Source organism: Neofelis nebulosa, chromosome 3 (assembly GCF_028018385.1).
Source record: "Neofelis nebulosa isolate mNeoNeb1 chromosome 3, mNeoNeb1.pri, whole genome shotgun sequence".
Taxonomy (NCBI): domain Eukaryota; kingdom Metazoa; phylum Chordata; class Mammalia; order Carnivora; family Felidae; genus Neofelis; species Neofelis nebulosa.
The window spans coordinates 63,794,483-63,866,571 of NC_080784.1; the positions used below are offsets into that span (position 1 = coordinate 63,794,483).

General features: G+C 36.5%; 1 long non-coding RNA gene across 2 annotated transcripts; it reads left to right on the top strand.

Moving 5' to 3' along the window:
- Nucleotides 1-5,132: 5,132 nt before the first annotated feature.
- On the top strand, nt 5,133-34,910 carry LOC131506888 (uncharacterized). Of its 2 annotated transcripts, none has more exons than XR_009259211.1 (3): nt 5,133-5,312; nt 16,166-16,247; nt 33,606-33,990. It is a non-coding gene; the product is annotated as an uncharacterized LOC131506888 (long non-coding RNA). The 2 variants fall into 2 exon arrangements; XR_009259210.1 differs by lacking the exon at nt 33,606-33,990 and adding an exon at nt 34,433-34,910 and having other exon boundaries at nt 5,138-5,312.
- Nucleotides 34,911-72,089: the final 37,179 nt, after the last annotated feature.

Here is a 72,089-nt window from a genome sequence, read left to right on the forward strand (position 1 = left end):
GATCATTCATTTATAATTTTTTCATTCATACATTTGAAAATATTTAACTAACTGTTTCATGCCAGTCTTTGTGATAGTCATTGCCTACTTTATGTAAATTAAAAACAGTATACAAAATAGTCACTTAGCAAATATACAATCTCTGTTTAATGCTGCCAGTGGAAGGGAGCATTACACAACCTCAGAAGTTTCTATCTCTAGGCTTTTAATTTTTTTCTAACTAATGATAACTCAGCTTTCCAAAAATTTTTTTCAATAATAAAGGAGGGCTCCATGTTGGACACAGTTAAAACAACTAAAACAGTGTAAATTTTGTTTTATGACAAAATGGTTTAAAATGGTGTTTGTTTCACAAAGGTGACATTCTGTTAGAGAATGAAAAAAAATGCATGAACAAATAAACACCATTAAATGGCTTATCCAGCTTCTTGAACATTATACAGTTCTTACTTAGCAAAAACTTTGATGAGTTAATTGTAAACGAATGTTTCCTTCTGAAATGTACGTGGGTTTAAAATTAAATGGAAAAAGTCCTTGGCAAAATGCATTTTAGATTTTATTTTACCCAAAATGTTTGAATAATAGTTCAAGACGTTCAGTGAAACCAAAACACAGCTGGGTTCCTCCATCCTTAGTAATTATGTAATTACTGGGCATGGGATGAAGCCGTATCTTTAGCAAGCATTCATCAAATATCCAATGAGAATACAAATAGTCAGATAATAACTAGATTAAGCAGTTTTTAGTGAAAATTGCATTCCTTTCATGCTTGAAGTACCATGAAATCAAATTAATTTCAAAATATCAATGGCACAGAATATTCAGGGAACTTATTAGCTAAAGTGTCTCATATTTATGCAATCATATATTTAAACGGACACAATATTTATAAAATTTTATAGCAACTAACACTTTTGTGAAGTTCTACTAATTTCAGTGAGACCTTGAGAAAATGAAGTCATCGTAGCCTCCCTTCCATGAAATCTTGCTGAAAGCTTTAAAACAAACATCTAAAGGCCTGGGAGGAGGTTTTTTTTCATTGTTGCTTCAGATATCTTTCCTATTCTTAAGGTTTTCATTGATTATCCTTAATTATGCATAAATTTGTATTATAGAGTCCAGAAAAGAAGTATTGAGACAAGACTGTTTACTTACCAAGTGTTTAAATTCCCACTGGATGGGAGTTTCTTTATTTTTGTATCCCTCACACCTCATACCCTTGGGCATGGAGAGGTTACTTAGATGACATAATTGCTTAGACAAGCACTGTCCAGTAGAAATAGACAGTGAGTCATTATGTAATTTCAAATTTTCTAGTATCTGCATTTCAAAGAATACTCAAAAGCAGATAAAACTAATTTTAATAATGTATTTTTAATCTAATAGATCCAAAACATTATCATTTCAGCATGTAATCACTATAAAAATTAAGGAGATATTTTATCTTTTCTTTGGTCAAAATCTTTGAAATTTAATGTGTATATATGTACTTTTAAAGTTTGCTTATTTATTTTGAGAGAGAGAAAGAGCATGCAAGCAGGAGAGGGGCAGAGAGAGAGAGAGAATCAGAAACAGACCCTGTGCTGTCAGCGTGGAGACTGATCCAGGGCTTGAACTCATGAACTGTGACATCATGACCTGAAACCAAGAATTAGTCACTTAACTGACTGAGCCAACCAGGTTCCCCAAAATCTAGTGTATATTTTGTACTTACAGTGCATCTCAGTTAGTACTTATCACATGTCAAGTTCTCAACAGTCACTGTGGCTAGTGATTTTACTACACTACTCAGCTCAAGCTGAGATTCAAGTCTCTACCCCACTTATCTGTCAGCTGCTGATACATTTCTCTTTAGCTGTAAAATTATTTCAAATGGGATTTTCCTCTCAAAATTTTCGTCAATTGGAGAGAATTCTCTCACAAATTGCTGTTTGCACTTACTCTCCACCACTTTAATCCAATTAGTCCTTTACTTCAATTGTTCAACCGAAGCTGCTTGGGTCATGGTCATCGTTAGTTTCATCCACATTGTTAAATGAATGGTCACTTCTCTGTTCTCTACATATTTGACCTATCAGTAGCGTGAAACACAGATCGTGAAATCTTTCTCTTTTACACACTTGGATTCAAGGATGCGTTCTGTCCTGCCTCAGTGGATGCACCTTTTCTATCTCCTGGGCTGATTCCTCCACTTTTTTCTTCTCTTTTAAGGTTAAGAGTCTCCTAAGACTCAATTCTTAGACCTTCCCTCCCTGTACTCACTTCGTTGGTGGTCTCATCTAGTTTCATTGTTTCAAAAATCACCTATATGGAGCTGACCAGAAAATAGAGTTTTCCCCTGAACTCCAGGCTCCTATAAGTAAAATTTCCCTTGGTTTCTAGTACGTATGACATGAGCATACCCCAAACTGAAACCCTGAGGGTTTCCCCAAATGTTATTCACCTGCAGTCCCTCATCTTTTTTTTTTTTTAAGTTTATTTATTTTGAAAGAGAGAGAGCATGAGTTGGGGAGGGGCAGAGAGAGAGGGAGAGAGAAATCCCAAGCAGGCCCCACGCCATCAGCACAGAGCCTGACATGGGGCTCGATCTCATGAACCATGAGATCATGACCTGAGCTGAAATCAAGAGTCAGACGCTTAACTGACTGAGCCACCCAGGTGCCCCGCAGTCCCTCATCTTAATAGCAAATCCGTCTTTTCAGTTTCTCACGTCCTCCTGACTCTTTCTCAAATTTGACTCTTCTCTTTCCATCTCAGGCTACAATCAATCAGGAAATGCTTTTGACTAGACCTTGAGAATATGTCTGGAACTAATACACTTCTCTCCAACTCCACCCTTATCAACCTAGCCAGTCTATCATCTTCCCTTGCCTGTGTTATTATGGAGCCTCTAGCTGACTCCCTGCTAACTGCCATTCATGCCCTTTTGTAATCTATTCTCAATAGAACCCTCAGCGGGCGAAATAAAGATTTTTACAGTTAAATAAAATGGGAAGAACTTCCCCTTAAGGGCACTTCTCTAAAGAAACTTCTCAAAAAGATATTTAAAGTAAAAAAAAAAAAAAATCCAAACAATATTTTCTGTATCAAAAAAAGATGGTGGTGTTTAATTTGTAGTGTTTAAAAACAAAGCACACTGCAATACTGAAGCTAAAATTCTCTAAAATATCTTATTGTTTTTGCAGTTGAGTCTTTTTTTTATTTTATTTATTTTGGACTTTGGACATTGTCAAGTTAAAATTCTTGGTAAAAGTTCAAAGGTGACCACACACACACACACACACACACAGAATAGAAATGGAGTTATACATTTCAAGCAAGTACAACAGTAACAACAACAAAAAAAAAAAAAAATAGGGAAAAGAACAACAACCAAAAAAATCATTTATTCTTTTTAATGGAAGAAAGAGAGGAAAAAAAACCATAATAATCTGAACAAATGGAAATCAGAAGTAAGCAAGTAGAAAAAAAGTTCAAATATATTCATAGGGTAAGAGAATTTTTCAAATTTGATTCTTAAAAAAAACAATTCTATGTTGGCTTTCTTGTCTATTTCAAGAAATAAACATAAACTATAAGTACAAAAAATTGAAAAAAATAACTGAAAAATATGTATCTGGCAAATATCAAGAAGAAATGAGAGCATATTTATTTTACTTCTGAGGAAAATTGATCTTAAGGCAAAAAAACTTCCCCCAAAACTTTTAAGCATGTTTACTACATAACGCTGGAAATGTGATTCACTAATAAAATATGATCCTAAAGACTCTTACACTTAATAAAATAAACTTGAAATATGAAAAACAAAAATTGCTAGAAACTTAAGGAAGAAATTGACGTATCTACCATCAAAGTGAAAAAAGTCAATACATTTCTGAATTTTTAATGGGTTAAGCAAACAAATATAGCAGCAAAGGTGAGGAAGATTTATTTTATTATTTTTTTTTAATTTTTTTTTCAACGTTTATTTTATTTTTGGGACAGAGAGAGACAGAGCATGAACGGGGGAGGGACAGAGAGAGAGGGAGACACAGAATCGGAAACAGGTTCCAGGCTCCAAGCCATCAGCCCAGAGCCCGACACGGGACTCGAACTCACGGACCGTGAGATCGTGACCTGGCTGAAGTCGGACGCTTAACCGACTGCGCCACCCAGGCGCCCGTGAGGAAGATTTAAACAACACAAATAAGAAATTTGATCTAACGGGCATATGTAAAATTCTGCATGCCATTATTAGAGAATACACATTCTACTTAGGCAGTTGCAAAAAGTGCCCAAAATTCACCAAGTAGGAGAATACAGGTTAGTCTCAACAAATACCAGAAAATAGATCTCAAAAAGATCGTGCACTGTGATCACAAGGAAATTTTGTTAGAAAGTAATAGGAACAGATAAAAATATTAAAACTCCCAAAAATTTGAAATTAGATAATACACTTCTCAAAATCCACATATTAAAAAATATATATCATAACAGACAATTAAATATACTGATAACTGAATAAATAATATATATATATATATATATATATATATATATATATATAAATAAACCTGGGGTGGGTGGTACAGTGCAAGTTGTGATACAAAGGAAAATTGTAGCCTTAAGTACTTAAAGTAAAAAAGACTGAAAATTAATAAGCAGTCCTACTTAAGAAGTTAGGGGAGTAAAACAATAAAGTAAACCCTAAGGAATTTGAAAGCAGGAAATAATAACTATATGATGAGAAATCAATGAAATAGAAAACAAAAAATACATTAGAAAAGATCAATAAAAGTAAAATGGTGATTTTTCTTAGACTTCTCAGGAAAAATATAAATAAAATGTTATGACTTTGTTAAATTAACATTGGTTAAGTGGAGCACACGGTGCCAGATGGTGAGCAGACCAGAAGAAGAATTAAAATAGAGCAGTTTGTTACTCACAGGTCCTGGAGGAAATGCACATCCCCCTTCAAAGGGGCAACTGAGAGAAGTTAATGCAAAATGTAGACAAAGAGGCAGGATCTGGGACACATGTCTTTTATTAGAGTTGGTCAATTCCAACCAGAAGAGTCGGGGTGCAGTTAGCTCCACTGGGGTCTCAGATAAGAGGTGCATAAACATTCAGGTGCTGGGAGGCAGGGAAGACAGCTAATCTGATCACAAGGGCTGTTGAAGAAGTCATAATAGGAAGTTACATTTGCTTGTGACTCTGTGGCTGCTATTCAGGGGCTAATGTCAGTTCAAGGCCCCTGCAAGTCACTTGCCCAAACAAAATGGATGCTGAGGCAGCAGTGCCATGGAGTAGCTTAACTGAACTCTGGACCAAAGGTATAAATGAGTAAGATTATAGTTAAAAGAAGGATATACAGATACAAGAGATTAAACAGGCAATGTTATTGATCAATAGCTTGGTAAATTAATTTGAAAGCTTAGATGAAGCTTTAGATTCATTAGATGAAATGAATACATTTATAGAAGAATATGACATCAAAAACTGATTTAAGAATAAGTAGGAAACTCGAATAGTGCCATAATTATAAACTTGAGACAATAATTAAAATCTTTCTACAATGAAAACACCAGGATCAAACCATTTTATGGGATACGTTTATTATTGTCAAGTAACAGATTATTCTAATCTTAGATATATTCTCTAGAGAACAAACTAGGAATATATTCCCATGTTTCCAATGAAGCAAGAACTAAAAAGGAAATCTGAAAGCCTGTTTCATTCATAGCAATTATTAAAGAAAAGCTTAACAAAATAATAGCAATCTGAAACCAGCAAGTGGGTACACAAAGATAATAAACCAAGACTCAGTTTATATCCAGAATACAAAGTTAGTTTAATTTTAGAAAATCTGTCTTCAACCAGATCAACAGATTAGAAACAATGAAACAGAAACAACAGAAAAAAATGTCTTCAACCAGATCAACAGATTAGAAAAGTACATAAGATTATCTTATTAAATGAAGGCAAAAAAAATTGTTACTGTTTAGTGTCCATTTATTATATATTTTTATATATCTATAAAATCTTTAAAAATCATTACACATAATAACATAGGTCAGCATGATAGCTAGATATAAAATCAATATACAAAGGTCAATTATAGCTTTATACAGTGGGAAAAAATACAAAACATAATTTAAAATAACACCATTTACATTAGCAACAAAAACAAAGTATCATACCTAAAGAACATACCTAAAAAAAGAGTTGCAAGACCTTGATGAAGTACAGGATAAAATTTTACTTAAAGGAATTACAGAAGACTTTAAAAAGCGGAGATGTGGCTCATGTCCATGACTAGGAAAGCAATATATAAAAGGTATCAATTTGGGTGGCTCATTCAGTAACATGTCCATCTCCTGATTTCGGCTCACGACATGATCTCACAGTTCGTGGGGTCAAGTCCTGAGTCAGATTCTATGCACTGTCAGCTTGGAGTCGGCTTGGGATTCTTGCTCTCCCTCTCTCTGCTCTCTAAATAAATAAATAAATAAATAAATAAATAAATAATTTTTTTTAAAAAAAGGTGTCAATTCTCCCAAATGTCTCACAAATCCATAGAACGCCAATTAAAATTTCAATAGTATTTTTCATGGAGTTCAGCATGCTTTTTTGTAAAATTTATGTTGCCAGAATATATCTAAACTAAGTGTTGCCAATTAAGTGTTGCCAGAATATATCTAAACTAGGGGGAAGAAATGAAATAAAGACTTCCAACCAGACAGCTAGCCCCACTGTAAATTATAGTAATTAGGTGAGTGTAGAACAATAAATTACGATTAATAAATTAATTAATTAAAATAAATCAGTAAATTTATTAAGAAAGAAAGAAATTAACCAGTGGAAGCTAGTAGAAGGACCCTAACAGATCTAAAAATAGAAGGAATGTTAATATTGTCAGAGGTGCCATGGAAGATCAGTGAAGAAAGGAGAGGCTATTGAAATAACTGAGCTGGGAAAATAGTTAACAGTGAGAGGGAAACAAAAATGTGCCTTTATCTCACTGCTTACATGGATGTTAACTGTAAATAAATTTTGACATATCAAAAGCAAAATTTTAAAAAATTAGGGAATGTGTATCTAATCTTGTATGAGCTATAAAAATTGCTACATATAAAATAATGGCAAATTAGACTACATGAAAACTAACAACTGTTGATCAGAGAAAATGTTTAAAAGGATAAAGCAATAATTAAGATGATTCTGAAACATCAATAACCAGTACAAAATGGTTGCTATAGACTACATACTGAATTCCTACTAAGCAACTTAGAAGGAGAAGGAGAAAAGATAGGAACATTTGTCTTAACAGTAAACAAAAAGGGGGTGCCTGGGTGGCTCAGTTGGTTAATCATATGACTTGATTTTGGCTTGGGTCATGATCTCATAGTTTGTGAGTTCCAGCCCCATCGGACTCTGCTCTGGCATCACAGAACCTGCTTGGGATTCTCTCTCTTTTCCTCTTTCTCTGCCCCCCTCCTGAACGCACTCTTTATCTCTCTCTCAAAATAAACAAATGAACATTTTAAAAAGTAAACACATAAACCAATTAAAATCTAAAGTTTTCAACTTTAATTCAGTTTTGCTAAATTAGCAAAATTCAAATCAAAACCACAGTGAACTACCATTTGATTATCGTACAAAGTTTAGCAATAAAAAATTCAAAGGAAAAATAAATCCGTGGTCTTGCTTATAAATTACTAGTGGGAGTGTAAATTGGTACAACTCCTTCAAAAAAAAAAAACAATTTGGCATTTTCTTGCAGACTTTAGTATTTACAAATCCTATAACACAGCATTCTTTTTCCCAGTTTTATAACTGAGAAGACATGTGCACCAGAAGACATGTACGAATATTTATACCACTATCTCATTAAAAAACAAAAGCTGGGTATAATTCATATATCCATCATTAGAAGAATGGATAAATAAATTTCAATATATTTCGAATTAACGATTTTACAAAAGGGAAAATTAATGAGCTATAGCTATATCCATATACCCACTACTAGAAGATTGATACAATATGATACTACTGAAAATTCAAAAACAAAGCTTTAAAAAGTATTCTCTCATATAAATGATAAAACTTTTTAAAAAGTAAGAAGACAAACGTGAAATTCAAGATAAAGTTTACTGTGGAATAGAATTGGTGGTAGGGGTGAAGGAGGAGTCAGTGGAGGTATAACTTATTGGTAGCATCCTAGTTCTTAAGTCGAGTAGTAAGTTCCCAGATAATCATTATAAAATTTTAAAGAAAAAACAGAGTCCTACATGGACAAATTGTTATAATGTGTTATAAATGAAAGATTACAATTAATTTAACTGCCTAAATTCCACAACATTATAAAGGGGTGATTTGTTTAGTTACAATTATGTTGTCATAAGGCAAGCATAATGGAAAACTTTCCTTATTATGAGAGATGTTAAAACCTAAAAGATACTAATCAACGTTACTTAGAACATGGCTGGCTTTTGATGTCACCAGTTCTAGAGAGAGAAGGCAAGAGGTTGAGAAACTATTAAATGCTTAGGCTCAGAAACGGAATTTCCTGGGTCAATTTGACTCCTATCTACTTGCTGTATGATTTTGCACAGTTTACTCAGTTTCTCTATGAAATAAAGATGATAACAGTCATGGGTTGTTGTACAGTTTAAAATATGCAAAATGTTCGATAGGTTTTATTGTCAAATTAGTGACAGATTACTTGGAAGGCTGTGTCTGTCAACAGGTCTCCTCCTCCTCCTCCCCCTTGCCACGTGTAGACCAGGACAAATGGTGCTCAGCTGTGCTTTCCTGGTTTCCAAAATGAGTATTTCACAGAGTGCCCGGACAGCACTGTTGGGGTTCCTTAATGGGGCCTCAAACCTAGGGTTCTTTCTGGGTGTTCAGAGGAACAAAATGTCTTTCTCTTAAAAAGTAAACCTTTTTAGGGTGCCTGGGTGGTTCAGTTGGTAGAACGTCTGACCTCGGCTCAGGTCATGATCTCACGGTTCACGGATTCCAGCTCCACATCAGGCTTTGCACTGACAGCTTGGAGCCTGCTTGGGATTCTCTGTCTCCCTCTCTCTCTGCCCCTCCCCTACTTTGGGTGCGCTCTCTCTCTCTCTCAAAAATAAATAAACATTTAAAAAAGCCAGTCCCTTTTCAAAACCTAAACTCTCTGGATCTGTGGGAGGGCAACAGGACCCTCTTCTCTTTTTTAAATTATGACTGTCAAACACAGAAAGTTAGGTATAACAAATCAATGCAAGTATCCATAAATGATCATAGTTCTTTGTCAACATGGAAATGAAAATAACCTGTTCACAGGCAAGAGGTGCTGTGGAACAAATGGAAAGGACCCCAGGTCAGATGACAGTCAGAGTCTGACTTAACTTGTCTGAAACCTGTGTCCGCTCCTGCAAGGTAGGTCTGAATTGTTCTTCCAAGGCACGTCTGAGCTCTAAAATGCTAAGTCTCCAGGAACAATAGAATGTCATTCCTCAGTGGATTGTATTTTCACCATAGACATAATTGTGCATTCAGTGATCCCTGCACATTTGTCCTTGTGTTCACCAAAGGCTCTGGAAGAACAATAGCTAGTGGTGAGAGAGAGAGAGAGAGAGAGAGAGAGAGAGAGAGAGATAGGAGTGAGTGTTTAAGGATGGACAGTTGGAAAAAAAATCCTTATTGGACCAGCCTGCAGCTGGTTTAACCCACAGGAATAGCTGTCCAGGAGTACAGATTAAATTATTTATTTTTCCATTAGCTGTCTGAATACAAGTAAAGTTCATGCGGTGGATAAAACCCCATGGTGTTAGCTCAGATATGACATTTTAAAAGAAGCCTCGGTGCTTCCTTAATAAATACCATGAAAATAAATAGAACAGAATGGAGGAACTCACCCTAATACATTTTTAAATGTGTGGTATTTTTCGTTGTTAGGGTGAAGAATAAATTCTGTATCTACTTTGCACACAGCCAAATGTGCTATGAAATATTATTTATGTACTTGACAAATTCCCAAGTATAGCATCAGCCTTGCTAAAATACCCGTTGGCTCGACATTGCACTTCCAAATTTAGCATTATGGTTGACAGCATTTTTCTTGGTCTCTCAAAAAATGACCAGCCAAAATTTCACTGCACTCATTTCCAAAGGATCTGATATTGATTTTCCTCTTTGCAAAAAGTAAATTCCCTGATTATGAAACCAATAAACTCAGATACAACTTTTAACCTTATCAGGTTTTAGCAGAAGAAAAAACTTAGGTTTTAGAAAAGGAAAAAAAAAAACTGGAAGATCATCCTGTTACATGTTAAATAATAATGTCACTGAGAGCCATTAAAGGGACATAAAGTTTAGCTTGAGAAAAATCAAATATAGATAATCCAGACGACAAGCAATTTGGGAATTAAAATACCTTCAGTAATTTTATGTAATAATAGCCACCACACCTTTATGTAACACAGGGTTTTTACAATGTCTCGTGCTCTTAAATTTTTTATGGGGAGGAAGGTTGAAAGAGGTAAATTATTTGAATAGCATAATTTTTAAGGATATGTTCCAAAATAAAGTCATTAAGAGGCAACTGAAATTGAAATTAAATGCACTTATGAATATTCCCCATGCTGGAAATCAAACTGACATTGTTTCATGTGATAACAAATTTTAAAGCAAATCTTTCAATGTGAAAAAAAAAGTGAGCAGGGGAATCCATTGACATTTGAATGTCAGCCTCTTGGTCCTTCCAACTGAATGCAAACTTTGTTTTGGCTCAAAGTGTCCATTTCAGTATCTACACTGTCACGCTCGTTTTTAAAAATAGTAACATAATGCTGTGCCAAGAAACAAGGGCAATGCCAAACCTAGAGAAATCTATAAACTCATGTTTAGGAAAGAACCAAATTGCTTATAAATGTCAAAAGCTGTGTGAAAAGTAGTAATTAAAAATGATCACATCAAATCTACTGCTTTGCTCGGAAGATTTAAAATACCCTGAAGCCAATGTGGCCCAAAATAGAAGGTTTAATAACTTAAAATCAAAAGATCCATCTTCACTCACATTTATAAGCAAATACTGGTCTGTGGGCTGAGGCAGTGTTTCGACCTGCGTGTGTGGTGCATGTGATTTTAGGTGTCAGATTCAAGAATACAACAGTCACTAGCTCTATGCTGTCCACTGACCCGTCTCTCAGGACTCTGGTCTGTCATGGCCCATGACTCTTCTCTTAGAGTACAGCCTCAAGAAGGCACCTGAGCATCTGACATCTTGTGTGGACTGTGCCAGCTGCCCATCTCTGAGCCTAAGGCAAGTTATGAGCCTTTGGGGGGCTTTAGGTACATGAGAGAGAACATTGCCTTGAATTACAACCCTAAAGCAGACCAGGAAAATTCCTTCTTGGCAGTGTGAAGAATACACAAGTTTCAACTTAACACAGAATTCTGATAACTGTCTACTTGCTAATAAAGTTCATTTGATTTTGATCTTTACATTAACATAATAGGAATGATAATTCATATTAACTACCATTTACTGATATACATTATGTGCCAGATATTGTGCTAAACACTTAATATGAAGTACTTCAAATTAATCCTTATAGTAACCTTTTTCATATGAAACATCTGGGGTTCAGTCTTTAAGCTATTTGCCTAAGTTCCCATAACCAGTAAGCGATAGAATTGGGATTCTAAGTCAGTCTGTTTGATCCCAATAAATACTATGAAGCGTCTCCTGTTAGATTTGTGTATGGCATAAAGTGAGATCTTATCTTACCTTCCAGCTTTATTGAGATACAATTGACATATAACATTGTGTCAATTTAAGGTATTGAACATGATTTGATATATAACACATTACAAAATGATTACCACGGTAAATTTAGTTACTGTCAATCACCTCACACAGTTACAAACTTCTCTTCTTATGATAAAGACTTTTCAGATTTACTCTCTGAGCAACTTTCAAATACACAATACAGTATTGTTAACTATAGTCACCATGCTGTATATTACAACTCCAGAACTTATAACTGGAATTTTGTATACATTGACCATGGTTATACTTTCTCCTGACCTGTGGCAACCACAATTTGTTCTCTCCAGAGGAGTTGTTTTTGTTTGTTGGGTTGTTTGTTTGTTTGTTTTATTCCACACATAAGTGAGATCATACAGTGTTTGTCTTTCCCTGCATGGCTTATTTCACTTAGCATAATGCTCTCAATTGGCTTATTTTATTAATTAGTTTAATCTACACAATTATTATCTAGTATTACCAAGTTAGTTGAACAATACCAGTGCCCCGTGCATATGCCTGATTAATACTAATCAATATTTATTATGTGTTTTGGACTGAATTGTCTCCTCCAAATTCATACGTTGAAGCGTAAGCCCCACGTGACTGTATTTGGAGATAGATGTTTAGGGAGATAATTAAGTTTAAATAAGATCATAAAGTTGGGGCCCTAATCCAAAAAGACTGATATCCTTATACAAAGAGTAGGAGACACCAAAGGTCTTCCTCCTTCTTGAATTCCCTCTCCCAGGATAGACATCAAGCAAAGGCCATGTGAGCACACAGTGAGAAGGCAGCCATCCGCAAGCCACGAGAGTCTTCACCAGGAACCAAACCTGAAGGCACCTTGATCTTGAACTTTTAGTCTCCAGGACTGTGAGAAAATAAATTTCCATTGTTTAAGTGACCCACTCCGTGACATTTTGTTGTGACAGACCAAGCTGACTAATATATCACTCTTGATGGGGATCTGATGATATCAAAGAACAATGATATCACATGTGCAAAATCATGAAAAGAACAGATTGCATCCATAAGGCAAAACTTAGACCTGTCTCAGATAACTGACACCTTATGTGCATCCCTAAAAAATGACAGGAAAAGACTGGTATACCTTGCAAATCAATTTAGATCTCCTCCTTTATAGCTCCTCTCCTGGGCACTTTGTCCTGAGGCTGTCAATAACGAGATAGTTGTGACAAAGAAGATATTTGGGGTGATATCATGCTTAAAATAAGGAACGGAGTCATAGAAAAGCTAGCTGCTAGACAGCAGAGGCTCTAACTAACAGTACATTGTCATGTTTTGTGCTCCTACCGTTCTGTTCTCTTCCATCTTCAACTCCAACTAATTACTTCATTAAGCACTTGAAAAACCCAGGACTCCTATGGTAGCAAGAGGTCCTGGGAGTTGGTGGGGTTGGGTGCTGCGGCTGAGTGCTACCGTCCATAGCTACCTCGATAGGACTCAGCTCCTTGCCCTAACCGTTTTCATGAGTGGAGGTTTTAGGAGCCTCCAATCGTGTTTCACTATTACTGGTATTGCACTTGTTTTTCTTGCATAGTGCAGTAACATTAAAGTTCTTCAAGAATCGAAGCTGGGTGGTTTGGGTTTCCAAATACGGGAGATTTTGTTAGCTTTGGTATTTCTAAACCATTGGGGATCTCTGGAGTGATCACTTCCTTGTTCCCAAAGCTTGCTAAAGTGTGAAAGGAGCATTTCTCTTACCCCACATTCTACGTCTGGACATCCATACTATCGAACATCTTTAATTTCTGGAATATTTTTTTGTCTCTCTCTGACAACTGTTGAAGTCAAGGATAGTCCATTCAATTGTCAGCTACCAGTGAGGTCTGCTGCTGGGAGGGTGGGGAGGCGTTCTGCCACCTGGGCCATTTATGAAATATCACCATGCCCAGGAGCTGTCACGCACTTTAGACGGTACAGAGGATATTTTGTCATTATACACTGTCATGATTCTAATCGTGAAAACATACAGTCCAAAGGGCAGGTACCTTTTTCTTGCTCTCTTCTAATAACAACAGCCAAAAAAAAAAAAAAAAATTATTTTGTGTGTTAGCCTTCTGGCTCTTTGTGGGGAGAACTTTTGTACTCTTTTTTTGTCACTGATGGTTATCTTTAAAATTGATTTTGCGCAGCATAGACAACACCTAACAATTAACTGTGACAGGGCTAATTCACTTTATGGAATTTGCGCATTAATTTACATAATAGATTTGTACATTAATTTGCATAATTTCTTAATTATGTAAATATGTATATTAATTACATGGATTTCTTAATTTACATAATCTACCTAAATTCTTTTTACAAAAAACAAGCTTTACAAAACAATGTACAAAGGAATCCCTTGATAACAAACTCGGTTTATTATATGCATATATGTAAATCTATGCATACATACTACATGCCCTTTAACTCATTTACCACATATTAATAGAAGATGCCCAATAGACACCTATTGGTGACAAGGATAATTTTGTATGCATTCTGTGCCCAAAAAATACCAGTGAAGTGTGGATATTTCCCATGGCAGTACATATCTGGCTCCAGTTTTAAACAAGCAGTGGTTAGCTTTATTGAGAGGACTAGACAGAGGTCACTCGAGGAGTCAGCCAGAATTTGGAAGTGGAATACTTGCTGGCTTTCAGCCCTGTTTCTAGTAACTACCCCACCCTGTTGTTCCCAAGAGAACAAATGAACACTTGATAGCTGAGCAGGTGGCATGGGATGTAGTAATAAACAGCTCCTTTCCTGTAAGGGAGCAGTGGACTAGGTTTATGGATCCATGAACTTTCCTGTGGGGAAGCCATTGTGTCCAGTTAAAACTGTAACTGAAAACATCCGTCTCTATCAACTTCTCAGTAATTCCACTCATACGTAGTCCAAAGTCCCTCAGCACCGCTCCCATCGTCGGTTCATTTGACCACATGTACAACCAGCTTCTAGGATGAAAAATAGCATGAGGACAGCTAAAAGTTATTTCGTTTGTCTGTATGTGATGAGAAGTGGCTATGGATTTGGTCCACCTGCAAATTAATGTTAGGGAAAGGAAGCCACTTGGGAGTGAATGGTTCTCTTTCCCTGTTTTCCATGTGTTTACTTCCTCTGCTTCCCTAATGAACTCCATAGCTTTGGAATTCTAAACCATTAAATGGAATTAAGAAACAGGCTCATTATTTAGAGTCAAAGGTTACAATCAACTCCTCTCCAACAATCAACCAGTATCCCTTTGTTTACTTGAAATATAACAGGAAAACACTACCTCGTGCTTAAGTGACTTGGAGTGTTATTTTCATAATTGCTTGCTGAATTTTCCTAATTAATCAGAAGTCTTTGGCACAAAGAGTCCAACTATTGAGACTTGAGATACAGGGCCGGCAGAAAATTTGTCAGCAGAAATTGTCTTTTGTGCAATCTATGTGCTACCTGGCACAAAAAGTACTTTGTAAATCTTGATTATGATTGCAACACAATGGTTAATTAGCAGGGCTTTTCTTTATCCTTACAAACTTCTTTAGACTCTTTGACATTAATGAATTGAGGAATGAGAGTTTCCCTACACTTGTATGCAAAAAAAAAAAAAAAAAAAAAAAAAGGAGGGCGAGTTTGCGTTGTTTTCCAAAGGATATCCCTTGTGCTGACAGTATTCCATGGCGTGAGCCCTACGGTACCACAGCCAAAGATTCAAGCTGGCCAAAGAAAACGCTGACCCTACTGGACTTGAGTAGGTCAAGAAGTTTTATGGTGAATGGAGAGTGACTGTAAAGTTAATCTCCTATTTATGTTACACTGTGATAATCCTGCCGGAGAGTAACAGCAGCCACAAAAGCCAGGAAGTTAAAAAAAATTAACAGAAAAAAACTTTTTTCTTAGACCATCTTTTTGTTTTGACAGTTATTGCTATGAACTTGATGGAGGGTTTGTTTGTTCAAACATCATTTTTTGTAAGCATAACTAAATGCACACATTTTATAATAATGTATATTTAAATGGTCATAACATAGGATATTCTGAATTATAGAACTGTAAATTAAAAAAACAAATATATGTAACACATAACTTAAACATTGGGGATTAAGCGAGAACCTCCGTTGGAAAGCATTCAGAGTATCTCAGAAATGATTTAGGATTCACTATTTAAAAAAAAAAGTTGAGTTAGATTAAAGAAAGTTGGCAAGGAGTAGTTTAAAAAATGGTTTTTCAGTTTAGACAGGTTTCTTTACAGACATTTTCAGTGACGACATAGTAAAAGGAAACATTTAAGCATCTTGTGAAATATTCAGGTTAGATGAGAAATAATTTCCTGAGGGGATTTAGTCATTGGAATAAGTCACCAAAAGTAAGCTCTAAAATCATTTTCTCTAGGGGTCTTTAAAACACGATACATTTCATATCTTCAGGACAGCTCTGTGTGTGAAGACGGATGGTCACAATACATGACTTCAGGGTGAGTATGAATTTTTCTGACTACGAGTAAGATTTTTATTTCTTTAAAAAATACCTAAGATGGGAAAATCCATTAATTAGATTCCAATAGAACAACTGGGAAAACAAGCAAAGTTTTACAGAAGCTTTCATTGCTTCACAGAAAATAAACATCTTCTAGCATAAGTGTTGTTGCTGCAGGCTCTGTAAAATTGTTAGCTTACATTTTGGCTCTTTTTCTACACGAATGTAACAGTCCATGAACTCATATTTGGAATCCCAAGCAATTACATAACTTATTAATCTTGCCAAGATCAGTACTATTTCTTGTTGTTGAATGTGGTTTATGAGAAATAGTGATCGTATATCATACCAGAAAAGGCCCTGGAAAATGAGGCTAGATATTAAAATTGCCATGGGACAATTTTTAGAATAATTTCACCGATGAGAAGATTTTTCACTAATGAACAAAGACAGGTTTAACTCCTGTAGTGTAATTTTATACTAATCTCAGAGATGCAGTACAGTCTTCCAAAGGATTTATGTACCAATAGCCATGCCACTGTTTCCTGATGAGAAAGATCCAAGCAACTTACAGGTACATTGCTCATTCCTCTATGCATCTCTGACACAAAAGGATATGTGTGACACAGAATAAATTGTTAAAAAAAAAAAAAAGAATGGAAAAGAATTATAAAGACAGAACTTAAGACACACGTTCATATAAGAGAAGACAAAATAAAGAAATGCCAACTGAACAGACGGGAATGGTCCCAGCAGTGTAAGAAGCAAGACAAGATTATAGTGCCCCTGAACCAAGAGAGAAAAAGTTTCAGGAAGGACAGGGGTGCACACCTGAATTAAAGGCTGGAAAACAAAACAAAACAAGAAAATGAGCACTAAGTAAGGCCATTAGATTTGACAGTGATGGCGACCTTCCTGATCAGACTGAAGTGGATAGGAGAGGAGAGGAGAGGTGGTGACAAGTGAAGAAGAACAGCAATCTAGATGTTTTGTTGGATTATTTATAGTTGCTTGGGGATAGTGGAAGCATTCCTAAGGAGGCAGAGAACCAAAAGAATAAAGGATGCTCATATCAAACAGAAAAGAAAGCTTCAACACTGCACAGCAGGACTGTGTAAATGGACTTGGGATAAATCCTCTTCCGTTTCTTCTCCCTGAGGTCCAGAACGCAATGGCATGTTCCTCCTCCCAGCAGTATTTGTGGCGTAATTGTAAACGACATTCATATTTTTCAGTGTGATTTTAGATTTATTATTCTTCTGAATGGAAACACAAAGCCCAAGACCTCTTTATTAGGTAAGTTTTGCTAAGTTATGCTGATGTAATAAATAGCCCCCACATATCAATAGGTTCTAATGACGGAGGTTTCTGTCTTTTATACATTACGTGTGAGCTCCATGTGGGTTCTTAATTCATGTATGCAGAATGACAAATGACCCTTATCTGGTCATGTCGTGCTCAGAGCAGAGAGATGAGAGCAGTGACAGAGGCTCACAGTGGTCCCAAAGCTTCTGCTCAAATGTAGCAGACATCACACCACACACATTTAGTTGATCAAAGCAAGTAATCTAAGAGATGGGGTGCGAAAGCACAATTCTTTGACAAGGAGGACAGAGAATACTCGGTAACACTTCAATCTGTCACAACTTTGAACTTTTGGAAAGCATAAAATTTGGAGAAAAAAAAATGAAAAATATCTACATCTTTCCAATTGGTTTGCTGATGGGATCCTAATAAGTAGTTTGCATCCTAATTTTTATTTAAAATTACATTATACATATTCCTCCATGTCATTTAGTATTCTTTAAAATATGATTTGAGAGGCTGTGCATTATTCCACTTGTCTGGATGTAATTTTTCAGCCATTCCCTTGACTTTTGCTCTTTTGTTCTTTGTTAATATTCTGCCATTCAGTAGATTAAGACACATTTTCTAAGCTACTCTCTAGTGCACATCGTGAAGGATGTTAATGACTGGAAACAAATGCTTCCATACCTTTAAAGATGGCTGCTTTATTTTCTCCTCTAGAAGAATTCATACTCTGCTTAGAAAATAAGGTTGGTTTTAGTCCCAGTTGCATTTGAACATTTGCCTGGACAAAATAGCAATGCTGAAGAGTGCTAATATACTTTTGGTGTTTCATTCCCATGATTCGATTCATTGTGAAATTGTCTGGTGGACAAATTAACCCTGTTTTCCAGTCATAAGGATTTATTTCAATCATATAGCAAGAGAGTTAACTGTTCAGATATTGGCCATTTAAAAATCTTTGTGAAGAATATAAATTAGACCAGGAAAAAAAAAAGAATATAAATTAGAAGTTTTAATTTACAGATTAAGGGACTTTCTTGTAACAATCTGAAATCTAAAGACATAAATATTTCAGTGATGTAATTGACACTTGTTTGCCTACTCATTATTGCTTTCTCCCTTTTTCTTTCCTTTTTTTTTAATGTTTATTTATTTTTGAGGGAGAGAAAGAGACAGCGAACATGAGTAGCGGAAGGGGAGAGGGAGAGGGAGACACAGAATCCGAAGCAGGCTCCGGACTTCGAGCTGTCAGCACAGAGCCCGATGCGGGGCTCGAACTCACGGACCGTGAGATCATGACCTGAGCTGAAGTGGACGCTTAACCGACTGAGCCACCCAGGCATCTGCCTCCTTCTTTCCCAATAAAACCTTCCCACTAATGTAAGTGCTTCAGTGGAAACTGACACCATCCTTGATTTCAGAGTGAGCCTGAATGTTGCAAGATTAACCGTCATCTCCTTGCCAATGACCAATTCAGGAAGGAGCACTGTTTCATCCTGTCAATAAGACAAGAACGATGTCTGCCTTATAAGAAATGTTCCCTCTATCCTAGGAGAAAGTCACAGGAAAAGTCGTTCCTCTTTTCCGCCTGGTATTTTCATGTTCAAAAGGGATATCTGGAGCAGCTGCAGGCAGTTTCCCAAAACTTTAGGAGGAAGCTAAGAGTAAGGATATCAGACACAAGAGGTGAAAAAGCCTTGGTCTTTGATGACCTTGGTGAGCATTGAATTAACCATCCTGGAAATTTGCCTGAACTTTTGAAGTCCTTTTATTAAAAGTTAGTGATTTTTTTTTTAGCTGTTTAGCCAGTGTAGATGAAACCTCAGGATACTTGTAGGAGAAGGCATTCTAGGTCATACAAGTCAGGCAGAGATGCAAGACTCTGTTCTGAAGTGTCAACTGAATAAGTCAAAATCATCATTGCATTTCTTTTATTTTTATTTTTGTTTTTATTTTTTTAGAGCGAGAGAGCACATGCAAGCTGGGGAGAGAGGCGGGGTTGGCAGAGGGAGAGAGAGAGAGAGAAAGGGAGAGAATCCCAAGCAGACTCCACACTCAGGGCAGCACCTGATGTGGGGCTTGATCTCACAAGCCTGGGATCATGACCTGAGCCAAAATCAAGAGTTGGATGCTAGGGGCACCTGGGTGGCTCAGTCACTTGAGCCTCTGACTTCAGATCAGGTCATGATCTTGCATTTGACAGTGTACTATTTCTTGTTGTTGTGAGTTGGAGCCCCGCATCGGGCTCTGTGCTGACAGCTCAGAGCCTGAAGCCTGCTTCGGATTCTGTGTCTCCCTCTCTCTCTTCCCTTCCCCTGCTTGCATTCTGTCTCTATGTCTTTCTAAAAAACAAAAATAAACATTAAAAAGACTAACAACAACAACAAAAAAAAGAGTTGTTGCTCAACTGGCTGAGCCACCCAGGTGCCCCATCATCATTGGATTTCTAAAACATACTTCTGTGTGATACACATGCACATTACACACATCTATATGTGCTTTCTACCTAGGACTTTGATCCAATTGCTGGAAGGTTTATACGTCATGCTCACATGCGCTATGAATAATGGAAGAGAGGGCAAGTTAAATTTCATACTTAAATCTTGAAATGAAGAGGAATAAATAGGATGATTTCATTCTCAAAGTGAATTCATTTTCTTTAAAACAAATAAAAAAATTCTAGCTCATACACTTATAAATTATTTCCCACAGGGGCACCTGGGTGGCTCAGTCGGTTAAGCATCTGACTTCGGTTCAGGTAATGATCTCGTGGTCTGTGAGTTCCAGCCCCGCATTGGGCTCTGTGTTGCCAGCTCAGAACCTTGAGCCTGCTTTAGATTCTGTGTCTCCCTCTCTCTCTCTCCCTTCCTTGCTCTCTCTCTCTCTCTCTCAAAAATAAATAAACATTAAATTTTTAAAAATAAAATAAATAAAATAAATTATTTCCCACAGATGACCACAATTTGCATTTGCAATAGATCATAGTGTACATTAAAAAGATGGTGTTGACAACGTTAACCTGTTTCCCATAGGGCAATTAAACAGAACTAGAGAATCACACTTATGAATTAGTCATACAATCATTTGATATGAAATACAAACAGTTTTACCTTATTTGTGTAGAAAAGATATATGAAGAACTTTGGTTGGTGAAAGTCATCAATGATAAAGAAGTAAACGTAGTAACATCTAATTTCCATCATTGGCTTTAAATTCCTTCCTTCCAAGTTTCTTATCCAAGTTTGTGATGGCACATTCATTGACTTGTAGTGCCTCTCATGTTTTTGCTTTCCATTATCTAAATCTCATGGAAGTATAAATGAAAACAACTGGCTAAAACTGAATAAATTTGGGGCGCCTGGATGGCTTAGTCAGTTAAGCGTTTGACTTCGACTCATGTCATGATCTCTCTCAGTTCATGAGTTCAAGGCCTGCGTTGGACTCTGTGCTGACAGCTCAGGCCTGGAACCTGCTTCCGATTCTGTGTCCCTCTCTCTCTGGTCCTCTCCCACTCATGCTCTGTCTCTCTCTCTCTCAAAAATAAATAAATATTTTTAAAAAAGTAAGTAATACATCTGTGTCTAGAGTTTAGATAACCAAAATAAAATCCTGTAGAATTAAGTCCTAATTAGAAAGCCTACACAAGATCTGTCAATAATTATACACATAGTCAACATTTTCTGATTTTCCAACTCTTTCAAGCTTTCCTTTTGCCGTATGTAAACATGTTATGGACAAAGGTCACAATCCATAATCTCGTTTGCATGAACATTTCAACTGAAGAGAAAAAAACGTATTTTGGTTTTTTGTTTTGGTTTTACCTCTGACCATTACAATGAGCAAACTGGAACAATGAGTTAAAGAATTTTTTTTTTTCAAATGTATATATGTATGTTATTTTTCCCTTAAATTTTAAAGAAATCAATTGATAGCGATGTCTGCGTATAAAAATCACTTGTCCAGAGAATTAAATTAATTTCCAGGTTTTTATCGTCCCAGACCCCTGGTAGAGTCAGAGGAAAACATGACCTGTGAGTCCTACAGAATCTCTACAAATTAAGATCAAGAAAATAGAAGTTGAAAATAAAAGTATCACAAAGAATTAGAAGAAATAAGCCACAGGGGTGCCTGGGTAGCTCAGTCAGTTAGGTGTCCGACCGATGATTTTAGCTCAGGTCATGATCTTGTGGTTCGTAGGTTTGAGCCCCGTGCTTATGGTGTGGAGCCCACTTGGGATTCTCTCTGTCCCCCTCTCTCTGCCCCTTCCCCACTTGCGTGCATGCATTCTCAGTCTCTCTTTCTCTCTCTTAAAATAAATAAATAAACTTAAAAAAAAAAGAAGAAATAAGCCACAAGAGTAATGGCCAGCAGATGTCAGAAACAATTGTCTTTAAGGACTTCAGGTATTGAAGTAGTTAGATATGGAATATATAATAACTATGCATAAGTTTTCTATGGCTGTTGTAACAAATTACCACTAACTGAGTAGTTTGAAAGGAGACAAATTTATTGTATTATAGCTCTGAGGGTCAGATGTCTTAGAATTTCTGTGTTATGGGGTTATGTCCCTTTCTCAAATTTCTGAGGACGAATCTATTTCCATGCTTTTCCCACCTTCTAGAGAGCACCCATATTCCTTGGATCATAACCCTCTTTTTCCACCCTGAAAGCCAGCCATGTTGTACCTCTCTGATACTTCTGTTTCTGCCGTCACATCTCTTCCTCTGCACCCATTCTCCTACATCCCTTTCCCACTTTTAGTGATCCTTATAATCACATTGGGCACACATAGATAATCTGAGACAACTTCCCTATCTCTTGATTGGTAATCTTAATTCCATCTCCAACTTTAATTCCTTTTTGTTATGTATCCTAACATATTCATAGGCTCTGGTGATTAAAACATGGGTGCTTTTGTGGGTCATTACTCTCCTTACTACATGGTATATCATAAATGGTTAAGAAAATAAGATGCAGAGACACAAATATGAGTAGGTAATACACAACCATCAGTAACGGTCAGAAGACTTTACAAAAACAAAATGTGATTTCTTTAAATGAGTAATACAGTTTTTGAATTAAAAAAAATCTCCATAAACTAGGTAAACAGCTTTTAGACACAGCTAAAGAAATAATTAGTAAACTGAATATATATCTAATGAAACTACCCAGAATGTAGCGCAGAGGGGAAAAAAGAAATACAATACGTAAAAAAAGAAGTTAAGATACATAGAAGATAGAAGTTGAGAAGCTTCAAGACATGTATAGTTGGAAGCCAGAATAGAATAGAATATGGACAGTGGAAGGGAGGAAACGTGTAAGTAGATAATGGCTGAAAAGTTGCAAAATAAATGAAAAATTGGAATTTGCAGATTTAGGAAGCATAATGAGTCTCTAGCAATATAAATAAAAGAAATCTACACTTAGATATGTTTTGGAAAAATTGCAGAACAGCAGAACACTCAAATCAAAGAGAATAAAGCATCAAGAGAATAAAGACCTATTGCCTAATAAAGACTGAAAGTTAAACAGCAGAATTCTCAACAATAGGTACTAAACGAATCAAATCTTTTCTACCCTGAAAAATTATTTTTCAAAACTAGAAGTGAAATAGAGTGTTTTTTAAAAAAACAGAAACAGTATTTACCGCTTTTTTTTTTTTTTTTTTTTTACTGTAGGAACTCCTAAAAGATATATTTCAGCAAACAGCAAACTATTACAGAGGGACATTCTGAGATGCAAGAAAAACATAATGATAATGGCAGACATATCTTAACCTAAACAATAGCGTCTGCATAAAGTAATAAAAATAGTGTCCGATTTTTGCGGTTTTATTTAAATGGACAACTCTAAAATAGTAGACAAAAATAGAATGTCAGAGGGGTGGGTAATCAGTGTTATTGTGTTCTTACTGCTTGATAAAATTCAAACAGGAGTTTAGATACCTTTGGACATTGTAAGTTAAATATGAGTGGCGAAAATTTCTATAACAACCACTAGAAAAAGTAATATATAAATGCTAACATCAAAGAGGGAGAAATGAAATAAGAACTCAATCAATTAGGGGCGCCTGGATGGTTCAGTCAGTTAAGCATCCAGCTTCAGCTCAGGTCATGATCTCGCAGTTTGTGGGTTTGAGCCCCATATGGGGCTCTGTGCTGATCCAGCTCAGAGCTTGGAGTGTACTTCAGGTTCTGTCTCTCTCTCTCTCTCTCTCTCTCTATCTCTCTCTCTCTCTCTGTCCCTCCCCCGATCACGCTCTCTCTCTCCCTCTCTCTTTCTCTCAAATATAAACATTAAAACATTTTTTAAAAAACTCAATTAGGGGCGCCTGGGTGGCGCAGTCGGTTAAGCGTCTGACTTCAGCCAGGTCACGATCTCGCGGTCCGTGAGTTCGAGCCCCGCGTCAGGCTCTGGGCTGATGGCTCAGAGCCTGGAGACTGTTTCCGATTCTGTGTCTCCCTCTCTCTCTGCCCCTCCCCCGTTCATGCTCTGTCTCTGTCTGTCCCAAAAATAAATAAAAAACATTGAAAAAAAATTTAAAAAAAAAAAATAAAAAAACTCAATTAATTAAGAAAGGAAAAAAAGCATAAAAAAGTGTGAAACTAAAAAAATATATGGGTAGTAGGAATATGTGAAAAATATATCAATAATAGTAAATCAGTAAAGTCTTCAATTAAAAGACAGACTATTTTATTGGATTTTGAGATATAGCTCTATGTTATTTACCTGTAATATTAGAACATGGGAAGGCCAAAGTAAAAGGATGCAATTAGCTTTTACCTTCTATCTACCTCACTATCAATATGTATTTAAAACTTAAAGATTTTTTAAAAATTTTTTTAACGTTTATTTATTTTTGAGACAGAGAGAGACAGAGTATGAACGGGGGAGGGTCAGAGAGAGGGAGACACAGAATCTGAAACAGGCTCAAGGCTCTGAGCTGTCAGCACAAAGCCCGACGCGAGGCTGGAACTCACGGACCGCGAGATCATGACCTGAGCCGATGTCGGCCGCTAAACCGACTGAGCCACCCAGGCGCCCCTAAAACTTAAAGATTTAAAACAAACATGCAGTGTTTTACATTTTGTAAGGATCGGGAATTCAGAAATGGCTGAGCTGCATAATTCTGACTCAGGGTCTCCCAAGAAATTGTAGTCAAGATGTAAGCTAGGCCTGCGGTTATCTCAAGGACTGTTTGGGGTTGAAGGACCTCTTATAGGCCTAGTACCCTCAACATATGGCACTTGGCTTCCCTCAGAGTAGGTGACCCAAAAAACTATGGTGTCTTTTGTAAGTTGGGCCTGAAACTATACACTGCCATTTATACAATATCTTAATGATTATGTAGGTCAAACCTATTCACTGTGGGAGGGGACTATGCAAGAAAGTGATTACCAGAAGTTGAAGACCATTGGGGGTCATCTTGAAGACAGGCTACAATAAAAATACACCAAAATAATAATGTCAAAAGAAAGATGGGGTAGCTAGGTTTGTATTAGATGCAATTAACTTTAAAGTCAAACCATTGTTAAAGGTTAAAAAAGATTATTAGATAATGATAAAATTTTAATTTATCAAGAAGATCTAACAAATCTAAACTCAGATCCCTGTGGAAGGGAAAATAGTCTTAAAATATAGAAAGTAAGAGTATATTGAGCAAAAGGGAAGAATTGTCAAATCTACCATCAGGGGGAGAAATTTCAACACATTTCACTCAATTATTGACAATTGAAATAGTCAAAAATTAGTAAAGACAGAGAAGATCTGCACAATAGGATTAGCAAGATTTATTTCAACACATAATAATTAGAGAATATTCATTATGTAATGTGTGTATAAAGCACTTATAAGAATTAATTATACATTAGGCCCAAATCTGGTCTAAAGTAATTTAAAAACCCATGTTATAAGAGCATGTTCTCTGGACACTGCAATTCAGATATGATCACAAAAAACAACATAACAATATTTGGAATCTAAAAACACATTTCTTTTTTTTTAATATAATTTATTGTCAAATTGGCTAACATACAGTGTATACAATGTGCTCTTCGTTTTGGGGGTATATTTCCATGATTCATTGCTTACATACAACACCCAGTGCTCGTCCCAGCAAGTACCCTCCAATGATTTATGGGTTAAAAAGACACATCTTAATGGGAACTTCAAGGTACTTAGAAATCAACAATTATACAACTACTACGTATCAAGCCCTGTGAATTGCTGTGAAAGCAGTACTTTGAAGTACAGATGTTTATAGCTGCAAATTTTATATTCAAAGGAAAATGAAAATTAATGAGATAATCATCCAGTGTATGAAAACAGAAGAAGAGAGGCCCCTGGGTAGCTCAGCTGGGTAAGTGTCTGACTTTGGCTCAGGTCATGAACTCACAGTTCATGAGTTTGAGCCCCACATGGAGCTCTCTGCTGTCAGCTCAGAGCCTGCTTTAGATCCTCTGTCTCCCTCTCTCTCTCTCTGCCCCTCCCTGACTTGTGCTTTCACACCATGGTTTGTGAGTTTGAGCTCCTCATTGGGCTCTGGGCTGACATCTTGGAACCTGAAGCCTACTTTGGATTCTGTGTCTCCTCCTCTCTGCCCTTCTCCCATTTGTACTCTCTTTCTATCTCTCAAAAATAAACAAACATTAAAATAAGAAAGAAAGAAAACAGAAGAAGAACAGAATGCAGAAGTTAGGAGATAGTTTTTTAAATATAAGAAGTAAGTGACCTAAGAGGATCAACTAAACCAAAAGAAAATCTTTAGAGGGATTGTTCAAGAAAAAGGAGAGAAAACACAACCAACTGGCCCATCATAGGAATTAAAAAGATAACAAAACTATAGTTATAGCAGAGATTAAAAGAGAGTAAGAAAATACCAGGAAAACCTTTAAACTTTTTTTAATGTTTATTTATTTTGGAGAGAGAGACATAGTGCTAGTGGGGGAGAGACGGAGAGAAAGGGAGACACAGAATGTGAAACAGGCTCCAGGCTCTGAGCTGTCAACACAGAGCCTGATGTGGGACTCTGACTCACTGACCGCAAGATCATGACCTGAGCCAAAGTAGGACAGTTAACCAACTGAGCCACCCAGGCGCCCCAAGAAAACCTTTAAATTGTAGAAAATATATCTAAAATGAACAAATTCTGAGACAAATAGCACTTATAAAACTGATTTGAAAAAGAATACTTTAAATATATGTTAATAATTGAATCAGTAGTTAGAATGTGCATAAAATAAACACTAGGCACAAATAGTTTTACAGCCAAATTAGACAAAACTTTTAAAGTGCCAATTGTTTGATCATATATGCAATATTCATATTATATTATATACATACATTTTTAAAGATAGTTGATGAGACAGAAATTCTCCCCAACCCTTCCTTTGACATTACATTAACCTTGACACCAAAATCAGACTAGAACTATATGAGAAAGGAAAATTATAGACTTGTTTCAATCATGAATAAAAATGTAATAGGCCCAAAATGAATACAGCAGTGGATAAAAAACATAATTCACAGATGACCAAGTTGTATTTATCTTAGGAATCCAAAATAGTTTAGCATTCAAAGATGTATAAATATTAGTTATCACATTCAAGATCAACTATATACAGAAAAAAAATTTGTTAAAACGTAGCATTGCAAATGATAAAAAATTTTAGCAAACTAGAAATAGATGGGAATTTCTTCAGTCTTAGAAAGGCCACAGAAAGGCTAAAAGAAACACCATGGCTAATGATTAAACATTAAGAAAATTCCTTTTATAATCATGAACAAGTTAAGGACACACGATCTTACTGCACTATTCAACATGGTACTGGAGATCTTAGCCAACATAGTAATACAAGAAGAAGAAATAAATGTTATACAAACTGAAAAGAAACAAACTTGTCATTATTCTCAAATGATACAATTGTTTGTAAACAAAACAAAACAAAAGAACACCTTCCCACAAATTTACAGATTATTAGTAACACAAATTTAGCAAGCTGGCTAGTGTTATGACCAATTGAGCTGGCCATTGTATTTCTGTATGTCAGCACCAAATGCTAAGAAAATCCAATTTTAAGACTATTGCCATTTACTATAGGAAGAAAAGAAATTGTATACTTAAGAATAATTCTAACAAAAGTTGTGAAATATTTTATTCAGAGAATTGTAAAACTTTTTTGAAAGGTATAAAAGTCAGTGTAACTTCCCCTCCCTCACGTTTGCTGCAGCATTCTTTACAATAGCCAAGATATGGAAACATCTTGTGTCCATCAACGGATGAATACATAAAGAAAGATGGGGCATATATATACAATGGAGTATTAGTCAGCTATGAAAAGGTTGAGTTCTTGACATTTGCACCAACATGGATGGGCCGAGAGGGTGTTATGCTAAGTGAAATATATCAGAAAAATGCAGGATCATTTCACTTATACGTGGAATCTAAAAAACAAACTAATGAGCAAATAAACAGAAGCAGACACAGACCTATAAATACAGAAAACAAACTGATTGTTGCCAGAGGGGAGGGGCAAGATGAGTGAAGAAAAGTGGGAGATACAGGCTTCCAGTTAGGCAATGAATAAGTCACAGGGATGAAAAATACAGCACAGGGAATACAGTTAATGGTATTTGGGTTGGATGGTAATAGACGGCAGCTATACTTGTGGTGGGCACAACATAATGCATAGACTTGCCAGATCATTATGTGGTACTCTTAAAACCAATGTAGCATTGTGTGTCAACTATACTTCAATTAAAAATAATAGACCTAGGGGAACCTGGGTGGCTCAGTCGGTTAAGCATCTGACTCTTTATTTGGGCTCAGGTCATGATCTCATGGTTGGTGAGATTGGGCCGCATTTTGGATTCTGTGCTGACAGCCCAGAGCCTGCTTGGGATTCTCTCTTCCTCTCTCTCTCTCCCCCCTCCCCTCTCGCATATGTGCACTCTCTCCCTCTCTCTCAAAATAAATAAATCAACTTTTAAAAGATAAAAAAAAATAATAATAGACCTAAACAAACGAGGATAAACAGCACTTGTTGCTAAGGGGACTCAATATCACAAAGTTTTAATTGTCATTCAAATGTATCTACAGATTTTATGTAATTCTCATCAAAATCCCTTAGAGTTTTGGGTAGAGTTTGACAGGATGACTTTAAAATTAATGCATAAGAGCAAACAGCCAAGAAAACAGACATTCCTCTAACAGAAAACTGAAGTAGGGGAACCTGCCTCATACTTACTCAGGTTTACTCATAAACTGTACTAATTTGGAAAGTGTGGTGTGGCATGGTAATAGATCAGTTGACCAGTGAAACAGCAGATAACCCAGAATCAAACCCTTGCTTATTTGGACACTTACTGTATGAAACAGGAAGTGTGTTTAATAACTGTGGAAAGGAAAGATATTCAATAAATAGTGCTAGGACAGTTGGGTATCCATGTGGAAAAAATGAAATTGGATCCCACTCTCACAATACATATGAAAATAATTATCAGATAGATTAAGGATTTAGCTGTGAAAGACAAACTGAAAACTTTTAGGGCAAAAAACAGGAAAATACTGTCATGGGAAAGTCCAATCTTCTCAGAGCAGTGAAGGATTTCTGAAAGAGGTCAGAAAAAGCACTACTATAAAATTAAAGACTGGTAAGTTACACTACATTAAAAATTAAGAATTTGTATTCATCACGAAAGACCATAAAGTGAAAAAAACAAGCCACACTCTAACCAATAAATAGTTAGTATGCATAATATATAAGGAAGTCCTACAAATCGATAAAAGACAGAGTCTATGATAGAAAAAAAATTGGAAGAAAATATTGACATGCATTTCTCAGAAGAGAAAATAAGAATAGTAAATAGATACATGAAAAAAGTATCCAACCTCATAAATGATCAGGGAAATGCAAATTAAGAACATCATGAGATTCTATTTTATTCTCCCAAATTGGGGAAAAGAACTTTGATAATAGCAAGTATTTGGTGAGGATGTATAAGCAAAAGATTTAGAAAAAAAAATAATCAACATTTCTTAGTAAAATTGAAGACATTTATACGCTACAATTCAGCAGTGCTTCTAGATAATTACTTTAGAGAAAGACTTACTCATGTGCACTGGAAGTAAAAGAATGCTCATAGTATCAGTTTACAATATCAAAAAGCTGGGAGATGCCAAATGTTCATCAGCAAGTAAATAATGGTTTATGCTTACAACTAAACACTGTAAATTAGTTATGTACAACAAAGATTACTCTTAAAGATATAATGTTGGGTAAAAAAGCGAACCTCAGAAAATCATGTGATATTTTGAAAGAGATGAAGAATAAACAAGATGATGTTTAGGACTGTATACATATGCAATAAGACTAAAAAAGGTGGGGAAGATGACAAACAGAAAATTCAGAATAGTGGCTATGCCTAGAGGGTGAGGCAGGACATGGGATAGGAAAAGAGCTCATGGTCATTCATTTTATTAGTATGCTTTATAAATTAAATCGATGTCACATGCATTCTTTGGAATAACAAATACTGCATGGAAAAGAAAAAAGAAAAATTAAAATACAACAGTGTTAAGAGCTGCTTAAATGGGGGTGCCTGGGTGGCTCAGTCAGTTAAGAGTCCAACTCTTGATTTTGGCTCAGGTCATGATCTCACAGTTCGTGGGTTCGAGCCCTGCGCTGTCAGCGTAGAGCCTGCTTGGGATGTTCTCTCTTCCTCTCTCTCTACCTCTCTCCCTGCTTGTGCTCTCCTTCTCTCAAAACTAAATAAACAACATTAAAAAAAAGAGCTACTTAAAAAGATCAAAAAGCAGAATTTAACATGGAGAGAATAAAACTGGTCTGAGTCTTTGTTTCTCTTTTTTGTGTTTTCATGAGAATTTTTGTGGAATGACAAGGGAAACAAATCAGATGTCAATATCCATATTATAATCTAGATTCGTAAATATCAATTATCTTAATATTAACTTCCATGTATAGTGTACTTATTATTCATACTTAACATTTTTTGTATTTTTAGCATGTATATGAAGTAGAAGTCTTTTTTAATTTTTATGAAAAAAATGCAAATGAACACAAGTATCTACAAATTAAAAAAATTAACAAACGTGCACACAGATACAGACAAATTAATTATATATATATAAAATATTCTAGGAAACTTACCTCTTAAGATAAGATGATATAAGAAGTATATATTTTAAAGGTAATTTTAGCTTTCATCTGGAAAGTTTGAAGAATTGAAATCTAAAGCCTTGGGTCATTTAACCCAATAGTGTGATTCTGTAGCTGTAGCTATTGAATCCATAAGTCTTAGTAATGACTTTCACAGTGTTTAGGAACACTTGCCATGTGACAACTTTTCTTCAGAAAATTGGTTGGGTTTCTAGAATCTGGTAGTTGACTCATCCTGTGTGTAAATGGATGTACACCAACAAATCCCTTTCTCATTCTTGCATGTTTTAGAACTTACCCCTCCTTTTTATCTACAAAACCACCCACTGAAGAGCTTGAGGCATAAATGTGGGTAATTTGCAGGGGTAATTTTTTTTTTTTTTTTTTACCGTTGGGGAATAGAAAGAATATGTGTTATCTGATCCTCATACATTGGTGCCTATTGTGAACAATATTTGTTTGTTTGTTTTTACAACATCTATTCAACATTGCCACCAGCCCAGTACTTCCTAAAGGATCTGTTCATAGGGCTTGACTGAAGCAGGTAGCTGTCACAGGACACTTTAAAATAGTGCCCCAATAATATCATCATTGGCAACCATTTCTCCTGGACTCAAGGATATTCTGTTTATAAAATCCTGTGATGAAATATGTTACTGCAAATAATACCATTTAAGTTACCAGCCACACACCTCTTCCAGGCTATTTAATAACCAGCTCAGAGTGAGGTCCTTTGGCTCATGAGACGCCTTGGGGGCTGGGGCCAAACAGATGGGATAGACAGAGGGATGGGACCAAGGTCAAGTTTTATCTATGTGATAATTGTGAGAGTTCTTAAAGTTATTCCAAGATAAAGTATTAATCTCCTCTTGTTATTACCTGGAAACAAAAAAGAGTATATTCAGAAACTATCTCAGGAAATCAGATTTGCAGATTAAAACAAAAAGTAGAAAGTTTCTAAAAGAAAAATATTCCAAGCATTTCACAGGACAGTCTTGGGAATCTCGGGATAGAACTGGAATCAGAAATTTTCATAATTTCTCCCTTCAGTCAATTTGTTCTAATTGCTTCTAAACACAAAGCGAAAAATCCTGTACTCCTTTATCTGATGGCCTACTTCAAAGAAAGACAGTAAAAACTTTTAAAGGGCATGCTAATTTAAAATGTTATCTTTCTGGTAATGGAAAATAAACATGATGATAAGAGATCTAAGTTATGAGGTCAAAGGCTAAAGAGATTTTTCCCAGTTTTATTGAGAAGTAATTAACATACATCACTGTATTAGTTCAAGGTGCATAGCATGATGGTTTGATTTATATATATTGTGAAGTGAGTACCACATAAGTTCAGTTAACATCCATCATCTCATATACATACAATAAAAAGAAAAGAAAATAATTTCTCCTGGTGTTGAGAACTCTTAGGATCTGTTCTCTTAACAACTTCACTATATATCATGCAGCAATGCTAGCTGTAGTCATCATGTTAGATGTTACATCCTAAGGGCATTAAAAATATATATTTATTATTTTCATTTGCATTTTTAAAATGGATACCCAAATGTATTCCTAACTATTTGACATGATCGTGGTTAGACTGCTTTTTCAACTTCATATTTATCTCTAGGTAAGTCAAATTGTAATTTGAAATGCCCATTTGGCTGCTTTAAAAAAAAAAAATCTAACTATAGTTTCAATTTGGTGGGGAGAAGGAGAGCTAAAAACAAAAACTAATAAATATATCCTAAGGCGTGTCTGTATATTTTGTTTTGATTTTAATGAGGCGATCATGAATCAGAATGCTGGGAACTTGCTGTAACAAACCAAGGTTAAGAAGATTCTGAGTAGTCAAATCAACCTTATGACATAGGAAATTAGGATTTCCCAGCATGAGGTCTTAAAATAGAGAGCATGAACATGAATCAGAGGCAAAATGGATGTATTCTGAAAAATAGCAGCTCCTCTCAAGGAGAAAAAGAAAATGTGTTAGTAAGAGAAAATGCCAGGCCATCCGTTCATTCATTCATTCACTCATTTAACAAATACTACAAATACTGCTGTCCACATGCCATGTGCCAAGCAGGATATAGAAAAATAATTCCTAATCTAGGGTGTGTGAAGAGGATGAAGGGAATTGTGTTGAAATAGGAGAACTAACAAATTGTGGGTGAAACCCGCGAGCCTTGTGTATGAATCTAGGTTCTCGTGGAGTCATGAGCTGTAACTGGCCTTGCAAAAAATGTTACAGACAAGAGGTTTTGTGCTTGTTTTTTTTCTTTTTTGTCCTCTGAGTTTAAAGTGTAAAATAATCAAAACCATATGCTGTGAATTTCACAAAGGATAATATTACTTGATGAGAAAATATAAGCTGGTCCTGCTAACCAAAACAAAGTGAGGTGCTCGGCCCGAGTCCATTCTCTGATGGGGAAATTGGGAGGTAGGAATAGGGGTAGAGGCTGGTGGCATATATCCTGGTTCAGAAGATCTAAAAGCACAACTAGACCCCATTGAGAGTTCTCTGAATCTGCCCTTATTTTTCACCATTGGCCAATAGAGTAGAGAAAACCAGCTGTAAAAAGATGGTCTTCCTGTGACAGCAGTCTGTATCAGCCAAGAGCAGGAAGTTTTTCCACTCTACCCTTCTTGCCCTTCATGGCAACCTCAGTCTCAGCTGACAATCCAATTCATGATATATATAAAAAATTCATTTATTTGTCCATTAAACAAATATTGATGGAGCACTTTATATGTCAGGAACTGTGGGTAACATTAGGGATACGATGGTGAAGAAAACGGTACCAGCTCTGCCCTCGTGGACATTGTCCGGTGTGGAATATCATTTGTCAAATATTTGTTTCATCCTTTTAGGTTTCTTGTAATTTGGAGGCTATAAAAGAAGCATGACATCTCTGTCTTCTAGGAGTTCACGCTTTGCAGACGCATAGACACCACATTTAAAAATATAAGTCAGCACATAATTAACAGCAAAACTGAATATGACCAAGGGCTTGACTGTACAATTATATAACAATTGATACTTCCTCGGTGACAGCTACTGCTTCTCAGCATGACATTCAGAGCACCAACCAGGTAGTGTCTTTTGTCAGACAGGTGGTGCCTTCCTCTGCCATCTGTCCCTGGAGTGCATGTAACAGAGAGGCAGAGACCCTGGAACTTGTGAAAGAAGAAAGCAAGAAAGCAAGAAAGCAAGAAGGAAAGAAAGCAAGAAAGCAAGCAAGCAAGCAAGCAAGAAAGCAAGAAAGCAAGAAGGAAAGAAAGCAAGAAAGCAAGCAAGCAAGCAAGCAAAAAAGAAAGCAAGCAAGCAAGCAAGAAAGAAAGAAAGAAAGAAAGAAAGAAAAGAAAAGAAAGAAAGGATTATACTAGTGTGGATAATTGCAAGAGAATCAAAATTTTTCATTTAGAAGCCAAAAGTGATTCAGCTGGTATTCAATCAATGAGAAAAACTAAGTGACCAGCTTAGTTAAAAATATCAACCAACCCTAAATCAGCAAACAAACAAAAATACAAAATAATAATAGCAAACAACAATTTGAAAACAACCATACAACCGATATATTTTCTCCCTCTCTCTCACCCTTGCTCAGAAGCTTAGTGAAACTAAAACAAAAGGTAGGGCATCTTTTCTTCAGGCCTCCATTTACTGTCACTTACTATCTTTTCTCTTCTTCTTACAGTACACTGTGTCCTTGAGTCAGACCTGCCCAGAGAACCCTGCCCAGGCCCTCTTGCCAGAGAAGAGTCCTTCCTCTGTCAGAATTATGTTAATCTACTGTGTGGGAATCCAGCCCTGCTTGTGACTCTTGCCAGTTACATTGGAGCTGTTGATTAAGAACATTCTTCGCCACGTGACTACATAAAACAGTTGGACCATTTTACCCCTCGGTTCGAGTGATTTTTTTTTTCACATTATACAACTATCAGTTTATTTTATTGTTCATGAAGATCGCTCTCTCCTCACAGAGCAGGAAATGTGCTCTGAAGCTGACAGGGAAGGAACTCGCTTTAATAGTAGCAATGACAACAACACAATAACAAGCGTTTTCAAAAATAAGCAGTTAACCACGTCCTCTTCCATCCCATTTCCCCCCACCTACACGTGGCTTCCATCTCCTTCTGTCATTCCAATAAAAGCAGGTTGTACACTGCTCATTACTGAGAGCCCAGAATCCTAATCCTTCACACCTTGGTCATTAGCCAGTCTAATAATAACGTGAGAAATCCAAAGGGCGAGGATGACTGTCACACTTTCAAGCAGCTGTGCTAACTGTCCGCAGTCACCAGGCACAGTTACAGTCTTCTTATTTTGATATTTAGATTTGGGGTTTTGTTTATTTTCTTTTATAGATTGACAAGCTCATTTTCCCCCAACATGGTCAAAATAATGACTCAACTATACTTCCGAAGATGACAAAATAAGGAAACAACCCATAATGAAATTTATTCTAAAGGAACGCAATTGGTGAACACAAATTTTGTAGATAGATATTTGAAATATATTACATGTTAGTTCTAATTAATACACTGCAAGCTTTTTAAAAAATTAGTTATTTTCCATGAGCCAATCATTATACACTCTTCGTCGTGTTTTCTTAAGTCCCAGTATCACAAGGGTCATAGTCAGCTTTGAGTTGCTCCTATTCTGTGCAGTCTGAAAGACTATGCTGGACAGAGCTTGAGAATTCTTGAATGAAGCAAAATATGAACAATGAGAAATTATTTCATTTTGCAGTGAGTGACTCTTTGGACAACACTATATATTGTTTAAAATATATCTTGCTGATTTTGAACATGAAACAAATCACAGAAAAATCTAATGCTGGGGTTTTTTTAAAGAAAAAAATAATATTTTGAAACAAAACAAAATAAAAACTGCTTTATCTTTCAAAGCCAGAAGTGTAGAGGTAGTGGCATAGTGGCTGACCCCAGTTTTTAGTATATTCTCCGTTCTAAGGACATTGACAGGAAATGGTCAGCCTGGAGATACAATGAAAGGAAACTCAGCAGTGAAGGTTTCACTGATAACATGTGATTTGAAGTCAGTGAACAGACCTAACGGTCATTCACTCACCGTGGCCAAAGCGTATAATAATCCAAAGGTTCCACTAAAATCTTGTCATAAAAGCACGGGGAGGATGGCACTTGACAGGAGGCAGGGCAGAACATTTTCCTACTGATAGGTGGGTTGCAATAACTGATATCGATATTAAGATATTATTTTGCAACATTCTGTTTATCAAATCTATATTTGTCCTAAATTTCCTTACATTACACAATAAAAGATGACTGATTTTTAACATAAGCTCCTTTATAATAAAACTGACTAACCAGCACACAGCCCCTATTCTTTCTTATCTCCTATTACCTCTCTCCACCTGTCACTGTTGTCCCCTTTATCTTAGGTGAATAGCTGTTCTTGGTAGACGAAATCACTAAACTTCAATGTTTCCTTTTTATAATTTCAGATAGAACTCATCCTATGTTTTCTTAAATGGAATATGCCCTATAATCAATCACTTAGCTTTTCTTAGATCAATTATATTAGACTACAGAGGGTGTATCACTTTTGTTCCTGCACAAAGCAGGAACATGTTGCCCTCTCCCACAACTTAGATGTGTTGTACTATCTTACCTTCATAGTATTTTTTCATAGTATTCTTTGTGTTGTATTTCTTATTGCCTACCTTGGTACCAGGCTGCCAGCCTCACAAAAAGTGAAGGAGTAGGAGTTTGAATTCTCAAATACGTGTGCTTGCTATTGGTTACTTTGCTCAATACTTGCAGTAGACTTCTTGGAGTTTAGAAAGTAAATAGGGAAGAGACGCCCCAGGTGGCTCAGTCTGTTGAGCGACCGACTTTGGCTCAGGTCATGATTTCACAATTTGTGGGTTCGAGCCCCGCATCGGGCTCTGTGTTGACAGCTTGGAGCCTGGAGTCTGCTTTGGATTCTATGTCTCCCTTTCCTCCTTGTGCTCTGTCTCTCAAAAATAAATAAACATTAAAAAAAAAAGAGAGAGAGAGTGTGAATAGGAAAATGTGTTAAACTGTGGATAAAATGAGAGAAAATGAATGTTAGGTAGCAACTTGAAGACTTCCATTGAGAAAGCTTTAGTATTTAGATGTTTATAACAGGTTTTTATTACTCAAACTTTTCTCTTTTGTGGAATTCTGAGGTTTCAGTTCTTTTAAATAGGTAGCAAATAAGTGTAGAGCTAATTTGAGTTAGGTGAAGTCTTTTGTATCTGTGAGTTATAGTAAGGAGCAGCACCCTCCAATGGAAATATATTGTGAGTCATATATTTAACTGTAAATTTTCTAACAGACCCGATAAAAAAGTAAAAAGAAACAGGTGGAATTAATTTTTTTTCAATGTTTATTTATTTATTTTTTGAGAGAGTGCAAGCAGGGGAGGGGCAAAGAGAGAGGGGGACTGAGGACCCGAAGTGGGCTCTGGGCGATGCGGGCTCTGGGGTGACAGCAGTGAGCCAGGTGCGGGGCTCAAACCATATGATCATCACCTGAGCCGAAGTTGGACGCTCAACTCACTGAGCACCCAGGCACCCTAGAATTAACTTTAGTACTATATTTTACTTAACCCAATATATCCAAAATATCATTTCAAGTATAATAATTATTGAGGTGTTTTTTCCACTCTTTTTTTATACTAAATCTTTGAAATCCTATGCACAGTTTGTAGGTACAACATCTCTCAATTTCGACTAGCCATCTTTCAACTATTCCATAGTCATGTGCGGCTGGTGGCTATCATTTTTCGATTACACAAGTGCAGATGATTTTTTTTTCCTTTAATCTTTGGGTCTCTGTGCATCTAATCGATAGCCTTTGTAAAAGTTATGAGGGGTTTAATGGAAAGTCATTCTATTTACACAGGCCTTGTTTACCTAGATCTCCCATGTTTAGATTTTTCTATTTAATAATATCTGAAGTGGCTCTTCAAGTCAGCACTTCATGAAAACGTCCCAAGTATTCACGGAGAAAGGCTGAACCCTCTCTCTATGGATATTAATTGTAATTTACAATGCATATTTATATGCAATCAATTTGCCTAATGAATCCTAGTCATGCATTTCTGTGTGACAAGCTTAAGTGTAGAGACCTGAAAACTTGCAAAACCAGACAGTTTCTGCCCTCAGGGAGTACCCATTCCAGTGAGTGAGAAGGAGATCTGAATCAAATAAGCGGGTAAATAAATATAAAATCACAGCAGTGGGAAATGCCGCAAAGGAGTACAGGGTTTCATGAACAACACACAAAAAGAGGTTTGACCTGGGAGCCAGGTCAGGGAAGACTTCCTTGAGGAAGTGGTGTTTGAGCTGAGATCTAAGGGACGAGTGACCCTGACCCAGTAGAGAGGAACCGGGAAGGCTACCCAGTGGAGTTTGATACCCATCTCTAGTTTTGTCCAATGAAGAAACTGACGAAGAGAAATGTTTCCCTGTGGCCAAAGGGATAGTTCTCAGCCAGACTGAATTCTTGGCTTTTCTTCCTGAGAGTGTGTCATGAGCCCAGCACTGTCTTTTCCTGTGACTTCGGTGCCAAGCTAGGAGTCTCTGGTGTTTCAGGGATTTTCGTGCTCTTGTTTCCGCTTGGGGATTTAGGACACTCCAGGACTCCTTTGGATGTGCATTTTATTCTCACTTTAGAGTGAAATATATGAAATACATGTGAATGGGAATTTCTATATAATTCATTCACCAAGCTTTGGGTAAAAATGTGGTAAATGTTTTTGCAACATATTAAAAACAATGTAAGATAAAGAACTCTTACAAAAAAAAATCCCACAAATAAAATGGACAAAGGACAAAAACAGGCAATTCGGAGAAGGAATGCAAATGACAAAAGCACATAAGCCTCAACAGTTATCAAAGAAAGGAAAATAAAATAGTGTCTGTTGATTTTGTTTAGTTTATCTTATTGAGAAAGGTGATAAAGAGCAGGATGTGTCTCTAAGAAAACTGGCATTCTGATATACTACGAGGCAGAAGAGTTATTTAGGGTCATCTTTCTGGAGGACAAATATTCAATATGCACTAAAAGACTTAGGGCATCTGCCTACTGACAAGTATTTTAATTCTCAGAATTTATACTGAGGAACTTATCAGGCAAGTGGTTAAAAATAAATGTATCAATTTGGGGCTATCCTGGCTATAAAATGCCTGCTTAAATATCCAACAACTCAAGACTGGTTAAAAATTATGTTAATATGCATAAATATATTGTAAAGTCTGATATATATGTGTACTTATTCATAGAGGAAGACATTCACAGATTCTGAGAAGTGAAAAGAAAAACAGAGTATAAAGCAGTATGAATAACATGATCTGGTATTTTTGGTCAAAATTTCTGCACACGTACGCAGTATATGATGTCTTTACGCTGGAAAAAGTCTGGAAAATACAGAAAAGTTTTAACACACAATGACGCAATTATGTATAATTCCCTTTATTTTTATTAATCTAAATTTTCTCCTTGTAATACCAATTCCCTCTCAGACTTAAGAGGCAAACATTCTGTTTTGAATAATTTATTCTCATTTAGAAAAATTTATCAAAAGCTATTTTTAAAAGGAAAAGACAACGAAAAACATTACCCTTTGTAGTACCATCCGATGACCACTGCATTAATGTGGCAAAGTGCTTACCTTCAATTTTTTAAGTATAACTTTTTTGAAATACTCTTTTGATCATATTTAATTGAGCTTTTAAGACCAGTGTTAAACCTTGCCTGAGGAGCAAGCTTTTACAGAGGATTTTCTTATATCCAATTACAGGGTTTTTCCATAATAGGGGGATAACAGTTTATAATTAGGTTGGCTGGATTTAAGCTTTACCCAGATGCCTTCATGAGACACCATCTCTTCTCAATCTTGCTGTATCCAATTCACTCAGATGTGCGTGCGTGTGTGTGTGTGTGTGTGTGTGTGTGTGTGTTTAAGCCAGTAAGTCTCCTTAAAATTTTTGGCTGAACTGGGTGAAGTGCCTATTAACAGTCACACAGGATAGTCCTGCAAATACCCAGAATCAGCATGAAGAATAAGATTATTACCCATCCCTTATTAAGGGGAGCACTTGTTGTGATGAGCACTGGGTATTGTATTTAAGTGATGAATCACTAAATTCTATACCTGAAACTAATATTACACTGTGTTAACTAACTGTGATTTAAATAAAAACTTGGAAAAATAATAAATAAATAAATAAATAAATAAATAAATAAATAAAAGTTTAATAAATCAGATCATTAGGAGTCTTATTAAAGAAACAACGTAACAGGGGCTCAGAGGATGGACCCTCAAGCCAGGTTGCCTCGCTCTGCCTGGCGAATTCTGCCCGGCCAATTTGCAAATTCTAGCTCTGCCACTTTCTAGCTACGCAACCCGAGAAGAGTCATGTAGCTTTTTGCGCCTTAATTTTCTCTTCAGTAAAATTCGAAAAATGAAAGCATCTGCCTCACAAATTGTTGGAAGCATTAAATGAGTTCTTACACTTACACAGTCGAAACACTTACAATGTGTGGCACAAATACCAATGCCCAGGAAGTGTTAGTTTTTATTATTATTTAGAAACCATATCGACGTGGAAACGATGCCAGGTGCACATTGGCTGGAGGGTGTAGGACCGTGTGTTTTGATGTCCGCAGCACAATCCAATGAACAAACACGTGCCCTGCATGGTAGAAGGTATCCTGCATATACCATCCTAGCAGGCCTTAGATTACACTTTAAAGTAAGTGTTGTTTCTATTTTTAGGATTACGAAACTGGGATCCCTAAAGTTAAGTAACTCCCCAAAGTTACAAACAGTTAAAAGAGACAGGACAGGGACGACTGACAGGAGAGGTGTCCTGCTGGCTTATGCCTTTTATTTATTAATTTTTGGACTAGGAAAATCTAAAAGGCAGAAATAAAGATGCCATAATTTTTGTCCACAGTTTTTCCCTCTTCCTTCAGTAACAGAGAGTTTCTTTTCACTAAGCCAACAATATTTATGAGGCACCGGCCATGGGCCATGGTTTTAAGAACCAAAGCTACTCTGTCCTTTAAGAGTTCATTTTCCAGATGGAAAGACAGGCAATGAATAAAGAGTACGTCGGTTATTGGGCTATTGTCTCCCATCTCCAAACCACCCTTCTACACCCAGCCTTGCGATGGTGGGGCACAAGCTCATCCCTCCTCAGCCGGCCCTGGGTATCTGTTGTCGGCGTGAGCCAGGGGGGAGTGTGCGCCTGCTCGGCCCTGCGGATCCAGGGAGCACCCTTCCCCCTCACCCCACCCCAATTCCCCCTCAATCTGCCAAAAGCCAGCAGTCAGAAGCCATAGGAGCTGATGAGAGAGAGGATGAACGCGGAGATGGGCAGAGCACAGCTGCCAAGATCTCCCGCAGGTAGAAGCACAGGTAGGGCTGAAAGGTGTGTGCTTTGCCCGCTCGTTCCCCTTTCAACTCTGCCGACAGGGGGCGCTACAGGGAGAGCGGAAGGCTGGAGGCGAAAGCAGCTTCCTGAGAGCTGCCTACCTGCTGCTTGAGCCCTGAACTTCGCCCTAGAGATGCAAGTAGCGGTTTCTTCCCGTAGCAGCAGGTGAATCCAGTTTGCAGTTTCGAGGATTAGAGAGCCAGCTTCATCACGCTTCGCCTCAATACATCAGTGTCGACTGGCTGGGCTGCCTTTTCAGAGGTCTGAACTTCAGGTAAGATGGTAGTAAGGGACTAAGTTTAGTGACTTCAATTTCTTTTCTTTGTACCCCCAGCCCCAGGGGTGCTAGGTGTTTCCAGCAGTTAGTACCTCTGCGATACCTTAGAGTTCTCTTTTTGTCCTTTCAGTTAACAATGCAGTGTTTCAATGAGTAAATGTGCCATTAGTTACCCAGTTATTGGCCCTTGTTGAACAACTACTATTTCTAGATTTTTACCTCTAAACATTGCTGCCATGACGATGAAGCATAAAGCTTTTTTTTCCTTCTTTTTCAGTATTTAGGACTATTTCTTTAAGATAGATTTCCAGAAGTGGAATTACTATGTGAAAGAATATGACTGTTTGAATGCTTTCCATGTATATTTATACTCACTCACGTATCTAAAAAGGCATTTATGTGTGTATGTATCTTTCCAAATGTTTTTGCCAATTATTCTTCTCCGAGAAATGAAAGGCAATATTTATATCATTTTTCCTAACCAGTTCTCGATAAAATTATATATTAAATTCTATCTTGTTTCATTTAATATACTTGTGCTGTATTACTTGTGTGGTCTAGCACGTTTTCATGTTATTACATACATTTGAGATGGTGAGTTAATGTTATTTTCAGTCATTTACTGTTCTTCTAAATGCTTTATGTCGGTAGTCTGATGGATTTTATATTTTAAGTCATGCCCACGATAGGAATGAGTAAGACTCTGGAAAGAGGATTTGATTCCTTTTAGCTCTCAGAACTCCAGAAAACAATAGTCATAATTTAAACAGTTCCTTAATGGTCCCAAGGCATTTTCAACAAGTGATCCCTAGAGAGGAAAGTATAGATTTTTAATAAATGAGGTAGAAATTATAGCCACTTATTTTCTCCTAAAAATAATATAAGCTTTTTATTGGGTAACAGCCAGTACTGCAAACTCCTTAATAGAGAAAATTGTGTGTAACCAGACTTTCTACTCTTTACCAGACTTCTTAGTAAATTACCATGCACCCAGTGACTGCTGGTAATTTCACATTTTCGAGTTCTAGGTCATTGTTTTACTGCCATCATACAGTATTTTGAACGACAGTAGATAACTTTCCATTTTCAACGGTCACCTTCACTAAACTCAATTTGTTTTCTCTGATTACTTTTTAATCAGAGGATTAAATTAATCAGTGATCCTTTTTAATCCCTGAGTGGGGCATTGTTTACATGTAGGGTAATAGTTTGGAGGATTAAGTAGATACTGTCCTTAAAAGGAGGAAAATTCTATGTTCCTTTATGGGTGAGTGGCAAAAACAATAAGTCATAAGCCCCAATCCATTCTCCATTTCTGCTTCAATAATTAGTTTCGAGTTTTACCCCTGTGGTGATAGGTGGCCAAGAGCCTACTTTTCCCATGCACTCTGGCAACTAGGATGGCCTGTGAGATATAGGTGGAAGCTGTTGGGTGGAACTTCTGGAAAAACCTTTCGGCCTTTCTCTTTCCCCTGTATGCTAACAGAAACAGTGAGCTCCAGAAACCACTCTGTGCCTGGGAAAATGGAAAACGTGTGCTGAGTACCACAGAACAGAAAGAAAGACCCTCTTTCCCTATATATAGTGTGTACACTATATATGTATAATATATATAACATGCTTTCCTCAACTATGTTGAGCTTCCTAGCTTCAGATTCCTTTAACATGCCACTGAGCTATATATATTTTGTTTAGACTACTGTCACTAGTACTAAAATATAATTCTTAACATCTTTTTAATGATGAAATACTGACATCGCATGCAAACAGATATTTTAGATTTATTATTATTTTTCCTCCTAGTTTAATTGGTTTACAAGGATAAACTTGAATATATTTATTTTATGACACAAGTATCTGATAATTTATCAAAAATATATCTCTTAAATATTCTAAGTTATTTGGATCTTTAGATTTTACCTTAACATCATTGGATAACACCTGCAAAAGCAGTCATCAAACATTTGTGAAGTGGAGATAAGAAGAATATCTTCTTTGTAAGACAATATATATGTAAGCACTCAGTAAACATTAAAGGAAGATAAATATTGGCGGCTATCCAACCATATAGATCCCACAAAGCCAAGGTTAATTCATGATAGCAAAAACTAATGACATTAAAGATGAACCAGTGAAAATAATTCTAAGAAAAAAGTAAATATTTCTTATATTCATATGCTTGGAAACACAGTTTTTCCAACAAATGCCTTTATATTATTTGTTTTTGAGAACCCTACCATTAGATGTGGAGGATTGATTCTTTTCATCAGAGATGTAAGTATTTTGTAAAGATTAGACAATCAGCACTGGCTCATTTTTTTAAAAGCCTCTGAAAATATAGCGTATAGAGTCTCATAGGGCTACATGCTGTGCTGTGAAAACAGCAGGGAAGTTTTATAAAAAGTAACTTCACTCACATTTTCCAATATTTAAAAAAAAAGTTTGGTTTCACTATCGTCAACCTGTACCCCAGCTGTTTGTGCATATTTTTGTGACTCTGCATTTTCCTTGGAGATTAAGATAGACAATTTGCCTTTCAATACATTGTGTAACATATGCTCCAAAGGAAGTAAGGGAGCATGAGCCGAGAAGACGACGGCTCTGCAAAGTCCTAGGACCCAAGATCTGCAGGGGAGAAGCTGAAGGTAGGAAATGAACATGCATGAATTTATATTCATAATTATTTAAAGCAGTTTGTATTTTGTACCAAAAACAAAGCCAGCATTGTTTTGAGAGTTATCAAAACTCCTCCTTTCAATTAGGCTTGGACCATTAAACACACACACACATTCACACCAACTCACTCACTCACTCAACTCACGCACAAGACCTATGAGCCTAGGTCATTGCATAGAACACCAAATTTTACATAATGGATAAATGTGGGCATTCATTCTTTGCATTGAATCTAACAATTTTTGCTGTGCTTAATAAGTTCCATCGATGTGTTAGTAGAGTTGCTTCATTTATTTCTCTTTGTGTCCAATTTTTAAATTAATTATATCAACCAATTTTAATACCTACCTGAAAAAAAACCTCTGTGGACACAAAGGGAATAAAACCTAACCTCCAGGCCATCGCAGTCCATTAAGAGAAGGTATATACATCTAGCCACCAGCCTGGCATAAGCAAAACTCAAAGGTACGGTAGTTCAGAAGCAAGAGAAGCAACCAGGCAGACATGCTGAATTGTTGCCCAGACTCGTGTTGTATCCGACTCTCCCATCAGACTCCACCAACCTGTTCATTTCTAAAAGAATGCAGCTTTTACAGAGATCATAGAAGTAAAGTTTGGACAATGAGAAAAGGGGACGTGTTACTACTATATTTGAGAAATCAGAGAAAACTTAGTAGATGTTTTGTTAAACAATTATTCTCTTTAGACCTTTAAATAACTATGCTAAATATGAAAGACACGTTCATATTTTGTGACTTTGAGGACTTTTGATTATTACATGCCTGCTTATCTTAAGTGAGATTTTATTATGCCTCATTCCCAAGGAATTTTCCAAAGAAATGCATATTTATTTTAAACTCCTTTGAAATGAAACCTAGCATTTAACATATATGTTGGTCCACAGGCAAGATTTCAAGACCATAACTTTTGTGTTACATAAAATATACACATTCCCGTCCTGTGTCTATATAACAAAGAACTCTGAATGAGCCAAGTTTATCTAAGTAAGTCAATTTTAGATACAGGACCCAAAGAAATGGGGATATAATTATAAGTAATACAAGACTTTTGTCCTCTAGCTGCCTGCAATATACTGTAATATATAATTAATTTTTAAAGACCAGTATGGCACCAGTGTTGAAAATGGACCTACAGGTTAAGAATGGATGAAGAGATAGCAGTTAGACTATTGGATGTTTTCAGATGAGAGTTGGCTAGGACTAGGGTTATGTTAGCAGGTATTCATTAATCCAAAAAAGATTTACTGAATGTCAAATATGTGCCAGTCACTGTCCTTTCACTAGGGGAGCAAAACAAGTGAAAGTCTCTGTGCCCTAAAACTAAAATTCTACCATTGAAGCTATACTACTCCTTCTGTAGTATATTTATCCATAAGATAAATATGGAAAATATGTAGTATTTTACAGAATGATAAGTCCATAGGGGAAAAAAGAAACCAGGAGAGGGAAATGCTATGATGAGTTGAAATTTTAGGTGGAATGTCCAAGGAAAGCCTCCTTGAGAAAGTAACTTTTGAGAAGATGGGGGGAATGAGGAAGCCTGCCTTCAAGGTTTCTAGGAGAGGATTTCATGCAGAGTGAGCCCCAAATGTGAAGGCTGTGAGATAAGAACATGCCTAATGTGATCAACAATGAGCAGGGAGTCAGTGTGGAAAGAACAGAAGGAGTAGGGGGAGAGGAATAGGAGCTAAAAATGGAAGGTTAACAAGGGACTGAGTTATGCAGAACCTAGAGATCATTGCAGGTCTTTGGCATTTACTCTGGGTGAGATAGGGAGCCCGTGTCAGCTATTTACCTATTTTCTTCAATACTTTTGTCTACGGTGCTGGAGCTGAGACTGTAAATTACATTTCCCACTTAGTCAAATAGCTTCCTATTGACTTTTGTCAGTAGAAGGCAATAGAGGGAGATTGGAAGGCAAGGGGAAAAGAGAAGAGACACACTCTTCTGTTTTTCCTGTCTCTCTTTGTATTGGTTGACAACAGCCGATGGCTTCAACTTTCACCTTTTTTGAGCACTTCCAGGACCAGTCCTGTGGCACCTCCTCAAAGGTTCCAGCAGCAGCCATTTGGGACCCCTTTCTCTGAGGTCTGAGGACCAATGCAATAGGGCTCCTCCTTTAATCTTCTAAGTTCTGGTAATTTTCCCACCTACCCCCAGTTCCCAGGACCTAAGAATGGAAGTTCCCTCCTGAGTTATTAACATCTGGGTTACTACAATGTTCCTTTTTTTTTCCCTTCACTTTCAAACACCTATGTTACAAATTCTCTGTTTAAATGCCCTTTGTTAGGGACACTTGGGTGGCTTAATCAGTTAAGCATCCAATTTCTGTTTAGGTCATGATCTCACGGTTGATGTTTTTGAGCCCTGCATCAGGCTCTGCACTGAGAGTGCAGAGCCTGCTTAGGATTCTCTCCCCCCTCTCTCTGCTTCTCCCAGCTCTTGCTCACTCTTGCTCTCTCTCAAAATAAATAAATGAACTTAAAAAAATAAAATAAATGCCCTCTGTTAAAAACGCTTAATGTGGTTTCTGTTTTCTTGATGATTACAGTGTCAGGTAACAAGAGTAATCCCAGGAAAGCCTCAAAGATGGGATTATAGAATTGTTTTAGATATGTCCTTGACCTTGAATTTAATTAATGCTAAGTTCCTTGTCAATAGAAAATGGGATACTGATATTGCCATGGCATGCACTATTTAATTAAATTACCACCTGCAGTTACTTGGGATAAAGTGCTTATTGAAATAAATATCTTAGGGGACCAAGTGGCTGCTGCAGTTGACTGATACAGTGGTAATGATAACTATGATGACTGTGGTGTAGAATGGCTATTTATGACTGCACTAGGGATCATATAAAAGGAAAATGACATGCTCAGGGGTTTAACAATCTCAGAACTTCTCCTGTAATCCTAAAAAAATCTCTGATTTTTGTATGAATGCATTTATTTTAATTTGTATATAAAGAGCAGATATGGCTGAAAATTAAACTCAACATTTAAGTATTTGGGTTAGATACAGAATTACAATGGAAGGTCTATTTTGCAGATTCTCTTAAGTGTCCTAAGTGAAAATTATGACACTGATTGGGAAGGAGTTAGGGATATCTGGGTGGACACAAATAAAGCTGAAAATCTTGAATCTACTCTGAGCCCTCTTTTCAATGAGATGCTTATTCTCCTCAAGATATACCATTCCTATTGTGTCTAGTCCTACAGCTAGAGAAATCTGAGCACATTTTAATAGAGACAAGTGAAAAATTTGACCCAGGGAGAAACAGGTTATACCCCAAAAGCATTAAAATATTTTCCTAAATTATATTGGTATGAATCTAAGGGTTATATGTGAGAATATGTCATAAGGGTGTTAGAACAAGATGGATGGAATGTGACACTGAATCAGGACAAAATAGTCAACATAGGTGTTCTTATTCCAGATTTAATGTGGTAGGTTGACCAGATGAAACTTGTCCTAACAGTTTTTTTGGTTTATTTAATTCAATGGTGGCCCTTTTTCAGTAAGGTTGGATGAGAATTTGCTAACCTAATATAAAGAAAAGGCTTAGGGATAATATAGGAATATAAAAGAGGACTCGTGAAACTTGCATAAGTACCACCTCACCACATGTCTCAGGGGAGCCCAGGGGATATTGCCTTCACTGAGGCATGCGCCAGTATCCTTGTAAAGCTCTAGAGTCGCTATCATCTAAACAGGCTGAAGATGACAGCGGGAGTTTCTATCATGGAACAGGAATCCCTAATTTCAGTAGATTATGGGATCATAGAGTAGCAGAAGTTAAGTAGCAACTTCAAGAATCAAGATTTTTAAAATTACTATAAGGGATCCCAAGGAAGGGTTGGAAATCTGAATATCTTGCCTTGCAGGGATCTTTTACTCTGGCTACTTGATTTCTAAGCATGAAATATCCTAGGAGTAAAATATAGGGATAGATTTCTAAAGTGTTAATTAGTCAATATAGTAAATTCTAGGTAGGAATCTAGCTTGAGTATTCACAGTTTCTCACCCACTTCCCAAACCTAAGCCAATTCATTGACCTGGAGTTCTGTGATTACAAAGAAGACTAGATACTTTTGAGAAAAGACCCTACAACATAGCCACAAGTATAAACCATAAAACCTTTCCAAGCTTTCTCAAAACATGATTGCACACATTTAATAGGTAACTGTGCACTAGATGTAAGTTGATGCTAATTTATATAAGAACTCAAAAATTATGTTGGACCACCGTTCAAAGTAGATGACTGGGCAGTGAGTAAAAAGGTCCATCTCACAGTAGGCCAGTTGAGGGAGAAGATGTAGTGGGTAAAGTAGAGCTATGTATGTTTCCTTCCTTGTTTTATGTAGCATAGGGCAAAATAGCAATTTCCACAGCCCCTCCCTTCGAGGTAGAGTCTATTTTTCCATGTCTTGAAATGGACTGCCCTTGTGACTTCCTTTGGTCAATAGAATATGGCAGAAGTGACTGTGTGAGTCTAAACTTAGGTCTCATGAGATTTGTATCCTTCTGTTCTCTCTTTTGGAACCCTGCAACTACCACATAAAAAAGCCTCTCCTTGCCATCTGGAAGTTAAAAAACCACATGGAACACGGACAAACCATTACAGCCAAGGCCCCAGACACACAAGAGAGTCCAAAGACCAGCCATCCCAGCTGCTGACCACAGACAGATGAATGAATCCATCTGAGCCCGGAGGAATCACTGATTTGTTTCATCTTTTATTTTACCCCTATTACTTTATGTAAGGATTTTTAGTGAGATTGTAACTGAACAAGATGATTTAACATCCCCCAGAGATGGGACACAGTAAATGTTAAGACTTGAGTCTCTTGTTTATGGGGAAAAGTGCAAGAGTGACTTCATTTGGATAAAAGAATTTGACCCTGCTGGGTGGAAGCATGAGATTGTTTTTTGTTGTTGCATGGAAGTTAAAATATGTGTAGAGGAGTTTTTATGAGTGCTGGGTAGCCAAAATGGATGTCTTTATGGTGCTGAGACTAGGGATGGAATTTTGCAAATTATATTTCCCAGTTACATTTGCCAGCTGACTTCCTTTTAGATTCTACCTTCAGGATATGTAAAGAGAAGACAGAGGAAGGAACTTCCTTCCTGTTTTCCTTGTCTTTGCTAACATTGCCCAGAAGCAGCAGTTGATTCCTGCCTCCAGTATGTTATGATGTTTCTAGCAAGCCCTGGGGCATGCTCTCAGAGAAACCAGCAGCACCCTGGCAGTAGTTCCCCCCTTAGACATATGAGAAACAGCTCTGCGGAGCCCTCCTTCTAAGTTCCTAGCCTCTAGTATCCTAGCTCTTTTCTTTTTGTTCACAGGCCCAACGATGGCATTTGTTGCTCACAGTTATTAATTGCTGTGTTACCCATTCAGTCTTTAAGTTGTCCAACACTTGCCTATGTGAGGGTCCCCTCAGTTTGAAATGTCCAGTGTTGTTTCTGATTTTGTACTATGCCCTCACTGATAGAAAGCCATTGAAGGACTTTGAGATCTGGAATAATTTGTCTTGCATTTTAGTGGGATCAGCCTGGTGGCTGTGTTGGAAAAGACCGAAAGGAGAGATCAAATAGGAGACTATTTCAGTAGAAATATTTGAATCTGACTGTGAAAGAGTGGTTAGATTCTGTATATATTCAAAATATATTTGAAGGTATTGACAATGGGATTTGCGGAGAGACCAGGTGTAAGTTTTCAGATGAGAGGAAAAGTGTGAATTATTATCAAGGAGAGTAGAAGACTGAATAAAGTACAGAAATTTAGTGTTAATGTCAGGTGATTAGTGATCATGAATTTTAAAGTTACACCAGTTAGCACAGCTTGTATTTTCTACAGACATGATTCTATGGTGGTTCTATTTGTTAAGGTAATAATAGCTGCTGCAACAGATTAACCCTGATGTCATAGAGGCCTAACACAATAGAAATTTATATTTCAATAAGCTAAAGTCTAATGGGTAGTGGGACATAGCAGTGGAGGTAGAAGCCGAGGTGGTGCAAATGTGACTTTCAGTGATCCTGGCTAAAGTGCAACACATGTTTTCCAAGGTTATCCTCGATGTTGACATCTAATTGTAAAATTGGGGAAGGGAGAAAATGGAGGATCTCAAGAAATTTTATTTATGCCAGGCCTGGAAGTGGTATGCAGAATTCTCACAGTTTATGGACTAAAATTCAATGCCCTAGTTCTATCTTAAGTCAACAGAGGCTGGGAATTATTGTCTAGCTTTGTGACCAGATGGAAAGGAAAATAGTTTTGGTGAACTATTAGCCAATCTCTGTGAAAGAAGAGACAAGGTCCGTCCTGCAAGCAGAAATTAGGCAAAGAGTTGGACCAGGTTTGTCATTTTGCAACAGTACCACAAAGGTGAGAGGAAGGCAAAGGTGTTCAGAGCATATGCGAGGAATGACTGTAACTGACCATAAATTTAAACTGGATAAGGAGAAAGAGAGGACACAAGGAGAGAGCAAAGATGTGAGGCTTGATGTGCTGAGGTGCCAGAGTCATGAAAGGATTGTGAGAGCCTCCATTCTAGTGGGTATTAGCTGGCAAAACAGGAGGTACTGGTTGAGAATGTATTGCTTAAATTGGAAAATTTTCATGAACTATAGTGTTTTGTTTTGTTTTGTTTTGCTTTTGTTAACAAAAGCAGGACCCTGAAACTCTGAAGTTTAGTATCTGAGATAGGGGGCAAGAAAGATCACTGGGAGAGAGACAGTCAAAGATTTAGAGTCTATGATATTGGCAGATGAGCTACACAGGTATCGAAATGTTAAAGACAGTGGCAGCTGCTGAATCTTTGAGGAATGAAGAAATGTGAAAATAAGAACAGTGGAAGATTTAGAAAGCTATTTAGTGGGTAAAAAGTCAATATTTGATCATTGGTTATGGGCAGTGGAGATGAAGGAAGTGTCAAGAGTCAATCCCAGGTCTGTCACTTATGCAAGTGAGTGGATAGCTTAGTCACTTACAGAGGAGGAACCTCCAATGTAACTATCTCTAAGAGATTAATGATGAGTTTATTTTTGGATATATGGAATTTGAATGTTCTCTTTTGCAAATATCCAAGTGGAGATTTTTATGAGTTTGTTTGAAATACAAAGTCTAACATTCTTAAAATATTCTCATGTGTATTCCCTAGGTTTATGTCAACATAACTTAGACAACTATTGCAATCTTTTGGAGTGTAAACTATTTCTTCCTAGGTTGGGCTTTTTACATTGGGATGTATTCAGATCTTTCTATTAAAGGTCTGGACACAATAAGGATGGTAGGGATAGGTCTTGAGGAGAATCAGCACCGCACTGAAAGAAATTTTAAAGTAGATTCAAGATTTTCATCTTTGTTAATGTCTACCCCAATATCCCTACTCTTCCTAATCAATGTCCTATTTCTTACTTAGGGCACTTGGATAGTCTGTGCCTACACCTTACATTTTGATCCTATAACTAACTAAATGTTACCAGATACTAAATGTTGAGTTTAATGTTCAGTCGTCTCTGCCCTGCCATTTACAAATAAAAATAAATACGTATATACAAAAGAATGACTTCTATTTAGGTTTACAAGAGAAGCTCTATTTGAATTGACATTGTTAAACCACTGAGTATGTTGTTTATTTATTTTTTTATATGGTCTCCAGGGCAGCCATTCTACCAAAACCAAGAAAGTGTGAAGTTTAGTTGCCAAAAAAATAGAGTTATTCAAGAAGAAAGGCGAGGTCAATAGAATTAATAGTAGCATTTATTGAGAACTTACTAGGGGCCAAGCTATGTTCTAAGAACTTCACATATTTTCATTTACTTTATTCTTACAACATACCTATGAAGTAAGTATTATTTTTATCTCGATTTTATAGAGAAAGAGACTGAGGCACAGAGAGATTTCTTTTTTAACTAATTGCTTTCAGTCCCAGCTTGTAATTGGCAGATCTGGGAATCTATCCCAGCCTGTTTGACTCCAGAGCCCACAGTTTTAACAACTACTTTATACTAACTTCTAACCAAAGTGGTCATAACTACACAAAGAAAAGTAGGCCATGAAACACAACATTGATTTTTGGATTTAGTAGCATGAAGGTCATTGTTGATAATAGTGAGAGCTGTTTCAGAGTATGTTGAGAAGAGAATGGGAAGGTAAGAAGAGGATATAATGAAGGTTCTCAACTGTGTCAAGAAAGTTGGCTGTCAAGCTCAGGATAGGAAGAGAGATAAGATAATACAAGTAAAACAGGGTCAAGGAAGGTTTTATTTTTGTTTATGTTTTGGGGTATTTTTTTGTTTTGTTTTTAAGATGAAAAGAACTCTTCAAATATTTATGGGAAGGATCTGTTTGAAAGAAGGAGGTTGATTACATAGGAGAACGATGGGATAAGAAACAGTGCATGCTTCCTGGGAAAGTGAGAGGAAACTGAATCTAGGGCACTGGTGGAAGGACGGACCTTAAACAGGATCAAGGACAATACTTCTGTTTGGATGGGAGGGGAGGAGAAGTGGATAGGTGCAAATGCAATTAGGTTTATAGGTTGAGTGGTTGGGAAATAATGGTATGCCCATCTGATAGCTCCTATTTTTCTTGTCTAGGAAGTAAATTCACCTGCGCTTGAAAAATGATGAGTCTGATGTGATGTAAATAGAGTCTGAGAAAACTATAGAATGTGTGAATAATTGAGGCCAGTGAGAGATTTGGTAATGACCTAGATGAAGTTGGTGATGATAAATTCATAGTGTTACTTTGCTCTGTTTGTTATTTCTTCCGGTATCATTCGCTGCCCAAGACACAGAAAATGGATTCCTTTAGAATTTAGTTTTGCTCAATGAATGCAATGAAAAAAAAAAAGGAAGGAATTGGGGTTTACAAGGAAAAAAAGAGTAATTTAAATAGTGGACCATGGAATCTAAACTAAACAGGAAGGCAGAAAAGATAAGGATTATGGTTATGGTTATGGTCATGGTCATGATTGGAGGTGGGGTTGGGATAAAGTAAGGGTAGGGTAGAGTGTGGAAGGGTCAAAGGACTGAAGACCCTGAAAAGGTTGATGAATGGTCATCATAGATTTAGGTGAAAAATAAACTTATTATTAGCTTCAGGCTATGGCCTTGTCAAGATTATGGCTTTAAGAACGGATGTCAGAATGAAGTAGAAGAGAACTTTGGAAACAAGTAATTAGAGTCCTAAATGGGTTGGCCATGGACCTGGAAATCTTACAGGATAATAACAGAAATCTAGGGTGGAAGGGCAGTCTATCCGTGACTCAGATGTCAAGGTGTTCAGTGAATCATGAGGAATTATTGAGTGGCTGATAGGTGCTACCTGTAAAGTATGTGAGTGTGTGCTATGACTAAGTGGCGAGCCTCAGAGCAGTGGGAGCCCTCACTGGACAGTGGGAAAAGCAAATGTCTGAAATCTGCTAACATTACTGCTTGATGTTTAATATATGGAGATGACAGAAAAATAAAAGTTACATCTTGAGACCTATAAGTGAAACTGAGTTCTCAAGAGAGCCAGGATCGAGTTGAAGCAGAGGTGGGAGGAATGTTCTAAAAAGAAGCTGATGTTGTAGGCGGACTTTTATGTTATGAAGTAAATCTTTTAGGGGGAACTTTTGTATGGGTGGGGAGAAAGGAAGAGGAGGAGGGGCTAGAAGAAATTGTCTCAGGAAGATAAACAGCATAATGCGGTAGGAAATAGATTGTTTTTTGCAGTAGGTTGTAAATTCTTTTAAAGAGGTCATTGAAACTTTGAATACTGAATAAATTAAATAGGAATTAAGAGCCTGGGAATTCAATAATTTAGTCGTGACAGTCTCTAAAGTGTGCAGAATTGACGGATTGATAGTTCTTGGCTCACCTAACTTGAGGCAATGTTGGTTCGGCCACAGGAATCTTTGAGTAGAACACAGGGATTAGGTGGTGTAATGGCCCCATCTCTATAAACCCAGCATGTTTATTATTCATCTAAATATTTATTACTTTGACTATAATCTGTTATTGCATGTATCATTTTGCATTGCCTTTGTTTATTTACAAACCTCCCCTGTTAAACTCTGGGTTCCCAGAGGCAAAAACTGAGTCTATGTTTTTATCCTTAACACTTGGTTTAGTGCCTGTTCAATAAATATTTGATCCAATGACTTTAAACACACTATTTCTAGTCCAAGTTCATTGCACTGTCTACTAACCAATATAGTTTATCAATGCTATACATTGCTTTGGTAGTTCATGATTACTTTAAAAAATTTTTCAAGTCTAGATATCTAGAGAGGTTGGATACAAACAAGAGAAAGAATGTGGAAGCATTAGTTTGTATACGGATCAGTGATAAGACAGAGAGGAAACCAATTAGCATTCTTTTCATTATCAGTTGTTTTCAATTGTGCTATGATGACCTGGATAGGATTTCCCATAAGAACTGAGTAGTGAAAAATAAATAAAAGAGGAATAAGTCAATTGCTTAACTGAATTTGAAACCGAAGTAATTAGCCTGAAAAAATTATTTCAAAAATAAATGGCTTACTGGATTCTAGTTGATTATTTCTAGCTGATATTTTACGAGGAAATACCCTCCCTCATTTGCATCATCAGATATTATGGCCAAACTTTCTTCAAACGAGTTAAATCTCATTCACTATGACAAAATTCAATCAGAGCCTTAAGTTTTTAATGATCCCTAGTTATAATTTACATCTTTCCTTATGAGTGAAAATTTTCTTTCCTTTTCTAGAATTCTGAACCTTTTTTATACTAGTTAGATTGTAATTCCGGACCACAGGCTTCACAAAGGATTTTTTTTTAATTTTTTTAATCTTTATTTATTGTTGAGAAAGAGAGAGAGAGAGAGAGAGAGAGAGCATGGGAGGAGCAGAGAGAGAGAGGGAGACACAGACTCTGAAGCAGGGTCCAGGCTCTGAGCTATCAGCACAGAGCCCAACGTGGGGCTCGAACTCACGAACTGCGAGTCCATGACCTGAACCAAAGTCGGTCGCTTAACCGACTGAGCCACCCAGGTGTCCCTAAGATGTTTCAAAACAGCAGACAGTGTGCAGTTTCATCAAATATAGCTCTTATCAAATATAGCGCTTGCCAAATTCCGGTGGTGAAACATGTAATAGTCTTTCAGGGAGAAGCAGAATAGCATTTTCATAAGATGAAGTTCTAAGCTGATCTCTGACATAATTATACTTCCCTTTTTAATCAATCATAGATTTTGATGTTAAGGTCTTAATAATACTGTGATAAACTTATTATTATAATTACCACTTATCAAGTGCCTACTCTGTGTTGGATGATTGACAGTATCTCACATTATCCTAAAAACAATCCAGAAAAGTTTTCTTTACAGCTCTGAAATTACAGACGATAAAGCAGGCTCAGAAAATTTAAATTATTTGCAGTCACAAAATTTTTAAGAGAGCACCTGAGATTTAAGACCAGAGTTACTAATTCCCAATCCCAGGCTCTTTGTACTATATCACATTACCTCCCATACCAGACCATAGTTACCAGCGTTTCCTTCAGAATGGAGGCAAATGTGTAATACACACACGTGAATGACAGTAGGCACATGGCCAGCATATGGGAGGCGTAAGACCCAGTTGAATGAGAACTAAGCAGTGATTCTAATGAAAAATCTAAATTTTCTGTCTTCAATTCCATGTTGAGCTTTATTATTTTTCATTTTAATGAAGAAAACTTATTTTCCATAGAAAGATTTTTCATTTCATGTAGCTTTATGACACAGGTACAAATTTTAAAATGAAAATAAATAGTAGAAGGATGTTTCACTCAAGTAAGAAACATTATTTCATCTTCATAGTAAGGCTGCTAAACCAGAAACTTTATCTTCGGCTGGGATTATCTTTTCCACTGAAAGAACAAGGCCATGATTTTAATGTCGGCCAAGATGTCTATACTTGATAAAAGTAAGCAGTTTATCGCTTTATCACTTATATAACTTTGAAACACAGCAGGCATATTCTTTGTTGAGCCATTTTATTAATTACTGGTAAATTGAACTACAGACAGTATTTTACTTGCAATTCCAAAATCCAAAACACTTTAAAAGCTGAAAGTTTTGAATGAATGTGGTACTAGAACTTATTTGGCTTATACACATGCCTTAAACTGACATTAACCTCCTTTATATGAATTTTCACATGCTTCACTACAAAAATATTAACACTTCAACGGATGCTGCACCTAGTATGTAATATATGGTATATACACCACATTACTGTTCTAAAATCCAAACAATTTTGAATACCAAAACACATCTGGCCCCAAGAGTTTTGGAGAATGACCTTTCAAACCATGCATTTCTCTTTCATGTTCAGCTCTGTTGCAATTCTATAAAAGCTACCCTAAGTTTATATAGTAAAGTTTCACTAGCTCAATATATTTTAAATTAGCCTGAAGCATAGGACATATTTTGTAATTAATTTGTTAACGTGTGAATAAGTGGACTCCCAAGGAGAGGGCACCCACTCTCTGAGGAGGCCAATGTGGTGTTTTTTCTGTGAAGTTGTAAAAGTTCAACACTCCAGATATAGGACATCCCCATCACACCAACAAGTCTCTCCAAGCCCTTTTTCAGTGAATCCCCTTTCCACTGGCAGCATGGCCAACCATTTGGCTACTAGAGAGTAGAATTATACAATATGGGCTCTTTTCCGCCTTGCTTTTTTCACTCAGGTTGAAGATTTGGGGGTTCATCATCTTCCTTCAGGTATCAGTAGTTTGTTTCTTTTTACTGTTGAGGAGTAGTCCAGCATATGAATATTTCATGATTTGTGTTTCTGTTTACCTGTTGGTGGACATCTGGGTTGTTTTTTTTTTTTTTTTTTACATTAGGGCTATTTTGAGTAAAGTTGCTATAAACATTCATGTACAAGTGTTTTGCGGGCATATATTTTCATTTTTTCCTGGGTAAACATCTAGGAGTTAAATCTATGTGTCCAAACAAAAAGGGTATATACAACTGTAAGAAATTGCCAAACTGTTTTCCCAAGTGGTTTACCATTTTACACGCCTACTAACAGTATATCAGAGTTTCAGTTGGTAACCATATTCAACACAAGTGTTATTAAGGTTTCATTTCAGTGTGTGTGTGTGTGTGTGTGTGTGTTTATTTTTTTTATTTTTTAATGGTTATTTTTGAGAGAGAGAGACAGAGACAGAGTGCAAATGGGGGAAGGGCAGAGAGAAAGGGAAACACAGAATCTGGAGCAGGCTCCAGGCTCTGAGCTGTCAGCACAGAACCCAACACAGGGTTTGAACCCATGAGCCGTGAGATCATGACCTGAGCTGAAGTTGGACGCTCAACCGACTGAGTCGCCCAGGCATCCCTGTTTGTTTGTTTTTAATAATTTCAGCTGTCTAATGGGTATGTAGTAGTATCTTATGATGGTTTTAATTTGCATTTCCCTGATGATTTAATGAAGTTCAACATCTGTTTCTGAGCTTATTAGCCATTTGTATGTCTACTTGTGAAGTGTTTGTTCAAATATTACTCCCCTTGTTTGGTCATCTTATTGTTGAATTATGAGAGTTCTTTCTGTATTCTGGATTCAAGTCCTTTATTAAACAGACACATGTGTTGTGAACATTTCTTTCAGCCTGTGACTTGGCTTTCATTTTCAGTAATGTCTTTTGCTGAGCAGATGTTTTACTTTAATTAAGTCCAATTAAAATTTTTTGTGTACTTCATGCTTTTTTTTTGTCCTAAGAAGTCTTTGCCTACCCTAATGCTGCAAAGATTTTCTTTGATTATAACTGTTCAAAAATAATACTAACTCTCCTTTTTTAAAAAAATATATTTATTTTATTTTTGAGAGAGAGAGAGAGAGAGAAAGAGAGGAGAGCATGAGCAGGGGAAAGACAGAGAGAGAGAAGGAGGCAGAGGATTCAGATGATGTGGAGCTCTAACTAATGAACCTTGAGATCATGACCTGAGCCAAAGTCAGACATTTAATTGACTGAGCCACCCAGTTTCCCCCCAGCTCTCCTTATGCTTTTGCTTTTTTTTTTTTAATTTTTAATGTCAATTTATTTTTGAGAGAGAGAGAGCGCACGAGCAAGCCCGCAAGTGAGGGGGTGGGGGTCAGAGAGAGAGAGGAGACATAGAATCTGAAGCAGGCTCCAGGCTCTGAGCTGTCAGCACAGAGCCTGAGGTGGGGCTCGAACTCTCAAACTGTGAATCATGACCTGAGCCACAGTCAGACGATTAACCAACTGAGCCACCTAGGTGCCACTGCTTTTCCTTTTTTGAGTGAGGAGTTGGGCCAGATAAATGTTAAACTCCTTCTTAACTAGTACTTTTTAAAAAATTAGTTCCTGAGATTTTCTATGAAAATCTATTTCTATGTATTAATAATTTTTCTAAATAATATAGATAGATCAGAAGTCAATATTTACAGTTCTTAGTGAATATGCACTATATTAAGAGAAATAAAAGAAGCAGAGGTCAAGGGTGTATGTGTTAAGTGCCTCAAGAACAATATAACCATATTTTTGAAGATGTCCTAGGCACCAGAGGATCACTGCTGACTGAGCAAGGAAAGCTTGATGGAAAAGGCAGCACTCAACCCAGGCTGTAGGTGATGGCAGAATTTTGATGAACATGATGAAGATAAGGCATCAAATATGGCATGGCATAAACAGGAGCACAGAGGTAATTTTTTAAAAAATAGGGAGTGTTCAGGCCATAGTGGGCCATGCAGTTTGTCTGGAGACTAGTTCCATTTTAGGTGGATAATGAGACCCAAGACTGGAAAAGTAATTCAGAGGCTTTTCCAGATGGTTCATAGTGTGTCAAGTGCTGCTTACCTAAGTCGTTCTGGATTCTTTCTGAAGGACACCCATGGATGATTTCAGGGTGCTTTCTAGAGTCAAAGGGGTGCTCTAGAAAGGTTTTCACGTACCTTTGGTGACAGTTGTTCAAGGGGCAAATACACTGAAGAGAGAGACACAATTTAGGACTGTAAAGGACTGGCCTTTACTGTTAGTACTAAATTTCTCCTTTACTTATTTTCACACATTCATATTCTGTCTCTCCATTGTGATTATGAGAGATTCTGTGTTTCTTTGTTTGTTTGTTTTTTAAGGACATGGCTGGGACTTACTCCTGTTTTCATATTCTTTAGCCTGTAGAGTAAATCACACAGAAGTGTGGATTGATACACAGGTAGCCAAAGAGAGTGTAGGAGGATGGCAGACAGAAAATAGAAACTGCCAGTTCCAGGGAAATATTAATCCTGGTCTCATAACCACCATTGCCTTACAGACATATATCGTGTTGTATCAAAATCTCAGTTGTTTAGAAACCAGTTTTGCTTCTGGCCATGTAAACATAGGAAGGTAACATTTACCCTAACTCACTCAAATTCGCTTTCACTATCTATGAAATGAGAGGTTTAAATGAAATAATTATTTCATTATAATAATAACCTTTAAACACTGGTACAAAATCAATGTGTTATTTCTTTCTTAAAAATTATTTATGTAGGGGGCTTAAACGTGGTCATTTGTGTTCTAAAAAAAAAAAAAAAAGTTATCCCAGACATAGAATTTAGAATAAGTAATATAGTAAATCACTGAATTTAGTATGTAAAGGGTATTTATTCCTTATTTGGTGATGGAGTGATTTTTGTAAGCATTTCTTAGGCTTAATTACATGTTAGCTTTTATCATATGGTACATTGATCAAATATAATATGATCGTTGTACCATGGTTTTAAATTCTCTATTTCCTTCTCTTATAAGTGACTAAAAACATGCATCTTGCTTGTGGATTTAGAAGATAGTGCTTACCACATATTACTTTCCCACTAGGATCCTCAACCCATCAACATGAAGGAAAGAAAGGAAGAAGAGAAGGAAAAAAGGAAGGACGAAAGGTGGACCGCTGGTCCACAGGGTATTTTAGGGTTGAGAAGGAGGAAAGGACAAAACACAACCCTGCTAGAGCCCCTAAAAACTGGAAGAGAACTATGCTTTCATTCACTGCCCCCACTATTACTTTTCTGTAAGCCTTGAGAGTTACATCCCTCAGCTGGAGAAACTGATTTAGTGTTTAGTTAATAAAATAATTTTTCCAGAAATATATATCATGAGAAATGTTAGAAGCTACAACATTTATGTTAAAAGGAAAGCTGGGTAATACAAAAATATGAGAGAATCTCATGTATGTATATGGTAAAATGATGGAATTTTAATATGTAACTCATTTGCACATTTCTGAATACCATTACCCAAGGAGTTATGTTGAACTTTATTAATTTCATAGCAAAATATATATTCTGTTGTGCATAAAATAATTGCCAAGCTGATTGCTTAATGATTTATACAAATTAGCTTTTATCTTAAACTTAAGAAATTCTAAACTTTCAACACTTCAAGCATTTTATTTTGCTTTTGATAGAGAAAGAGAAATAAGAAACTCTCCAGAGAAAATTTCTGTGCAAGCAAAATGTGTTCCAAAAAGGCTTGTGAAACTCTATTTGATATTGTTATCTACTAAGAGAGAGAATGAAATTATCATTTGATAAAGCCCAAAGAAAACTTGATGGTCTCAGATAAAGTGAGTGATCTTTGCAGAGGAAAAGTACTTCACAGAAGCCGGAAACTGGGATACCAAAGGGAGGAAACTGGTACTAGAATATTTCACTTAATGACTGTATGACAAGTCCATCACAGGTCATTATTTATAGGTCATTTTCCTGTCAATTGTAGGAATCCTGGCCTTAATCATTTGTGTCAACACACACTTCCGTATAAAAACTTCCAACATGATACAGATAATTCTGAGAAACACGATATGTGTTCTGACAATTTTGTGCTTTCCTTTTGACTCTGAATTTGCCAAGATATTTCCTGTTAACTCCTTGGCATGAGTGTTTTTAAGTGTCTGTTACTAATGCCAGCCCTGGGTGTCATGCTGGGAAAATCCAGTGTTTGAAAGGAAAATTACAAAGCATTGTGGTCAGCGTTAAATTTAAAGGAACATCACTAATACTCGTAGAGACACTTTCACAGTTACGGAAACCATTATTTTTGACAGAATTTCTTTTTTACCATCTTTACTGAGGTATAATTAATATACAAAGAACTGCACATGTTTAATGTGTACAATTGGATGAGTTTGGACACATGCAAACACCTACAATACCATCACCACAATCAAGGTAAAGAGCTATCCAACACCTCCCAAAGTTTCCTTATGTCCCTTTGTTTTGTTTTTGTTTTGTTTTATTTCTACCTTCTTAACACATTTTTAAGTGTATAATACCATATTGTTAACTCTAAGCAACAGACCTCTAGAATTTATTCATCTAGCATAACTTAAACATTATACCCATTGAACAACTCTTCGTTCCTTCTACCTGGAGCCCCTGGCAACTGTCATTCCATCCTCTGCTACTACGACTTTGATATAGTCTCACTGGTCTATTTTTGGCTCTTGTTGCCTCTACTTTTGGCATCATATCCAAGAAATCATTTTTGAGATCAGTGTCAAGAAATTCCCCTTCCCCTCCCATGTTTTCTTCTAGCAGTTTTAAGTTTCAGATCTTACATTAAGTCTTTAATCAATTTGGAGTTGGGGGTTTTTGTGTGTGTATGGTGTAAGATGATCCAATTTCATTCTTTTGCATAGGGATATTCAGTTTTGCTAACACTCTTTGTTGAAGAGACTATCCTTTCCCCATTGTGTATTCTCAGCATGTTATCAAAGATCATTTGACTGTACATGTGTGGATTGATTTGGGGCTCTCTATTCTATTACAATGATCCATATTTATGCCTTTTTTCAAATGCCATACTGTTTTAATTACTGTTGTTTTGCAACATCTTTTGAAATCTGGAAGTAGGGTGTTTCTAGCTTTCTTCTTTATCAAGATTGTTTGGGCTATTCTGTTTTTTTGTGTGTGTGTGGTTCTATATGACTTTTAGGATTTTTTTTCTATATCTGTGAAATAAAATAAAATCCATGTAGAGTTTGATGGGGATGACATTGAATCAGTATTATGAACCTGTTAACAATATCAAGTCTTCAAATCCATGAACAGGATGTCTTTCCATTTATTTGTACCTCCTTTAATTTCTTTTGTCAATGTTTCATAGTTTTCAGTGTCCAAGTCTTTCTCTTCCCTGGTTAAGTTTATTCTTAGGTATTTTGTTCTGTTTGCTGCTATTGTCAATAAAAGTTTTTTTCTTAATTTTTTTCACCTGGTTTCTTCTTTGTGTATGGAAATACAGCTGACTTTTGTATGTTGATTATTTGTATCCTACAACTTTACTGAATTTGTGTATTAATTCTAACAGTTGGGGTTTGTGTGTGTGTGTGTGTGTGTGGTGTCTTTAGGGTTTTCTACATATAAGATTATATCATCTACCAACTGAGATAATTTTACTTCTTCCTTTCTGGTTTCAATGTCTTTTATTTATGTTTCTTGCCTAATTATTCTGCTGAGGACTTCCAGTACTATATTGAATAGACGTGACAAAAGTGAGCATCCTTACCTTGTTCCTGATCTTAGAGGAAAAGTTTTCAGTTTGTTGCTGTTGAGTATGATATCAGCTGTGGATTTTTAATATATGTCCTTTATTATGTTGAGGTATATTCCTTCTATACTCAATTTGCCGAGAGGTTTTATCATGAAAAGATGCCACATTTTGGCAGATTCTTTCTTTCTTTCTTTCTTTTTCTTTCTTTCTTTCTTTCTTTCTTTCTTTCTTTCTTTCTTTCTTTCTTTCTTTCTTTCTTTCTTTCTTTCTTTCCTTTGCATCTGTTGAGATGATCATGATCCCCCCACCACCATCATTCTGTTTTGTGGTGAATCACCTATATCAATTTGTATGTGTTGAACCAACCTTGCATCCTAGGTGGGGATTAGATATCTCCCACCTAATCACAGTGTATTTGCTGTCGATTTCAGTTTGCTAGTATTTTTGTTGAGTACTTTTGCATCTATATTCATCAGGGATACTGGCCTATAGTGGTTTTTTTTTCCTTGTAGTTTGGATTGGTGTCAGAGTAATACTAGCCTCATAAGATGATTTTGGAAGTATTCCCTCCTTCTCAATTATTTAGAAGTGTTTGAGAAGGATCCTTTCTTAGATGATCGTAGAATTCCTCAGTGAAGTCTAGGCCTAGGCTTTTCTTTGTGAGAAGGTTTTGATTGTTAACTCAATCTCTATACTGGTCTGTTCGAGTTTTCTTTTTCTTCATGACTGAGTCTTGGTAAATTGTATGTACCCAGGAATTTATCCATTTCTTCTAAGTTATCCAATTTTTTGGCCTACAATTTTTCACAGCAGTTTCTTATGACCCTTTTTATTTCTGTTGCATCAGTTGTAATGTCTTCTGTTTCATTTCTGGCTTTTTAAATTTGAGTCTTCTTTATTTTTTTTTTCTTAGTCCATCTGAAGGTTTCCCAAATTTTTTTTGATCTTTTCAAAAACACCCAAGTCTTAGTTTTGTTGATATTCTTTTGCATTTTTTCCTAGTCTTTGTTTTATTTCTGTTCTTCATTATTTCCTTCCTTATGCTAACTTTGCACTTAGTTTGTTCCTTTTTTTCTAGTTCCCCAAGGTATGAGTTTAAGTTGCTTATTTGAGATCTTTCTTCTTTTTTAATGTGGGCATTTATTGCTATAAATTTCTCTCTTAGTACTGCCTAACCACATCCCATAAGTTTTGATCTATTTATTGTGTTTTCATTTTCATTTGTCTCAAGATATGTTCTGATTTTCCTTTTGATTTCTTCTTGGGTCCATTGGTTGTTTAGGAGTATGTTATTTACTTTCTATGCATGCATGGAATTTCCAATTTTTTTTTCTGTTATCGATCTCTAGTTTTATACCGTTATAGTATAGAAAAGAAATTTGGTTGGGATGAGCACTGGGTGTTGTATGGAAACCAATTTGACAGTAAATTTCATATATTAAAAAAATAAAATAAAATGAAATTAAAAAAAGAGAAAAAAAAAAAGAAAAGAAATTTGGTGTAATATTTATCTTCTTACATTTGTTAAGACCTTGTTGTGGCCTGACATGGAGTCTATCCTGGAAAATGCCCTATGTACATGCATGGGGAAAATATGCATTCTGTTGCTGTTGAGTGGGATGTTCTGCATATGTTTCTTATGTCTATTGGGTCTATAGTGTTCAAATCTGTTGTTTCCTTATTGATTTTTTTTGTCTGGATGTTCTATCCATTTTTAAAACTGTGATATTAAAGTAACCTATTGCTATTGCACTGCTGTCTATTTCTCCCTCCAGTTTTGTTAATATTTGCTTTATATTTTTATGTGCTCTAGCATTGGGTACTGATATAATTGTTAGATCTTCTAATGAATTGGAGTATATACTTATATATCATTTATATCTTTTATTACTTTATAATGTCCTTCTTTGTCCCATGTGACAGTGTTTGACTTAAAGCCTATTTTGTCTTATATAAATATAGCCACCCTGCTCTCTTTTGGTTACCATTTGCATGGAATATCATTTTCCATCCCTTCACTTCCAGTCTATGTGTACCTTAAATCTATAAGTGAATCTTTTGTAGGCAGCATACAATTTGGTCTTGTTTTATTATCCATTTATCTACCTCATGTCTTGTGATTGAAGAATTTAGTCCATTTCCTTTTAAAATAAGTAAGACTTTTGCAATAAGAAAAGACTACTATTGCAATTTTGTTAATGGTTTTATGTGTGGTTTGTGGTGCTTGTATACCTCTTTTCTTCTCTTGTTTTCCTTTGTGTTTTGTTGATTTTTTTGTAACAATGTTCTTTGATTCCTTTCTCTTTTCTTTTGGGTATCATGCATATAAGTAATACCATGAGGTATAAATGGTTACCATAAGGATTATATAAAACATCTTATAGTTATTACAGTCTACTTTAATTTTTTTTTTTAATTTTATTTATTTTTGACAGAGGGAGAGACAGAGCATGAGTGGGAGAGGGGTAGACAGAGAGGGAGACACAGAATCTGAAGCAGGCTCCAGGCTCCTAGCTGTCAGCACAGAGCCCGACACAGGGCTTGAACTCACAGACCATAAGATCGTGACCTGAGCTGAAGTTGGACACTCAACGTACTGAGCCACCCAGGCGCCCCGAGTCTACTTTAAACCCATAATTCAATTGAATCACATACTAAAAGTTAACATTTTACTTCGCCCACACACGCTTTATGTTATTGACAACACAGTTTGCATCTTTTCATATTTTGAATCCAATACAAATTTTTATAGTCATGTTCTTAATTTTGTATCTCATAACTTCTATTCTAAAATTGAAAGTAATTCACACTATTATTGTAATATTGTGTATTCATTTATATTCTTACCTTTATACTTTTGTGTTTTCATGTTACTAGTTAGCATCCCTTCACTGCAGCTTGAGGAACTCCTGGGACATTATTGTAAATCAGGCCTAGTGGTAATGTACTTCCTCAGCTTTTGTTTGCAAATGTCTTTATCTCTCCTTAATGTTTGGAGGACAGTTTTGCCAGGCATAGTATTTCTGACTGGCAGTTTTTTCTTTTAGTACTATGACCATATCATTCCACTTCCTTCTGTGCTGCAAGGTTACTGCTTCCTCTAAGGAAGAAATTACAGACAGGGTGGATCTCTCTCTTAGCACTGAGCTGTACAAGCTAGGGGGAGGGGTTGACCTGAGCAAAATGAAACTGCTTTACTTAACCATTTCAAGGTGTTTTTTCTAAATTTTGTTTTCACTTGATGTATTGTAACTTCTTGACTAGATTCTGGAGTTCTTCTTCTTCTTATTCTATCTATGGGGTAACAAGGCCTGGGACATCCTATTCTGCTATCTTGCTGACATCGTAGTCCAAATTACTGGAAGTTTTCTTTCCTTGCCTTTTTTCCTTCTGTGGACATGCCTATTCCCATTCAGCAATTATTTCATGAAAGAGATAAAACTATTGCACTGCTATCTGTCATGAGCTTTCACTATAGGCATCAAGATATCTCTTGAAAGCAACAGCAACACAATTTTCTGTATGATCAAGGTGGTTAGTACTCTAAAAAGTCAATGTATTTCATTTAGCTATGTTAGGTATTTGGAAAAGGCTGCTTCAGATGATAAAAAAAGGGAGTTCCTCAAAGTAAGTTATCTTTAGATAAAACTATAGAACTTCATCTGCAAAGAATTCACACAATTTCATTTTTCTATATTATAATCACTCAAATTAAAAATTTACTGGGAGTAGTAATCTTTCCCAGTGATGCTTTTGAAATTTATTTTTAAGATCCATAAAAAAAGAGATAAGGAACTCTTCCTGGTTCTTGCCCTGTCTGGACTGAGGGGCTGAGGGTGTGGGTGGTGGATCAGTTAGCAATTCAAAGAAAATTCTCATTCTAGGATAAACTAGATTGAAATTTTATTATCAATATAATATTGTCTAACAGAGAAATTGATAGGATTATAAGTGATTATGTCAACTAGAAAAGTCTAAGTTTTCAAATTAACATAATAGTTTACAAACAAAATAAGATATAGATACATTATGGAAGTCATTTATAAATCAAGAACTTTTTTGAAAAAAGAATTGCCACTTCAGTGGAGGAAAAAAAGAAGTCAAAGAACAAGGAGATAAATATTTTCACATAAATTTAATAATTTATGAAGCACAAAATACGAAAGAGCCCTAACTGACCAGTTCATGATACAAATTAATTAATTTTATAAAAATATAATGTAATTTTTATAAGACCCCTCGATTAGAACTGCAGAAAATATTAATCAGAATAATCCATGAGGATTAATTAAATAAAGATAAAATTGACGTAGGATACAAGGTTGTAACTGTAATCTAACCGAATGATTAACTGGTTGATCAGAAGTACCAAATGTCTTTGCTGGCACCAACATTGTGAAAACTACTCTGGGATTTAAAAATTATTAGGCAAATAATCTTAAATATCTTAGAATAGGAATTCAAATTCATTAAGCATGCATTAAATATATACTAAATGGTAAGCACTGTACTAGCTGTGGAATACATGGATGAGTAAGAAGTGGTCCTCATCATGGAAGAATTAATGACACAGTTGAGGAACTAAATACAATGCAATAGGAAGCTTTCATAATAATAGCAAAGAGGGAAAAAAGATATGAGAGGAATTTCCCAGAAAAAGCTGACAGGTCTCAGTGACTCTAGATCCGTGTTTCTCAACCTTAAATTTTATGTGCTCATTTAATTTCATTTGTAAATTCCAAATGTATCAAATAATATAAGAAAAATTAAAGCAATGGCAATTTTAAAGTGCCCTTACACAAATTACACTTATACTTCTTGAGATTTTGGTATGTCTTCCACAGAATAATGCCCTTTGCTCAAGAACCATTGCACTAGATTCAGACTAGATTTGAACAGATAAAGAAAAGAATTAAGATACGGAGTATGCTGAAACATAAATTAATCTTATATGCGAAAATGGATCTCTATTCGCCAGTATCACCTACCTCAAAACCACAGTCTAAAGAACTTCTTTATCCCAAAAGTTAGAGGTTGGGTTGTAGGCAAATATTTGACAAGTAGGGTTCCTTGATATTATGATGTCTTTTGGCTGTAGTAACCCTCAGCCTCAAATGATTTCTGCAGCATGCTAAGTACTCAATAACTTTCTGTCATTGAACAGATTTTTTTTATTATATGATATTTATTGTCAAATTAGTTTCCATACAGCACCCAGTGGAACAGATTTTAAATTAAATTAATATCATCCCCGTTTGCAAATCTGATATTGTAACCACAACAAGAAGGCTTTACCTGGTAACCCACATGGACATGACATTTTTCAGGAGTCTGTGAAACACATGTCCCATCTAGCTTCAGTAGGTATATTCGTTTCTTATTGCTGCTGTAACAAATTACCACAGACTTAGTGGCTTATTACCTTACAACTTTATTATCTTACAACTCCGGAGGTCCAAAGTCCAACATGAGTCTTAGGGGGCTAGAATCAAGGTGTTCACGTGGCTGGTTACTTCTGGAGCCTTCAGGGTAGAATCTGTTCATTGCCTTTTCCAGCTTTTAGAAGCTGCTGACAAACCTTGGCTCATGGCCACATCACTTCAACCTCTGCTTGTGTTGTTGTATCACCTTCTCTTCTGACTCTGACTTCTCCTGCATCCTTTTTATCAGGACCCTTATGATTATAGTGGGCTTACCCGGATAATGAAGAATAACCTCCCAATCTCAAGGTATTTAACTTAATCACATTTGCAGACTACCTTTTGTCATGTAGGTTAACATATTCACAGGGTCAGGGTATTAGGCTATGGACATTCTTTATGGGCCATTATCTTATCTGCCATAGCAGATGACTACAAACATTCCTTTATACTCTGTCTTGAGTTGAATTTTAAAGAAGTCTTTCTCTGAGAGAGGATCTTGCCTTTGGAGGAGGAAGAATACTGAGAAGGTAAGATGCTATTTGGCCCATGTCACTTTAGTCTCCTAAAGACAGTACCACCGTGCCCCCAAATCTCTGACCAGGGCTGTCAGCAAGATAGTTTCCAATTTTATTTTTGCAATTTTCTCTAATTATGAATGTTCCTGAGAAACACAGTTTAATATCTAAGTTAAATATAGAGTGGTCTTGACTTCTTACAAAACAAAAGCAAAAAAAACCCTCTTAAGTTGATTAGCTGGACATTTCATCAGAACTTTTGGTTTAAATAAAATGTAAATCAGTAAGTTCTTTTGCTTAGGAATGGCTTTACACCGTCTATAGCTACTTGAAAGATTACCTGAAAAATATTAGGCTTGAAGGCTCATGAACTTTATTGTAACAATAGGCAAAGGTTTACTTCACATAGTGCTTTGTACTATTGAGAAAGAGAACAGTGACGTCAGTACTGTGAATTATGTATTAACAGCTGACTTCAATTTTAAAAGTCATAATTAATGTGCTTCAAATCAAAGAAAACCTTCCAAAGAACTCGTTTAAACTTGTTAATAAAAAGAACAAAACGCAAGTTCTGCTCTTCTCAGTATTATCAGAATTTAGATTAACCTCTCCAGAGGAAGTGGTGGAAACAGGTAGGACAAATGTTCCCAAAGAAAGAATGACTCATCTGGAAGTTTATAATTAAAATCTGGGCCAGACATATGAAACACTCTTACCAAAGCAAGCTCAAGAGCAGACGTTTTCTTCAGAGCAATAGACTGTATAACGTTGCTATGTAAAAAGTACCTTTTCTTGTAAAAAGGATGAATATAACGATCTTTCATTCACAATATCTTTAAGAATGTTTCCATTTAGTTGATTTTTAGATAGAAAAAGAAGCCAGATACACTGCAAAAGGAGGCAACAGATTCACTGAGGCCATCAGTTGGTCAACATTTAATAAATGTCATCATTCATTAATTAAACAAATAATTACTGAGCACTTAACACATGCCAAGCAGTGTTCGAGTTATAAAGATAAACAAGAGAGGAAAAAGACTCATCCTCATGGGGCTTACACTGAGTGGGGATTTTGACAATCATACCTAAATAGCAATTAATACCTAAATAACAAATTAATATTTATATTACTATCTTATGAGAAATTGTTACATGTACAGTGTTTTGTATACATTGAAAGAAATTAAAGCAAATTAAGCAGATAGGTTGTGATGGATGGTGTGAGGGTATTTTAGATAGAGTGGTCTGGAAAGACTTTTCTGAGGAAGCGACATTTGTCCAGGGACCAGAACCTGGACCTGAAGGAAGTGAAGCCACCAGCCATGTAAAGATTAGGAGAAAGGACATTCCAAGCAGAAGGGACAACAGAGTGAAGCAAGCTTCTGATGTGGGAAGGAGTTTGACATAATCAAGAAAGAGTGAAGCCAATGTGGTTGGCCAGAGTAAGCAAGAGGGAGAGTGGTAGGAGGAAGGAAGTTGTGTATAGCCTAAGACTATGGGGTTTAAGTTTATTCTGAGGACAATGCAAAAGCTTTGGAGTGTTTTCAGCAGGGAAATAACATGACTGATTTTTGTTGTCAAAGGTTCACTCTAGTGAACTATAGTGAATGACATGGTGGAAGATGTGGGACGCAAGAGTAGAAGCAAAAAGACAAGATAGATACTGGTCCAGGTGCAAAACAGTAGTTATGTGGAGTGCAAGCAGCAGGGAAGAGGGCCTGAGTGGGGGGGGGAGAGAGAGAGAATCTCAAGCAGGTTCCACTCTGAGTGGGGCTCGATCCCACAACCCTGGGATCATGACCTGAGCTGAAATCAAGAGTTAGACCTTCAACCAACTGAACTACCCAGAGGCCCCAAAGAGGGATTGATGTTCTGAGAGCAACTTCTCCATGATTCTGATGGAACGCTTTTCTTAACAAAAAACTTAAAAAACTTAAAAAAGGATCGTAGCACATATACATTTACCATCAAAATTGAGCAAGGGATGTCCAAGTTGATCACCTGAATGACAGACACCTTCTTCGTTGCCCCTATCGTGTACCAACAGCTGTTCTTCTCCCTCGTGATCATGGTCAATTATCTCTGCCATGATGTTAACTCCTCTTCTTACTTGCTGGTCCCTTAGCCTAAGAATCCTAAAGGGCTTGAGTAGAAATGAAGCTTTAAGTTTAGTGGAATGCGTCTATGTTTCCTGCTGGAACTTGTTGGGAACCAAGACCTCTAAACGCACAGAATCTAAGAGATTTAGGGAAGGGAAGCATAAATTCACCAATAGGATAACAGAGAGTGATGGTTCCCAAACTCCTGAATTCTATCCCTTGGAAACATACCACTATATAACAATTATAGATTTAGAACATGTACACCATCCTGAATGCAGTGCTTTCAACAAGTTGTTTTGTTTTGTTTTAATTTTTTTAATTTTATTTAAATCTAAGTTAGTTAACATATAGTGTAATAATGATGTCAGAAGTAGAACCCACTGATTCATCACTTACATATAACACCCAGTGCTCATCTCAACAAGTGCCCTCCTTAATGCCCATCACCCATTTAGCCCATCCCCACACCCACCTCCCTCCAGCAGTGCTCCGTTTGTTCTCTGTATTTAAGAGTCTTTTAAGGTTTGCCTCCCTCTCTGTTATCTTATTTTTCCTTCCCTTCCCCTGTATTCATCTTTTTTGTTTTCTAAATTCCACATATGAGTAAAATCCTATGGTATTTGTTTTTCTCTGACTGACTTCACTTAACATAATATACTCTAGTTCTATCCACATTGTTGCAAATGGCAAGATTTCATTCTTTTTCATCACTGAGTAATATCACTGTCTCAGCCCAACAGATTCTCAGGGGTGTGGTATGAGATACAGTCACTAAATCTCATGTGCCTGCTGTCTCACTTCCTTTGCTATAAACTGAGTCCCCCCCCAATGTGACTTTTGGAGCGAATGAAGGGACTCGCATTGGGATATCAATGGTAGAGGACATGGGGCTCCCAGAGGCCTGGGCTACACAAAATAAGGACTCCTTAACTCTATATTTTGCAACTGGTATTTCAAAATGAAGTCCAAAACTGTGTACTTTTTACTCCTAATTAAATTTCCTCTTCTTAGATTTGGCATCCTGTTCCAGACTATAAAGGTATTGAAACCTGGTTCCTTGATCCAACCTAGTACTCAGCTGAATGAACTATAAAGAGCACTCTGCTAGTGTGAGAAATGTTTTCAAGTCTTGACTTTTACCACTTATTAGCTCTACTGTGTAGGAAGAGCTTTATCACATTAAATCACTGGAATTCTATTAAGATTATGGAATTAGAGACTTCAGCAACTTCATTATCATGCTAATTTTAGTGTATGCATACTATGTTAGCAACTATCGGAAATGTCCTTTAGTTTCAGTAATTAACCCTCAACTATACAAAGAAAAATAGAAATCCAAGGACTTTCGGACCACTTACCTGTAAGA